At 43.0% G+C, this 72,089-nt stretch overlaps 2 protein-coding genes across 2 annotated transcripts; one reads left to right on the top strand and one right to left on the bottom strand.

Moving 5' to 3' along the window:
* Window positions 1–20,283: 20,283 nt before the first annotated feature.
* Window positions 20,284–50,570, top strand: IPP (intracisternal A particle-promoted polypeptide; the record flags this gene model as incomplete). Its single annotated transcript, XM_080692189.1, has 8 exons — window positions 20,284–20,575; window positions 27,032–27,463; window positions 33,807–33,962; window positions 35,354–35,521; window positions 38,479–38,616; window positions 42,007–42,129; window positions 47,165–47,385; window positions 50,346–50,570. 8 exons carry the CDS (start codon window positions 20,284–20,286, stop codon window positions 50,568–50,570), a joined length of 1,755 nt encoding a protein of 584 aa, XP_080548315.1.
* Window positions 50,571–57,320: 6,750 nt separating this feature from the next.
* Window positions 57,321–64,950, bottom strand: TMEM69 (transmembrane protein 69; the record flags this gene model as incomplete). Its single annotated transcript, XM_080691404.1, has 2 exons — window positions 57,321–58,037; window positions 64,909–64,950. 2 exons carry the CDS (start codon window positions 64,948–64,950, stop codon window positions 57,321–57,323), a joined length of 759 nt encoding a protein of 252 aa, XP_080547530.1.
* Window positions 64,951–72,089: the final 7,139 nt, after the last annotated feature.

The raw sequence follows: 72,089 nt of genomic DNA, 5'->3' as shown, positions 1-72,089 counted from the left end.
GGAAAAACATCCTGTTTGGGGTGTGCTTCTCTGGTTAAACCCAACTCCTGGAAGTCCTGAAACTGACCCCTAGAGGAAATATAATCCAGATCACAAGGTGTCCAGCCAGCATTCACCTCTCTCCTCTTAACCAAAATAAACCCCCCTGTTTTAGATAAAAGGCAGAACAGACACATATTTTAAGTGCAATGCCGTCCTCAACCAAGATTCAAGAAGTTCTGAGGGAAGTAAAGACAATGGTGGGCTGTGAACTTTGAGTTCAGTTCTGTTCTGGTGCATAAATAAGCTAACTATTTATCCTTTGATTCTCTGTTCATTTGCCTGCCAAATTAGTATATACAATGACTGTAGAATAGCTGAGTGCTTCTGGGCTGAACATCAAAAATGGCCAAGGAGGCACTCCATGTAATTTGCTGACTCCTTTTTTTTTTTAATTTTACTTTTTTTTTTTTTTTTTGCAGTACTGGGGATGGAACCCAGGGGCATTCGGCATGCTACCTCTGAGCTATACCCCCAGACCCATTTTTTTTTATTCTTTATTTTGAAACAGGGTCTCACTGAGTTGCAAAAGCTCCTTTTGGTCTTTAACCCTCTTCCTAAGGAAACCACTGCATTGTTTGCTTTCTTCCCTGCATTTCAGACTTATACATTTCTTTGGCTAATGTCAAAAACTCTGTTCTAAGCCGGGCATAGTGGCGCTCGTTTGTAGTCCCAGCACTCAGGAGGCTGAAACAGGAGGATGGTGGTTCACAGACAGCCTCAGCTACTTAGGCCCTTTGCAACTAGTGAGACCCTGTTTCAAAATAAAGAATATAAAATAGGGCTGGGAGTGTCGCTCCTCGGAGGTAGAATGCCCCTGGGTTCCATCCCCACTACTGAAAAAAAAAAAAAAAAAAAAAAATTCAGATTATGCTGGGTATGGTAGTGTATCCTGTAACTCCACCAGTACTTGGTAGACTAAAAAAGGAGGATCACAGGTTTAAGGCCAGCCTCAGCAACTTGTAAGGCCTTCTATAACTCAATGAGACTCTATTTTTTTTTTTTTTTTTTTTTTGGTGGTACTGGGGTTCCTGGAAACACTTCTACCTCCGGGCTACACTATTTTTTATATTTTTATTTGGAAACAGGGTCTCTTAAGCCAGCGTGGCTGGCTTCGAACCTGTGCGATCCTCCTGTCTCAGCCTCCCAAGCGTGGGGATTACAAACGTGCGCCACCATGCCCGGCTCAATGAGATTCCGTTTTAAAATAAAGAATAAAAAGCTGGGCATGGTGGCGTACACTTGTAATCCCAGCATTCAGGAGGCTGAGACTGGAGCCACGTGGTTCATGGACAACCTCAGCTACTTAGTGATGGCCTCTGTAACTTTAGTGAGACCCGGTTTCAAATAAAGAATAAAAAATAGGGAGGGGGTGTAGCTCAGAGGTTGAATGCCCCTAGGTTCCATCCCCAGACCCGTGAAAAAAAAATTAATAATTAAAAAATAAATAACAAATAAAAATAGGGCAGGGGTTGTGGCTCGAAGGTTGAATGCCCCTGGGTTCCATCCCCAGACCCACATGGAAGAAAGAAAGAAAGAAAGAAAGAAAGAAAGAAAGAAAGAAAGAAAACAGGCTGAGAGTAGAGCTCCCAGGGGCATTCTGCCTCTGAGATATACCCCCAGCCCTATTTCTTATTCTTTATTTTGAAACAGGGTCTCACTAAATTGCAGAGGGCTCACTAAGTAGCTGAGGCTGGCCCTGAACCCGGATTCTCCTGTCTCAGCCTCCCAAGTACTGGCATTACAAGTGTGCCTCACCATGCCCGGCCATTTATTTATTTATTTATTTATTTATTTATTTATTTATTTATTTCTTCATGCACTGTTGCCATACATCTTAATGGGATACAAGATAGTAGAGTAATAGTTATCATTTCTTTGTGCTTGAAACTTTAAAAAACTCTTCTAGTTATTTGGAAATATACAATAAGTTATTGCTAGCTGTAGTCACCCTGCTGTATTATAACACATTAGAACTTAATTCTTCTGTATTTTTGTACCTATTAAACTAACATTACCTTTCATGATTTATTTTTCTTTATTGTGGTTTGTTCTTTCTTTCATCCTCCCTCCCTCCCTCCCTCCCTCCCTCCCTCCCTCCCTTCCTTCCTTCCTTCCTTCCTTTCTTTTGTACTAGGGATTAAACTCAGGGGCATTCTACCTTGGAGCTACATCCCCCAGCCCTATTTGTGTGTGTGTGTGTGGGGGGGGGGTCTGGGGATGGAACCCAGAGGCATTCGACCTCTGAGACCATACTAATTTCATTATCTCTAAAGTCTTTCTGAAAATTGCTTGATAAACTTCTGGGAACAATTATCCTCATCAATCTCCACAGCTTAATGTACGGCTTCCATTAATAAGTGAATTCATCAGACCAAAGAGGCAGCTCCTCACTCCCTCCCAGTGGACAGTCTAAGATTAGAATACTTGTTGCAGATAGTACCTTCAGGTGGGGTAAGTAGGCTTTCATATTCTAACCACTTAGTCATCAGGATAGCAATTATGTAACCTTTTAGCTATCTCTGAGTGAGGAAGATAATGTCAAAAATATAGAAACAAAACTGGGTATGGTGGTGCACACCTATAGTCCTAGTACTTGGGAGGCTGATATAGGAGAATTTTAGGTTCAAAGCCAGCCTCAGCAACTTACTGAGACCCTCAACAATTTAGTGAGACTCTTTTTTGGTGGGCATGTAGCTCAGAAGTAGAACACTCCTGGGTTCTATCCCCAGTGTCAAGAAAGAAAAAATATTTTGAAACAGGGTCTAAGTTGCAGAGGGCCTCACTAAGTAGTTGAGGCTGTCCGCGAACCACAATACTCTGGTCTCAGCCTCCCTAATGCAGGGATTACAAGCGTGTGCCACCACGCCCGGCTTCCCAGACCTATTTTATATATTACTTGGAAACAGGGTCTCACTAAGTTGCTTAGAGCCTCACTAAGTAGCTAAGGCTGGTTTTGAACCTGTGTGATTCTCCTGTCTCAGCCTTCTAAACTAAGGGATTACAAGGGTGTGCCACCATGCCCGGCCAGTTGTTTCTTTCTTTCTTTTTTTTTTTAATATCTTATTTGGAAACAGGGTCTTACTAGTTTGCTGAGAGCTTCACTAAATTGGTGAGGCTGGCTCTGAATCTGCAATCCTCCTGTCTCAGCCTCCAAGTACTGAAATTACAAGTGTATGCCATCATGCCCAGCTAAGACCCTGCTTCAAAATAAAAAAATAGGGCTGGGTGTGATGGCACACATTTGTAATCCCAGAATTTGGGAGGCTGAGACAGAAGGATCATGGTTCACGGACAGCCTCAACTACTTAGTGAGGCCCTTTGCAATTCAGTGAGCCCCTATTTCAAAATAAAGAATAAAAATTAGGGCTGGTGTGTATCTTGGGGGTAGAATACCTGTGGCTTTAGCCAGGTTTGGTGGCGCACGCTTGTAATCCCAGCATTTGGGAGGCTGAGACTCGGTGGATCGCGGTTCACGGACAGCCTCAGCTACTTAGTGAGGTCCTGTGCAACTCAGTGAGACCCGGTTTCAAAATAAAGAATAAAAAATAGGGCAGGGGGTGTAGCTCGGAGGTAGAATGCCCCTGTGTTCCATCCCCAGACCCGCCCCCCCCCCAAAAAAAGAATACCTTTGGCTTCTGTCCCCAGTACTGCAAAAAATAAAAAAAAAAAAAAATAGGGTGGGGATGTAGCTTAGAGATAGAAGGCTCCTGGGTGTATGAAAATAAATAAATAAATTAATTAATTAATTAATGGGCTGGGGTTTAGCTTGGATGTAGAATGCCCCTGGGTTCAATCCCTAGTACTAATATAATTTTTTTATTTTATTTATTTATTTATTTTTTGCAGATCTGGGGATGGAACCCAGGGGCATTTGACCTTCAAGCTACACCCCCTGCCCTATTTTTTATTCTTTATTTTGATACCAGTCTCACTGAGTTTCAGAGGGCCTCACTAAGTAGCTGAGGCTGTCCCCGAACCGTGATCCTCCAGGTCTCAACCTCCCGAATGCTGAGATTACAAGTGTGTGCTACCACCCCTGGCTTTAATATAATTTTAAAAAATTTATTTAACCCAGAATGGTGGTGCACACTCATAATCCTCATAATCCCAGCATTTGGGAGGCTGAGACAGGAGGATCTGGGTTCTCAGCCAGCCCCAGCTACTTAGTGAGAGGCCCTTGCAACTCAGTGAGACCCTGTTTCAAAATAAGAAATAAAAAATGGTGCTGGGGTGTAGCTTGGAGGTAGTATGCCCCTGGGTTCAATCCCCAGTACCGCACCAAAAAAAAAAAAAAAAAAAAAAATATATATATATATATATATATATAAATATAAAAAATATATATATATATATGGTGAGCTGGGTGGTAGCACATGCTTGTAATCCCAGCATTTGAGAGGCTGAAACAGGAGGATCACGGTTCGTGGACTGCCTCAGCTACTTAGTGAGGCCCTCTGCAACTCAGTGAGACCCTGTTTCAAAATAAAGAATAAGAAATAGGGCTGGGAGTGCAGCTCAGAAGTAGAATGCCTCTGGGTTCCACCCCCAGTACCACAATAAAAATTTTTTTATAGTACTGGAGATTGGATATTACTTCCGAACTATACCCCCAATCCTATTTTTATTTTGAAACAGGGTCTCTCTAGATTGATGAGTTTCACTACTTGCTGAGACTTTCCTCAAACCTGTGATCCTCCTGTCTCAGCCTCCTAAGTACTAAGATATTGCTCAGAGGTAGAATGTCCCTGGGTTAAATCCCCAGTACCCTAAAACAATTTCTTTTTAATAAAATAAAGAAACAGAGTCTCACTAAATTGTGGAGGGCTTCGCTAAAGTGCTGAGGCTGGCCATGAACTTGTCTCAGCCTCCTATATATTGGGTATATTGGGATTACAAACCTGTGCCCTCATTTTTGGTAATAAACATTGTTTTAAGCTCGGCGTAGTGGCACACACTTGTAATTCCAGCTTCTGAAAGGCTGAGACAGGAGGATCCGGGTTCACAGACAGCCTCAGCTACTTAGTGAGACCCTCTGCAACTTAGTGAGACCCTGTTTCAAAAATAAAGAATAAAAAATAGGTCTGGGAGTGTAGCTGGGAAGTAGAATGCCCCTGGGTTTCATCCCCAGTACCGCAAAACAAAACAAGACAAAACAAAAAACAACAAATAAACATTGTTTTACAGCCGAATCTCATTACTAATCAGGAAATGTAATTTAAAATAAACATGAAACCCGATGTGGTGGCCCACTTATAATCCCAGCATTTGGGAGGCTGAGACAGGAGAATCGCACAGGTTCGAAGTTATTCTCAGCTACTTAGTGAGGGCCTTTGCAACTGGGGGTGTGGTGGAACACGCTTGTAATCCCAGTACTTGGGAGGAGGATTGCGTAGATTTGAAGCCAGTCTTGGTTACTTACTGAGGCTCTCAGCAACTCAGTGAGACCCTGTTTCCAAATAAAGAATAAAAAATAGGGCTGGGGGTGTAGCTCCGAGGTAGAATGCCCCTGGGTTCCATTCCCCGTACCACCAAAATAAATAAATAAATACAAAATAAAAAAGAATAAAAAATAGGGTTGGGGTATAGCTCCGAGGTAGAATGCCCCTGGGTTCCATCCTCAGTACTGCAATAAATAAATAAATAAATAAATAAATAAATAAACAAACATGACGCTTCAGCCTGTCACAGTATGCACACCTGTAATCCCAGTACTTGGGAGGCTGAGACAGGAGGATTGAAGGCTCTAGGACAGCCTCAGTCAAAATGCAAAATAAAACAGGGAGGAGGGTGTTTCTCAGAGGTAGAATGCACCTGGGTTCAATTCCTCGTATCAAATAAATAAATAAAAATAGGGGCCGGCCGGACATGGTGGCACATGCTTGTATTCCCAGAATTTGGGAGGCTGAGACAGAAGGATCTGGGTTTGCGATCAGCCTCAGCTACTTAGTGAGACCCTTTGCAAGTCAGTGAGACCTGGTTTCAAAATAAAGAATAAAAAATAGAAGAATAAAAAATAGGGCAGGGACTGTAGCTTGGATGTCAGATGCCCCTGGGTTCCATCCCCAGACACACACACACACACACACACACACACACACACACACACAGGGGCTGGGCGTGGAGACACACACTTGTAATCCCAGCATTAGGCAGGCTGAGACAAGCAGACCGCGGTTCGCAGACAGCCTCAGCTACTTAGTGAGGCCCTCTGCAACTTAGTGAAACCCTGTTTCAAATTAAAAAGAATAAAAAATAGGGCAGGGGGTGTAGCTCAGAGGTTGAATGTCCCTGGGTTCCATCCCCAGACCCACACACACAAAAAATAAAAACAAAAAGCTATAATATAAAACAAATATAAAAGCTGGGCGGCTCACACGTGCAATCCCAGTACTTGGGAGGCTGAGACAAGAGTATCTTGCAGATTTGAAGCCAGCCTCAGCTACTTAGTGAAGCTCTCAGAAACTTAGTGAGACCCTGTTTCCAAACAGAATATAAAATAGGTCTGGGGATGTAGCCCAGAGTTTAGAAGTCCCTTGGGTGCCAACCTCAGTAACACACACACACACATACACACACACACACACACACACACACACACAAATTATAAATAAATAAATAAATAATAGAGCAGGGCATGGTGGCTTGTAGTCCCAGTATTTGGGAGGTTGAGATAGGAGGATTGTGCAGGTTTGAAGCCAGCCTCAGCTAGTGAGGCCCTCTGCAACTTAGTGAGTCCTTGTTTCCAATAAATAGGTCTGGGAGTATATCCCAGAGGTAGAATACCCCTGGGTTCCATCCTCAGTACCACACACACAAACAAATAAATAATAAATAAAATAAAACATGAATACCATTTCACATGTACCAGATTATATAAAATCAAAACATCTAATGATACTAGATGTTGGTAATATTAAATGTCAGAAAGCAAGACAACTCTTTCACTGCTGATAGTTTGGAAAATAGGCATTTTCTAGTAAAATTGAAGATGCACAGTGTTGTATAGTAACCAGGCAAGAATAACTGTCCAAAGCCAATTATCTGTCCGAAAAGCCACACTTTATTACAGGTTCGAACCTGGACCCAAGCACCTCTGGCACAGCAGAAATGGCATGGGCCCAGAGCTCCATCTGGGGATTGAATTTATCCAGTTTTACATCAAATTGCAAGTCATCATTGATGACGTTTTAAATTTTACAGCTTTCATACATTGAAGTAACTTACACATATGGTCTTTGGGATAATAAAGGCGAGGGTAGGGGTCTCTTATCTAAGTTTACAGCCCTGGCAGGGGCGGGTGCTTTTAGCTAGGGTGGATACCCTACACTTTTAGCTTTTCTAGGAATTTGACCCGTTAATATTGGCCATTTGAGCTTGCTTATAATTAACACCCAATAATATTGAACTATTGGCGCACAATACTACTGATCATAATACTATTGATTGTTACTTAATAAGATTACTGTTATAATTATTAATCTTATTTTAGTCACAGCAAACTTATAAAACTTAAACCAATTCCTAAAGTATCTAGCTTTAACTAGGCATAGTCAGGGGCTTCTTATCTAAGACACACAGGCAGGCTGTGCCTGGGCAGCTGCTTTGGGTGTTTCTTGTTCCGCTGCTTATTGCCTGTCAAATTTTTTTTTTTTTCCGGGTCTGGGGATGGAACCCAGAGGCATTTGACCTCCGAGCTACACCCCTGCCCTATTTTTTATTCTTTATTTTGAAACCTGGTCTCACTGAGTTGCAAAGGGCCTCACTAAGTAGCCGAGGCTATCCGCGAACCGCGATCCTCCGGTCTCAGCCTCCCAAATGCTGGGATTACAAGTGTGCACCACCATGCCCGGCTTTTGCCTGTCAATTTAAAACAAAATTTACAAGCACAAATCCATATATGACATTAAAAACTTATTACTTAACTAGTTATTAACTAAATTATCTATCATTGATTATCAAAAACGGAACGCAACACTGCACTATTGAATTTAAAGACACACTATAACACACAGATTCTATGTTCTAGCAATTTTGCTTCTAGATGCAACATTTCAAATTGCTGGATCTAGTTAGCTGGGTGTGGTGGTTTGGAATCCCAGTTCTTGGGAGGCTGAATCAGGAGGATCCCAGTTTGGGAACTCAGAAAATCTGAGAGGTGGCGCACACTTGTAATCCTAGCATTCGGGAGGCTGAGACAGAGGATCGAGGTTCGTGGACAGTCTCAGCTACTTAGTGAGGCCCTCCGCAACTTAGTGAGACTCTGTCTCAAAATAAAGAATAAAAAATAGGGCAGGGGGTGTAGCTCGGAGGTTGAATGCCCCTGGGTTCCATTCCCAGTGCTGGAAAAAAAAAGAAAAGAAAAGAAGATCTGAGACCGGCAGACAAGCACCCTTTCGGTCTCTCCGCAGTTAGGCCCCCGGCCTGCCAGAGACGCCAGCAGGAGCCGGGAGCAAGCGCAAACCCCCAGCCGCCTTTGCAGAAGACGCCTTTGCAGAAGACGCCTGCCTTTGCAGAAGACGCCTTTGCAGAAGACGCCTTTGCAGAAGACGACGCTCGCGCATGCGCAGAGGAGAGCCGGCCCGCGCACGCGCAGAGCCGAGCCAAGCCCGCGCGCCGGGCCCGCGCCGCGTCACCGCCGGCCTCCCCGCCCCGCGCTGCGCGGCCACGGCTGCGCGCGCAGGCCAGAACCGGTGCCGGCGGGAAGGGCACGCGGCGGGTAAGGAGGCCTGCACCCCAGGCGCGGCTCGGATGGGGTTGGGACTTCCTCCTCGGCTGCGTCCGGCGCTCGGCCCCCGGGAGAACGCGAGCAAGAGGAGCTCTGCGGCCAGTTTGTCCTCGCCCGGGCTCCCGCCGCCGTGCGCGAGCCTCTGACAGTGTGTTCACCCTCCCCCGATCGTCCTCCGGTCTGGAAAGCGCCGCCCTCTTCTCCTCCCGCCCTGATTATCTGCCTTTAGTGTCGCAGCAGCTCTCTAGGTCTGGCCTCCAATTCAAGCACAAAGAAGCCTCAGTGTTTTGTTTTGATGCTCTTCCGGGAGCCTTTCTGACATTGTTTGCTGAAACAGACGCTTCAGTGAATTCAAGGCCACTAGACATAGGTCCTCTAGTTCCTCTGGTTGTCTCCACCATTTCCTAGTAATCTGCCTTTCAAGTTTGGGTGTCTTGAGGCACGTTCCTTACATCCCTATTCAGTGTCCCAGGCTTGTGCTCTTTCTGTTTGGAAGTATGGGCGCCCCCACATGCCACCTTACCCAATGAAGCACTCTATTGGCTTCATTCAACTGTATCAGCAGTTACTAAGTCTAGGATTTTTTTCTGTCTGCTACCAGAGTGGTTAGTCAATGAACTTTTTCTTGTAGCAGGGCACCATTTTAGCCCAGTGGCTATGCTTGATGTTTTGAAGTAGGGTACAGAGGAGGTACACCTTGTAATTGAGCCACTCGAGTCCAAACTCTACCAACAGGGAGAAATCTAAAGCAGTAAAAAGCCTGACAGCTGTATCATGTTTAATAATATCAGCAGGCCAAATTTCTATGTAGAGGCAAATCCACAGCGTGTGTGTGTGTGTGTGTGTGTGTGTGTGTGGTACTGGGGATTGAACCCAGGGGCCTGCTACCTTTGAGCTACACCCCCAGCCCTGCTTTTATTCTTTATTTTGAAACAGAGTCTCACAAAGTTATGGAGAGCCTTTCTTAAGCTGAGGCTGGCTGCTAACCTGTATAATTCTGTTTCAGCCTTCCGAGTACTGGGATTACAAGCCTGTGCCACCACGTCCAGCTAATACACAGCATTTATAAGATAGTTAAATGTAGGAAGTTAAGCAGGGTGTGGTGACACATGCCTGTAATCCCTGTACTTGGGAGGCTGAGACAAAAGGGTTGCAGGTTCAGGGCCATCTGCAGCAACTTAGTGAGGCCTTCAGCAGTTTAGCGGACACTATTTCAAACTAAAAAACAAAATAGGTTTAGTTAGGGGTGTAGCTTGGAGTTAGAATATCCCTGAGTTCAATCCCTAGTGTCCCCCCCCCCCAAAAAAAAAAGTAGGATGTTGACCTTCTAGAGAGGGTAATCAGCTAAGTTTTTTGTTTGTTTTTTTGGTGGTACCGGGGGGGGGGGGGGGGGGGTGTGTGTGTGTGTGTGTGTGTGTGTGTGTGTGTGAAACCCAGAGGCTTTCTACTTCCGGGCTATACTCACAAATCTTTTTTATATTTTATTTGGAAACGGGGTCTCACTAAGTTGCTGAAAGCCTCACTAAGTAGCTGAGGCTGGCTTGGAACCTGCACGATCCTCCTGTCTCAGCCTCCCAAGTGCTGGGATTACAAGCATGCCTCACCATGCCCGGCTTTTATTCTCTATTTTGAAACAGGATCTCACTGAGTTGCAAAGGGCCTCACTAAGTGGCTGAGGCTTTTCACAAACCCGGGTCCTCCTGTCTCAGCCTCCTGAATGCTGGGATTACAAGTGTGTGCCCCCCACACCTGGCTTTATGTTTATTCTTATTAAACCTGTTACTATGCTTGGGTTTTTGAGGCCCTTTTTCTTTTTCTTTTCTTTCTTTTTTTTTTTTTTTTTGTGGGGAGGTTTTGGGGATGGAACTCAGGGGAATTCTATGTCTGAGCTACACTCCCAACCCTATTTTTTTCTTTTTTTTTCTGGTACTGGGGATGGAACCCAGGTATATTCTACCTCCCAGCTACACTCCAGGCCTGTTTTTTATTCTTTATTTTATTTATTTATTTGGTGGTACTAGGGATGAAACCCTTCTAACTATGGGCTACACTCCCAGACCTATTTTATATTTTATTTGGAAACAGGGTCTCTTAAACCAGCGAGGCTGGCTTCAAACCTGTGTGATCCTCCTGTCTCAGCCTCCCAAGTATGGGGATTACAAGCATGCACCACCACGCCCGGCTTTATTCTTTATTTTATTTATTTATTTGGTGGTACTGGGGTTCCTGGAAGCCCTTCTACCTCCGGGCTACACTCCCAGACCTATTTTATATTTTATTTGGAAACAGGGTCTCTTAAACCAGCAAGGCTGGCTTCGAACCTGCGCGATCCTCCTGTCTCTGCCTCCTAAGCGCAGGGATTACAAGCGTGCGCCACCACGCCCGGCTTTTTATTCTTTATTTTGAAACAGGGCCTCACTAAGTTGCAGAGGGTCTCACTAAGTAGCTGAGGTTGTCCGCAAACCACCATCCTCCTGTTTCAGCCTCCTGAATGCTGGGATTACAAGCGTGGGCCACTACGCCCGGCTCATAACACTGTTTATTTTTAATTCTTTCTTTTTTTTTTTTGAAACAGGGTCTCACTGACTTGCAAAGGGCCTCACTACTTAGCTGAGGCTGTCCACGAACCGAGATCCTTCTGTCTCAGCCTCCCAAATGCTGGGATTACAAGCGTGTGCCACTGTGCCTGGCTTCCAGCCCTAGTTTTTATTTTTATTTTATTTTTTTATTTTTGTGGTGCTGGGGATGGAACCCAGAGGCTTTTTACCTCTGGGCTATACTCCCAACCTATTTTAAAATTTTTTTGGGAACAGGGTCTCACTAACTTGCTGAGAGCCTCACTAAGTAGCTGAGGCTGGCTTCGAACCTGCGCTATCCACCTGTCTCAGCCTCCCAAGCTACAAACATGTGCCACCAAGCTGGGCTTATTTATTTTGAAACTGTATATCACTGAGTTGCAAAGGGCCTCACTAAGTAGTAGAGGCTAGTTGTGAACCTATGATCCTCCTGTCTCAGCCTCCCAGGTACTGGGATTATAAAGGTGTGCCACCATGCCTGGCATCAAGGCTCTTTTTCTGTAACCTATTTAAATAAGTCTTATGTAATGTGGTATGGTGGGAAAAGCCCTGTACTTAAGAATAAGAAAACCTGGATTCAGATACTGAGACTGTCATTTTATTATATATTATACTAACACTCTTTGAGCTTTAGTTTCTCTCAACTTCAACTTGGATAAGATTACCTTTTTTTTTTTTTTTTTGCGGTACTAGGGATGGAACCCAGGGGCATTCTGCCTATGAGCTAAACCCCCAGCCCTATTTTTTATTCTTTATTTTGAAACAGGTTATCACTAAGTTGTGGAGTACTGCACTCACTAAGTAGCTGAGACGGGCTGCAAACCTGCAATCTTCCTGTCTCAGCCTCCCAAGAACTGGGATAACAAGAAACAAGAGTGCACCTCCACACAGCTCCACCAGACTTTCTTTTTTTATTTTAATTTAAACAAGGTCTCACAAAGTTTCTGGCTGGCCTGGAACCTGCAATCGTCCTATCTCAGTCTCCCAAGTAAAGAGAATATAGGCATGTGCCACCATGCCTGGCCCAGAAAGTTATATTTGAAGAGTCTTGGATTACAACAAAGATCCAAAAGAGCTTTGCTATGGGAATCGTGCAAATTGAAAGGTTATAAGCAGGCATTTTTGAGTGATCACAACTGATTTATGAAATTTGATTCTGGTACTGATGTATGCTTCCTTGTGTTATTATCCAAAAACTTCTTTCTGCTTTTATTTATTTTCTTTACATAGAGAGGCTTATGACCTCTTTTCATACCTTAATACTGTTTACCTTTTGGTATCAAATTCTTGTCCCATTTTATTTTATTTTTAAAATTTTTTATTGGTGCATTATATTCATACATAATATTTGGGTAAAAGACTTGTGTGGACATACATGTACACATCACCCATTTAGCCCCTACCCTATTCCCACCCCATTCCCTCCCCATCCCTCTTTTCCATGTTTGGCTTAGTGGTTGACTTTGATATGTTTAAGTACATTGTGTGTTTTAGAGAATTTCCTTCTTCCCTCCTCCCATTCCCTCATTTAGGTTGTCTTGTTTGCTCCTCTATAGGATTTCCTTTTTCATATAGAGTTCCTCCTATGACCCATTTCTCCTTAGCTTTCACATATTAGGGAAAGCATTCAATTTCTTATTTTTTGTGACTGACTAATCTCGCTTAGCATAATGTCCTCCAGTTCCAGCCATTTCCCTGAAAATGATGTAATTGAATTTTTTTTAATGGCTGAGTAAAATTCCATTGTGTACATATCCAACAGTTTTGTAATCCATTCATCTGTTGATGGACATCTTGGCTGGTTCCATAGTTTGGGTATGGTGAATTGTGCAGCTGTGAACATAGATACACATGCATTCGTTTGGTAGTTTGGTTTCCTTTCTTTTGGGTAGATACCCAGAAGTGATATTGCTGGATCAAATGGTAGATTTGTTCCCATTCTTCTGAGGATTCTCCATACTGTTTTCCAAAGTGGTTGCACTAATTTGCAGTTCCACCAACAATGTTTTAGAGTTCCCACTTCTCCACATCCTCACCAGCATTTGTTGTTGTTTGTGTTTTGAATGATTGCTATTCTAGTTGGAATTAGGTGAAATATCAGGGTAGTTTTGATTTGCATCTCTCTGATTGCCAATGATGTTGAGCATTTTTCCATGCATTTATTGGCCATTTGAATTTCTTCTTTTGTGAAGTGTCTATTTAGTTCGCTTGCCCATTTTTTTATTGGATGATTTTTTTTTTAGTGTTGAGTTTCTTGAGTTCTCTGTATATTCTAGATATTAATCCTCTATCAGAGGTGTAGGTGGCAAAAATTTTCTCCCATTCTGTGGGCTCTCGGTTGACGTTCTTGACGGTTTCCTTTGCTGAACAGAATCTCTTCAGTTTCATGCAGTCCCACGTGTTGATTCACCTTTTAATTTGTTGTGCGTTTGGGGTCTTGTTGAGAAAGTGTTTATCTGTGCCTATGTGTTACAGTGTTGGACCTATGCCCTCTTCAAGGAGCTTCAAGGTCTCTGGTCTAATTTCCAAGTCTTTGATCCATCTTGAATTGACTCTTGTGCAGGGTGACAAAGTGGGATTAATTTCCAGTTTTCTGCATATGATTAACCAGTTTTACCAACACCATTTGTTGAACAGGCTATCATTTTTCCAGTGTATGTTTTTGGCCCCTTTGTCAAAAATCAATTGGCTGAAAGTCTGTGAACTTGTTTCTGGGTCTTCTATTCTGCTCCATTGGGCTATGTATCTGTTTTTTTGTCAGTACCATCCTGTTTTTATTACAATAGCTTTGTAGTATAGTTGGTTTGTGTGTGTGTGTGTGTGTGTGTGTGTGTGTGTGTGTGTGTGTGTGGTACTGGGGTTCCTGGAAATCCTTCTACCTCCAGGCTACACTCCAAGACCTATTTTATATTTTTTTAATTTGGAAACAGGGTCTCTTAAGCCAGCAAGGCTGGCTTCGAACCAGTGCAATCCTCCTGTCTCCACTTCCCAAAAGCGGGGATTACAAGTGTGTGCCACTATGCCTGGCTGTAATATAGTTTAAAGTCAGGTATTGTGATTCCTCCTGCATGGGTTTTGTTGCTGAAAACTACTCTGGCTATTCTGGGCTTTTTGTTATTCCAAATAAATTTAAGGACTAATTTTTCTAAGTCTTTGAGGAATGATCTTGGTAGTTTAATGGGCATTGCATTGAATCTAGTAGATCACTTTTGGAAGGATGGCCAGTTTAATGATATTTATTCTGTCTATCTATAAACATGGAAGATCTTTTCATCTTCTAAGATCTTCTTCGATTTCTTTTTTTAATGTTTTATAATTTTCTTTGTAGAGATCTTTTGCCTCTTTGGTTACATTTATTCCTAAGTATTTTTTTTGTGTGGGAGATCTTGAGTGAAAATGTTTTCTGAATTTCTTTTTCAGTGGATTTATGGTTGGTGTACAGAAAAGCTTCTGATTTTTTAAGATTGATTTTTGTATCCAGATACTTTGCTGAATATGTTGATCAGTTCTATAAGCCTTTTGGTTGAGTTTGTTGGGTTTTCTAAATATAGTATCATGTCATCTACAAATAGTGAAAGTTTGAGTTTTTCTTTTCCTATTTGTACTCCTTTGATTTCCTTTTCTTACCTTATTGCTCTGGCTAGAGTCTCTAGTACTATATTGAAGAGAAGTGGTGATAATGGACATCCTTGTCTTGTTCCTGTTTTTAGGGGAAATTCTTGAAGTTTTCCCCCCTTAAATATGATGTTGGCGGTGGGCTTATTATAGATTGCCTTTATGATGTTGAGATATATTTCTTCTATTCCAATTCTCTGCAGTGTTTTTATCACAAATGGATGTTGGATTTTATCAAATGCTTTTTCAGTATCTATTGAAATGATCATGAGATTTTTGTCTTTGATTCTGTTTATACGATAATTACATGGATTGATTTTCATATGTTGAACCAGCCTTGCATCCCTGGGATGAACCCTTCCTGGTCATGGTGTATGATTTTCTTTATGTGGTTTTGAATGCATGTTGCTAATATTTTGTTTAGTATTTTTGCATCAAAGTTCATCAGAGATATAGGCCTGTACTTTTTCTTCCTTGAACTGTCTTTATTCGATTTTGGTATTAATGTGATGTTGTCTTCATAGAATATATTTGGGAGAGTCCCATTTTTTTTTTCTATTTCATGAAATAGTATGAGGAGTATTGGGATTAGCTCTTCTATAAAGGTTTTATAGAATTCACTTGGAAAACCATCTGGTCCTGGGCTTTTCTTTGATGGTAAGCTCTTTATTGCTATTTCAATCTCTTTGACTGCTATTGGTTGGTTTAAATTTTCTATATCTTCTTGACTCAGTTTTGGGAGGTTGTATTTATCTAGAAAGTTGTCAATTTCCTTCAGATTTTCCATTTTGTTGGAGTATAGTTTTTCAAAATAGTTTCTGATAATCCTCTGGCTTTCTTCACTGTCACTAGTAATGTCTCCTTTTTCATTTCTTACCTTCATAATTTGGGTTGATATTCTCTCTCTCTCTCTCTCTCTCTCTCTCTCTCTCTCTTTTAGTTAGGTTGGCTAGTGGTTTATCTATCTTGTTAATTTTTTCGAGAAACCAGCTTTTAGTTTTGTTGATTTTCTGTATTGTTATTTTATTCTCTACTTCATTAATTTCTGTTCTAATGTTAATAATTTCCTCTCTTCTACTGGTTTTGGGGCTAGATTGTTCCTGTTTTTCAAGGGCTTCGAGGTGTGTCAGGTTATTTATTTGAAGATTTTCTGTTTTTCTTATGTGAGCACTTAGTGTTATAAATTTTCCTCTTAATACTGCCTTCAAAGTGTCTCAGAAGTTTTGATATGTTGTATCTTTATTTTCGTTTGTTTCTAGAAATTTCTTTTTTTTTTTTTTTTTGGTGGTGGTACTGGGGGTGGAACTCAGAGGCTTTCTACCTCCGGCCTGTACTCCCAGACCCATTTTATATTTTATTTGGAAACAGGGTCTCACTAAGTTGCTGAGAGCCTCACTAAGTAGCTGAGGCTGGCTTTGAACCCATGCGATCCTCCTGTTTCAGCCTCCCAAGCACGGGGATTACAAGTGTGCGCCACCATGCCCAGCTGTTTCTAGAAATTTCTTGATTTCACCTCTTAATGTCTTCTATGACCCATTCTTCATTCAGAAGTGTGGTGTTCAGTCTCCACGTGTTTATCTTGTTTCTCTGGGTCTTCTGGTAGTTGATTTCTAGTTTCATTCCATTATGGTCTGAAATGACACAGGGAAGTATGTAACATTTTTTGAATTGGCTAGTGCTCATTTTGTGTCCCAGGATGTGATCTATTTTGGAAAACATGAGCGGCTGAGAAAAATATAAACTCTGCTGTAGTTGGGTGAAATATTCTATATGTGTCCAAAAGGTCCATTTGATTAATGGTGTTCTTTAGTTCTGAGGAATCTTTACTGACCTTTTGTCTGGAAGATCGTTCTAATGTTGTGAGAGGTGTGTTGAAGTCTCCCAGTATTATTGTATTGGGACTTATGTGTGACTTAATGTCACAAAGAGTTTATGAAAGTAGCTATACCTGTGTTTGGGACATAGATGTTGATTATTGTGATTTCCTTTTGCTGGGTTATTCCTTTTACCAGTAAAATATGACCTTCTTTGTCTCTTCTAATAAGTTTGGGTTTGAAGTCTAACTTATCTGATATCATAGTTCCTACATCTGCTTACCTTTGAGTTCCACTAGCATGAATTACCTTGCTCCAGCCCTTTACCTTGAGTTTGTTACTATCTTTACTTGTAAGGTGTGTTTCTTGTAAGTAGCAGATGGATGGATTCTGGTTTTTAATCCATTTTGCCACTTTATATCTTTTTATTGGAGAATTGAGGCCATTTACATTCAGTGTGATTATGAGAGATAATTTTCAATTCCTAACATGTTAAGATTTTATTTCTGTTTGAAATACTGTTTATTCTTCTTTGCTTAGTTGTCTGCTGGATGGAAAATCTTGTTTCTCTGATTCTGGTGTATATTACCTATTTCTTCTTTGTAGTTAATCTCTTTGAGTATTTTCTCTAGTGCTGGTTTTGAAGACATAAATTCTTTCAGTTTCTGTTTGATATGGAAGCCTCTTATTTCCCCATCTAATTTGATAGATAGTTTTGCTGGATAGGAAATTTTTGGCTGGAAGTTGTTTTCTTTCAGAGTTTGGAATATGTTACTCCAAGCTCTTCTGCCTTTCATGACTTGGTTTGGGAAGTCTGGAGTGATTCTAATTGGTTTGCCTCCAAATGTCACTCGGCCTTTTGTTTTAGGTGCCTTTAAGATTCTCTACTTGGCTTTGACATTGGTCATTTTGACAATTATGTGGCATGGGGAACCTTTTCTCTGATCCTGTCTAAAGGGAATTCTGTAAGTTTCCTGGACCTGCGTATTGACCTCTTAGTCTATGTTTGGAAAATTTTCTGCTATTATTTCGTTGAAGAGATTATTGATCCCTTTGGTTTCACCTTCTTTTCCCGCCTCTATTCCAATTATTTTTAGATTAGCTCTCTTAAAATGGGCCCATATTTCTTCAATGTCAGATTCCTGCTGTTGGATATTTTTTTCTAAGTTATAAACTCTGCATTCATTTCTGGAGTGGTCATCTTCTAGGAGTGAGATTCTATTCTCCATGTGGTCTAATCGATTGTTTATAGTTTGAATTGATGTTTTTACTTCAGTGATTGCATCCTTTATTTCTTTTAGACTCTCTCTAAATTCTAAGCCAGGCGTGGTGGCGCACACTTGTAATCCCAGCATTCGGGAGGCTGAGACTGGAGGATCACGGTTTGCGGACAGTCTCAGCTACTTAGTGAGGCCCTCTGCAACTCAGTGAGACCGGGTTTCAAAATAAAGAATTAAAAAATAGGGCAGGGGCTGTAGCTCGGAGGTAGAATGCACCTGGGTTCCATCCCCAGACCCACAGAAAAAAAAATCTTTTTGAAGGTCCTGTATTATTTCTACAGTTATATTTCTGATTTAATCTTCTGGAGATCTGAATTTTTGTGTTATCAGGTTCTGATATTGTGGGGTTGTGGGTGTTCATTGCTCCATTGTTGTTTCTCCTGCCCATGATTTCAGAAGTTTGTGCCTTCTCTGGTTTCTTCCCCGGGTCACCATGACTTCACTTAGGGTGCTCTAGATCTCCAATTTGTGATAATCTCAGCTGCCACTACTCCTTTACTGGGTTGTATCGCAAAGTCTCAGACCCAGGGAGTTAATTGAGGTTGCGTGAGACCGTGGGGGTGCTGGGCTGGGTATTTTCCCACGGGGAGCTTCAACGAGGGTATAGTATCTCTGCCACCACTACTCCTTCACTGAGTTGGACTGCAAAATCTCAGACCCAGGGAGATTATTAAAGCTGCGCAAGTCCCTGGAAGTGCAGTGCTGGGATTTCTCATTTAGGGGTCGCAATTTCACTTACGGTTGTTTTGTGTGCTGATCTGGAGCTGTCATGGGCATGGTGAATTCGCTGCCACTGCTGACAGTATGGTGCCACTGCCATGCCCTCCACTTTGAGGCTGGCGTATTTCTTTTCTTGCTTTGAGCTCCATTTCGAGTCCCTAGAGCATGATGAGCTTGGCCATTGGGAGTTTTAGATATTCTTTGCACTGATAGAACTGCTGAATTACACCCGAATGATCCGCAGCAGCTCACTTCAGCTCCTTGTTTACCTTTCTTCTCTGGAGCCTGGGGCTGTGAGGCAAGATGGCACCAGCCCAGCGTCCGCCACCGCAATGCAGGCTGGTTTCTTTTCTGGTCTCTGGTTGTTCTTCTAGTCTTGTTTTTCTCTGTCCCTTGTAGTTACAGTTTTAATTTTTATGCTGATAGTGTTTTCTGGCTATGCAAAGCACTGATATTGTGGCAATAGAGATTGAGTGTTAGCAGGACTCGTAAACGCTGCTTTTCTCGGTCACCATCTTCCCGGAAGTCCCCATTTCTTCTATAAGGCATCCTCCAAATATTTTAGCCTCTATCACTTATTTCCTTTTCTGAAGCCATCTTAGAAATAGCATTACACAGTTGAATCCTTATTTATTTCATGTGTATTTTATATTGTTAAGTAAATTATAACTATAAGGAATGCTTCCTGTATATGTGAATAGAAAATGTTAAAACACAGTGTTTCCCAGGTGTAGTGGTGCAAGCCTATAATACTAATACTTGAGAAGCCAAGAGAGAATGTCAGGATCTCTTCAGCCTCAGTAACTTAGCAAGGCACTTTGCAACTTAGTGAGACCCTGTTTCAAAATAAAATATAAACCGGGCATGGTGATGCACGCTTGTAATACTCACACTTGAGAGGCTGAGACAGGAGGATCATGCAGGTTCAAAGCCAGCCTCAGCTGGTTTAAGAGACCCTGTCTCCAAATAAAATATAAAATAGGTCAGGCCGGGCGTGGTGGCGCACGCTTGTAATCCCCGCGCTTGGGAGGCGGAGACAGGAGGATCGCGCAGGTTCGAAGCCAGCCGCGCTGGCGTAAGAGACCTGTTTCAGAAATATAAAATAGGTCTGGGAGTGTAGCCCGGAGGTAGAAGGGCTTCCAGGAACCCCAGTACCACCAAAAAAAAAAAAAAAAAAAAACATATATATATATATATATATATATATATATATATATATATATATATATAAAAAATAGGTCTGGGATTATAGCCTGGAGGTAGAAGGCCCCTGGGTTCCATTCCCAGTAACACACACACACACACACACACACACACACACACACACACAAAATAAATAAAAAATAAAATAAAATATAAAATATGACTGGGGTATATAGCTCAGAGGCAGAATTCCCCTGAGTTCAATCCCTAGTACCACACACACAAAACAATATGTTATTTGATCTCTTTGTATTTTTATTTTGTTTTTCAGGATATGGGCAAGTCCTTTTAATTAATCTGTGATCATCATGGCTAATGAAGGCCGACCCAAGGCTGGTGATAATCCATTTTCATCAGATAAACATGCTCAACTCATGTTGACCCAGATCAATAAAATGAGAAATGGACACCTATTCTGTGATGTACAGCTACAAGTGGGGAAGGAAACTTTTAATGTTCATCGGCTGGTTTTGGCTGCCAGCAGTCCATATTTTGCAGCTTTGTTCACTGGAGGAATGAAAGAGTCCTCAAAAGATACTGTACAGATTCTAGGAATTGAAGCTGGAATCTTTCAACTCCTTCTAGATTTCATTTACACAGGTATGTTACATGAGCCTGTTGTTTCAATGAAGAATAATGCTGCCAGGCGTGGTGGTACACGCTTGTAATCCCCGCGCTTGGGAGGCAGAGACAGGAGGATCGCGCAGGTTCGAAGCCAGCCGTGCGCACTGGCTTAGGAGACCCTGTTTCCAAATAAAAATGTAAAAATAGGTCTGGGAGTGTAGCCCGGAGGTACAAGGGCTTCGAGGAACCCCAGTACCACCAAAAAAAAAAAAAAAAATGCAATTCCAATGCAGTATTGGACAGGGAACAGAAATTGATAGGACTTATATGGGAGATAACTACTTAAACACATATTATCATGAGACTCTGAAAAGTTTCTCTCCTCTTCCTCCTCTGCCGGAGCCAGCCGGCAAAAGTACGGGTTCCGAAGAGAGGCATGAGGATGAAGATTCAACTCTTAAGAATTTGATTCTAGGAACTTTTAAATTCTGACGTGGGGGGGCCACCAATCTACTGTCTCTACTGGCAGACCCCTGCTCCTGGGTTAATATCTCTATTGGTCAACCCCTGCTCCTGGGTCAATATTCTCTACTGGGCCGATGACCGGTTCATTTCTCTAGAGTTATTTCTACAGTTACAGGTCAATCAATATCCTCCTGCTATCACAACCAGGATACAATAGAGACCAATCCAAAGCACATACATTAAGCCAGGCATGGTGGCCCACGCTTGTAATTCCCGCGCTTGGGGCTGAGACAGGAGGATCGCGCAGGTTCGAAGCCAGCCTCAGCTACTTAGTGAGGCTCTCAGCAACTTAGTGAGACCCTGTTTCCAAATAAAATATAAAATACGTCTGGGAGTATAGCCCGGTTGTAGAAAGCCCCTGGGTTCCACCCCCAGTACCACCAAAAAACAAAAACAAAGCACATACATTACAGGTAGGTTAATCAGTACCCTCGTGCCATCACCACCTGATCTTCTCTCAGACCTTTTACTTTGAACTTTCCATGATCCCAAACCTTGTTGACTCTGGGCGAAGGACAGTCAGCTAAATCAGAAATATTCTTTTAGGGGAAAACCTTAATGGCTTCCCACACTCCTCTTTTTTTTTTTTTTTTTTTTTTTTTTTTTTTTTTTTTTGGTACTGGGAATGGAACCCAGGGGCATTCTCCCTCCAAGCTACACCCCAAGTTCGTCTGTCCGTCCTTCCTTCCTCTTTCTTTCTTCCTTCCTTCCTTCCTTTCTTCCTTTCTTCTTTCTTTTCTTTTCTTTCTTTCTTTTTTTCTGGTACTGGGGATGGAACCCAAGGGCATTCTCCCTCCAAGCTATACCCCAGTCCTACCTATCTATCTTTCTTTCTTTCTCTTTCTTTCTTCCTTCCTTCCTTCCTTCCTTCCTTTCTTTCTTTCTTTCTTTCTTACTTTCTTTTTTTCTTTCTTTTTTGTGGTACTGAGGATGGAAACTAGGGGCATTCTACCTCCAAGCTACACCCCCTGGTCCTATTTTTTAGTCTTTTTTATTTTCTGAAACAGGGTCTCACTGAGTTGTAAAGGGCTTCACTAAGTAACTGAGTGAGGCTGTCCACCAACCCTGATCCTCTGGTCTCCACCCCCAAAATGCTGGGATTAAAAAGCATGTGCCACCATACCCAGCCTTTTTAATTCTTTTTTAAATTTTTATTTTATTTTTTTTGGTGGTACTGGGGGTGGAACCTAGGGGCTCTTTTACCTCCAGGCTATACTCCCAGACCTATTTTATACTTTATTTGGAAAAAGGGTCTAAGTTGCTGAGAGCCTAGTAGCTGAGGCTGGTTTTTAACCTATGCAATACTCCTGTCTCAGCCTCCCAAGCACTGGAATTACAAGCATGCACCACCATGCCCAGCTCTTATTCTTTATTTTGAAACAAGGTCTTACTAAATTGCAGAGGGCCTCACTAGGTAGCTGCGAGGCTGCGATCCTCCTGTCTCAGCCTCCTAGGTACTGGAATTACAAGACTGTGCCACCACACCCAGCTTGGAAATAATCTTAATTATCCCTTAGTAGACTATGTGGTTAAATAAGTTATAATGCATATGTGTGTGTGTGTGTGTGTGTGTGTGTGTGTGTCTTTATATATAATCTTAATTATCCCTTAGTAGACTATGTGGTTAAATAAGTTATAATGCGTGTGTGTGTGTGTGTGTGTGTGTGTGTGTGTGTATGTATGTATAATGGTATATTTCAGCCAGGGATAGACTATATCCTAGACCATAGGCGTAGACTATAATCTTAGTGTACCAGTATTGGGAATGGCCTAGGAAGATTTGAGAAAACTATGATTAGTAATGTATTTCAAAAATAATTGTGTCAAAATGGCAGCAGACCTGGAGAGAGAAAGGCTTGGCTTTAGTCAGCAAGCAAACAGCTATTGAAACTTAGATTGACTTAGCTACATGTAATTAGCAAGTCAATAGGAGAGGAGAACTAGGCCTTTCTCTATCTAAAGACAGATCTTAGGAGAGAACTAGGCCTTTCTCTAGCTAAAGACAGATCTTAGGAGAGAACTAGGCCTTTCTCTAGCTAAAGACAGATCTACATGATAAGCCAGCTAAGATGGTAGGAGGGGTCTACTGGTTCCTGAAAGTAGATACCTCACCACACCTTATTGGGGGAGGTACCTTACAGGGTAAGGGGAGGTACCTTACAGGGATGTTCACTATATCAGAGTCACGCAAACAAGATGGAGGTCATGGGTATAAAAAGTCTGGTCCACGTGTAATTCCTTTGGTGTATTCATTTCGAGTCACCCCTCCATGCCAGTCTGGTATGGAGCTGTATTTCTATTTTCTGTATTTCTATCTTTCTTTTTTTTTTTTTTTTTTGGTGGTACTGGGGTTCCTGGAAGCCCTTCTGCCTCCGGGCTACACTCCCAGACCTACTTTTACATTTTTGTTTGGAAACAGGGTCTCATAAGCCAGCGCGCGCGGCTGGCTTCGAACCTGCGCGCGGCTGGCTTCGAACCTGCGCGATCCTCCCGTCTCTGCCTCCCAAGCGCGGGGATTACAAGCGTGCGCCACCACGCCCGGCTCTGTATTTCTATCTTTCTAATAAACTTCTTTAAATCTTCAGCAACTGTCCAAGCTATGCATATTTATTCTTAGCTTAGGACAAGAACCCGCGTTTTTTTTTTTTTTTTTTTTTTCTTTTTCTGTTTTTGGTCGTTTTGAGTTTTTGTTATGGGTTGGGGGAAAGTATGTCGGGGAACCCAGCAGGGGTTCCTGGGGAACAGTTTTTCCAAACCATACTCTCCCCAAAACCGTAACACTTAGTACTTGGGAGGCTGAGACAGGAGGATCACAGATTTGTAGCTAGCCTCAGAAACTTAGTGAGGCGCTTCACAACTTAGTGAGATTCTATTTCTTTTTTTTTTTTTTTTTTTTTTTGATGTGTGTGTGGTACTGGGGGTGGAACCCAGAGGAGTTATACCTCCTGGCCATACTTCCATGCCCCGTTAGTGAGATTCTACTTCAAAATAATAGAATAAAGCTGGGTGTGGTGATGCACACTTGTAATTCCAGCGCTTGGGAGGCTAAGACTGGAGGATCACACAGGTTTGAAGCCAGCCTCAACTACTTAATGAGGCTCTCAGCAACTTCGTGAGACCCTGTTTTTTTTTTTTGTGTGTGTGTGTGTATGTGGTACTGGGGTTGCTGGAAGCCCTTCTACCTCCGGGCTACACTCCCTGACCGATTTTATACTTTTTTTTAAATTTGGAAACAGGGTCTTTTAAACCAGCGCAGCTGGGTTCAAACCTGCGCGATCCTCCTGTCTCTGCCTCCCAAGCGTGGGGATTACAAGTGTGCGCCACCACGCCCGGCAGAGACCCTGTTTTATTTTTTTTATTTTTATTTATTTATTTATTTTTGGTGGTACTGGGGGTGGAACCCAGAGGCTTTCTACCTCCGGGCTATACTCCCAGACCTATTTTATATTTTATTTGGAAATAGGGTCTCACTAAGTTGCTGAGAGCCTCACTAAGTAGCTGAGGCTGGCTTCGAACCTGTGTGATCCTCCTGTCTCAGCCTCCCAAGCGCGGAGATTACAAGCGTGCGCCACCACGCCTGGCGAGAGACCCTGTTTTTAAATAAAATATAAAACAGAGCCACCACGCCTGGCGAGAGACCCTGTTTTTAAATAAAATATAAAATAGAGCCGGGCGTGGTGGCGCACGCTTGTAATCCCCACGCTTGGGAGGCTGAGACAGGAGGATCACACAGGTTCGAAGCCAGCCTCAGCTACTTAGTGAGGCTCTCAGCAACTTAATGAGACCCTGTTTCCAAATAAAATATAAAATAGGTCTGGGAGTATAGCCCAGAGGTAGAAAGCCTCTGGGTTCCACCCCCAGTACCACCAAAAAAATAAAATAAAATAGCCACCACGGCTGGCTCAACATAAATTTTTTTTGTTGTTGTTTTTTGGTGTTACTGGGGGTGGAACCCAGGGGCTTTCTTCCACTGGGATATACCCCCCCAGACCTATTTTTTTTGTATTTTATTTGGAAACAGGGTCTCAACCAAGTTGCCAGGAGCCTCACTAAGTAGCCAAGGCTGGCTTCGAACCTGTGCGATCCTCCTGTCTGAGCCTCCCAAGTGCAGGGATTACAAGCGTGCGCCACCACACCCAGCTTCAACATAAAAAATTTTTAAATCAAGATATAAATAGTCGGGCATGGTGGCGGACGCTTGTAATCCCAGCATTTGGCAGGCTGAGACCGGAGAATCGCGGTTCATCGACAGCCTCAGCTACTTAGTGATGCCCTTTGCAACTCAGTGAGACCAGGTTTCAAAATAAAGAATAAAAAATAGGGCTTGGAGCTGGGCCTGGTAATGCACGCTTGTAATCCCTGTGCTTGGGAGGCAGAGACAGGAGGATCTGGCAGGTTCGAAGCTAGCCACGCTGGCTTAAGAGACCCTGTTTCCAAATAAAGTATAAAATAGGTCTGGGAGTGTAGCCTGGAGGTAGAAGGGTTTCCAGGAACCCTAGTACCATCAAAAAAAAAAAAAAGAAAGAAAAACATAGGGCTGGCGGTGCAGCTTGGAGGAAGAATGCCCCTGGGTACCATCCCCAGCACTGAAAGAAAAAAAAAAAAAAAAAAATATATATATATATATATATATATATATATATCAGGCATGGTGGTGTGCACTTGTAATCCCAGCATTTGGAAGGCTGAGATAGGAGGATCATGGTTTACAGATAGCCTTAGCTACTTAGTGAGGCCCTTTGCAACTCAGTGAGGCCTGTTGCAAAATAAAGAATAAAAAATAAGGCTGGAAGCCGGACGTGGTGGCGCATGCTTGTAATCCCGGCACTTGGGAGGCTGAGACAGGAGGATCGCGCAGGTTCAAAGCCAGCCTCAGCTGCTTAGTGAGGCTCTCAGCAACTTAGTGAGACCCTGTTTCTAAATAAAAATATAAAATGGGTCTGGGAGTATTGTCCGCAGGTAGAAAGCCTCTGGGTTCCACTCTCAGTACCACCACCTAAATAAATAAATAAATAAATAAATAAATAAACAAAGGGCTGGAGGTGTAGTTCAGAGGTAGAATCTCCCCGGGTTTTATCCTCAGTACTGCAAAAAAAAAAAAAAAAAAAAAAATATATATATATATATATATATATCTCCCAATTTTGTAAAAAAAAAAATTTCTTGGCATGGTAGTTTGTGCCTATAATCCCAGTACTTGGGAGGCTGAGACTGGAGGGTTGCAAGTTTGTGGCCACCCTCAGCAACTTAGTGAGGCACTCGCAGCTTAGAGCCTGTTTCAAATTTTAAGCAAAGGGTAAGTGTGTAAATTAGAGGTGAAATGCCCCTGGGTTTAGTCCCCAGTATCACTCCCCACTTCCACACACACACACACACACAAAAGAATGGATTTTAGGTGGGCATAGTGGTATAGGCCTGCAATGGTAGCTACTGGAGGGGCAGGGGCAGGAGGATCAAAATTTCAAGGTCAACCTGAGCAACTTAGTGAGACCTTGGCTCAAAAGATTAAAAGAAGGGCTTGGAATGTAGCTCAGTGGTATAGTGCTTACCCATTATGTGAAAGGCCCTGGGTTTGATTCTCATTACTGCAAAAAAATAATATCAAAACTATGGACTTTTGTATTTTTCTACCATGCAACTTGCTTAGGCATGTAACATGTGAAAAGTTTGCTTAAACTTTCTCATTCTTTTTCCATAATACAATAAAAATATCTAATATATAGGATTGTAATGAGGGTTAAACAAGTATATAAAGCAATTAATATTGTGTCTAGTTTATTTTAAATATTTCATAAATATTAATATCATTTGAGTTTTCTGTTCTTCCAGAAATCCTTTGTTGCCTTTTTTACTTACTTCTAGCTACTCTGCAAACATTAAATTTTTAATGGATTCAAGTAAAACAGTTTGAGTAAGTTAAGTATATGTTTTTGTCTTACTGGCTAATTTGTCTCCCTGTTTTCCTAGGTACAGTGAACATAGGTGTGAATAATGTTCAGGAGTTGATTGTTGCAGCGGACATGCTACAGTTGACCGAAGTTGTTAATCTTTCCTGTGAATTTCTGAAAGGACAAATTGATCCACTGAACTGCATTGGGATCTTTCAATTCTCTGAGCAAATTGCCTGCCATGATCTTTTGGAATTCACAGAAAACTACATCCATGTCCATTTCTTGGAGGTTCATAATGGTGAAGAGTTCCTGGCACTTACAAAAGATCAGCTGATCAAAATTTTACGAAGTGAAGAGCTTAGCATTGAGGATGAATACCAAGTCTTCTTAGCTGCAATGCAGTGGATTCTGAAAGATCTGGGAAAAAGAAGAAAATATGTGGTAGAAGTGCTAGACCCAATTCGATTCCCTTTGTTACCTCCTCAGAGACTTTTAAAGTATATAGAAGGTAACTTCTTACTGTACGTCAAATCATTTATCTATTTTTATTTCTAAAATTTTTTGATGCTGAACCAGGTGAGGTGGTGCATGCTAATAATCCCAGTACTTGGGATGCTGAAACAGGAGGGTCACAGGTTTGCAGCAAGCCTCAACAACTTGTGAGGCCTTCTACAGCTTAGTGAGACCTACCTACCCTGCCTCCCTTCCTTTCTTCCTCCCTTCCTTTCCTCCTCCCTCCCTCCCTCCCTCCCTCCCTCTTCCTTCCTTCCTTCCTTCCTTCCTTCCTTTCTTTCTTTCTTTCTTTCTTTCTTTCTTTCTTTCTTTCTTTCTTCTTTTTTCTTTCTGTACTGGAGATTGAACCCAGAGACATTCTACCTTGGAGCTACACCCCCAGCCCAGTTTATTTCTTATTTGGAAACAGTCTTCCTAGGTTGTTGAGAGTTTCACTACTTGCTGAGGTTGTCCCTGAACCTGCAATCCTTCTTTTTTTGTGTATGTGGTACTGGGGGTGGAACCCAGGACCATTCTACCTCAGTGCCACAGCCCTACCCTATTATTTATTTATTATTATTATTATTATTATTATTATTATTATTATTATTATTTATTATTATTATTGGTGGTACTGGGGTTCCGGGAAAACCTTCTACCTCCGGGGTACACTTCCAGACCTATTTTATAATTTTTTTTTTTTTTTAATTTGGAAACAGGGTCTCTTAAGCCAGCGAGGCTGGCTTCGAACCAGCATGATCCTCCTGTCTCCACCTTCCAAGCATGGGGATTACAAGCATGCGCCACCACGCTCGGCCTTTTATTCTTTATTTTTATTTTTATTTTTATTTTATTTTTTTTAATTAATTTATTTTTTAAATTGGTGCATTGTAGTCATATATCAATCACATTGGAGTACAAGACTTGAGAGGATATACAAGCACACATCATCCAATTAGCCCTCCTCCAGCCCCCGTCCCATTCCCTCCCCCTCCCTCCATCCCACACTTCTTTGGTGATTTACTTTGATACATTTGTTTATGTACCTCCTGCGTTTTAAAGAGGCTCCGTCCTCCAGTATTACATACCCTCTGATTGGTCACATTAGTTGCTTCACTATAGGGCCCTTTCTATAGCTCAACCTCTTCCTGTTGCCCTTTTCCTCCTAGTTATTGCTGATTAAGAGAAGCGTCTGATTTATATTTTCTGCGATATTTCTCTGTGCATGCTGCGTTGCAAGTACCAATCCCATTCTTGATGGTCCCAGTAGTGGCCTGGCTACTCAGTGGACTGATCCAGACCTCGCTGGCTCAAGCAGCGGCCTTGCCTCATGGGAGGACCCAGTTCTGGTCTCGCTGGCCCCTGAACCGGTCAAACCCCTAAGCTGGCTTTGGTCCCGACCTTGGAGGCCGCAGGAGTGAACTTGCCTCACGCCAGGCTCCGATGCTGGCCATTGGCCCCTGCACCGGTCTAACCCCTTGGCAGGATTCCAATCCCGGCCTCGGAGGCCCCAACACTGGTAATGCCTCACGGCAGGCTCCGATGCCGGCCTCACTGGCCCCAGCACCGGCCTAACCCCTTGACAGGCTCTTATCCTGGCCTCAGAGGCCCAGTACCAGCCTTGCCTCAAGGCAGGCTCCGATGCCGGCCTCGCTGGCCCCAGCACCGGCCTAACCCCTCGGCAGGCTCCGATCCCGGCCTCGGAGGCCCCAGCACTGGTCATGCCTCAAGGCAGGCTCCGCTGCTGGCCTCGTCGGCCCCAGCACCGGCCTAACCCCTCGGCAAGCTCTTATCCTGGCCTTGGAGGCCCCAGTACCGGCCTTGCCTCACGGCAGGCTCCGCTGCCGGCCTCGCTGGCCCCAGCACCAGCCTAACCCCTCGGCAGGCTCTTATCCTGGCCAGGAGGCCCCAGTACTGGCCTTGTCTCAAGGCAGGCTCCGATGCCGGCCTCACTGGCCCCAGCACTGGCATAACCCCTCGGCAGGCTCTTATCCTGGCCTCGGAGGCCCCAGTACCGGCCTTGCCTCAAGGCAGGCTCCAATGCCAGCCTCGCTGGCCCCAGCACCGGCCTAACCCCTCGGCAGGCTCCGATCCCGGCCTCGGAGGCCCCAGAACTGGTCATGCCTCAAGGCAGGCTCCGATGCCGGCCTCGCTGGCCCCAGCACCGGCCTAACCCCTCGGCAGGCTCTTATCCTGGCCTCGGATGCCCCAGTACCGGCCTTGCCTCACGGCAGGCTCCGATGCCGGCCTCGCTGGCCCCAGCACCGGCCTAAACCCTCGGCAGGCTCCGATCCCGGCCTCGGAGGCCCCAGCACTGGTCATGCCTCATGGCAGGCTCCGCTGCCAGCCTCGTTGGCCCCAGCACCGGCCTATCCCCTCGGCAAGCTCTTATCCTGGCCTTGGAGGCCCCAAAACCGGCCTTGCCTCACAGCAGGCTCCGATGCCGGCCTCGCTGGCCCCAGCACCGGCCTAACCCCTCGGCAGGCTCTTATCCTGGCCTCGAGGCCCCAGTACCGGCCTTGCCTCAAGGCAGGCTCCGATGCCGGCCTCGCTGGCCCCAGAACCGGCCTAACCCCTCGGCAGGCTCTTATCCTGGCCTCGGAGGCCCCAGTACCGGCCTTGCCTCACGGCAGGCTCCGATGCCGGCCTCACTGGCCCCAGCAGCGGCCTAACCCCTCGGCAGGCTCCGATCCCGGCCTCAGAGGCCCCAGTACCGGCCTTGCCTCAAGGCAGGCTCCGATGCCGGCCTCGCTGGCCCCAGCACCGGCCTAACCCCTCGGCAGGCTCCGATCCCGGCCTCGGAGGCCCCAGCACTGGTCATGCCTCACGGCAGGCTCCGATCCCGGCCTCGGAGGCCCCAGTACTGGCCTTGCCTCAAGGCAGGCTCCGATGCTGGCCTCACTGGCCCCAGCACCGGCCTAACCCCTTGGCAGGCTCCGATCCCGGATTTGGAGGCCCCAGCACTGGTCATGCATCAAGGCAGGCTCCGATGCCGGCCTCGCTGGCCCCAGCACCGGCCTAACCCCTCAGCAGGCTCTTATCCTGGCCTCGGAGGCCCCAGTACCGGCCTTGCCTCACAGCAGGCTCCGATGCCGGCCTTGCTGGCCCCAGCACCGGCCTAACCCCTCGGCAGGCTCCGATCCCGGCCTCGCTGGCCCCAGCACTGGCCTAACCCCTCAGCAGGCTCTTATCCTGGCCTCGGAGGCTCCAGTACCGGCCTTGCCTTAAGGCAGGCTCCGATGCCGGCCTTGCTGGCCCCAGCACCAGCCTAACCCCTCGGCAGGCTCTTATCCTGGCCTCGGAGGCCCCAGCACTGGTCATGACTCAAGGCAGGCTCTGATGCCGGCCTCACCGGCCCCAGCACCGGCCTAACCCCTCGGCAGGCTCTTATCCTGGCCTCGGAGGCCCAAGTACCGGCCTTGCCTCATGGCAGGCTCTGATGCCAGCCTCGCTGGCCCCAGCACCGGCCTAACCCCTCAGCAGGCTCCGGTCCCGTCCTCGGGGGCCCCAACACTGGCCTTGCCTCACGGCAGGCTCCGATGCCGGCCTCGCTGACCCCAGCACCGGCCTAACCCCTCAGCAAGTTCCGGACCCGACCTCGGAGGCCCTAGTACAAGCCTTGCATCATGGCAGGCTCCAATGCCGGCCTCGCTGGCCCCAGCATCGGTCTAACCCCTCTGCAGGTTCCAATCCCGGCCACGGAGGCCTCAGTAGTGGCCTTGCCTCACAGCAAGCTCCGATGTCGGCCACTGGCCCCGGCGCCCGCCTAACCCCTCAGCAGGTTCCGATCACTGTCTCTGTGGTTATTATTTCAAAGGTTCCAGTTGTAATGTATCAGATCTCTGCCTCCCCCGAATATTGGCCACTGGCATTGCCACTGCCTCCACCGTTTCAAATCCTTCCCAGGCTCTTTTTCCACTCTGAATGTTGTCCAGTGTTCCTAAGCATGCGTGATGGTAGCATTTGACATTTGGTGTAATTTCTCCAAAAAAATAAAGTTGGTAAGATCCGGTTTCTGCTTCTCCTGAATACAAGTCTCCACCACCATCGCGAAGAACTCTTTCAACACCGCATTTCTCCTTGGTCTCCGCTAAACTCTCTCCTTATATGTGATGTCTGAGATTCTTAACAATATAGAGAAATAGCAGTCCTCTTTCATGGCGAATTTTTCCATAAGTTCCAGTGCATTTAGATAAGTTTTGTCTGCATCTCCAGTGTCCTGGCATCCATAACGGCTTTCTTATCTCCTCTCCGATATTTTTCTTTATCTTTTTCTGTTCTGGGCCCGGTTTCTCCAAAGGTCTGGCGTGCTTCTCGCAGTTCGGCCGGGAACAAGAGTCCTGCGATCCGGGCCCCAGCTGGCGTGCCCTGTGCTCGACCCCCGCCCAGAACCCAGGGTCTTACTGGGCCTGGTTTCTCCAGGGGTCTGGCGTGCTACTCGCAGTTCGGCCCGGGGCCCAGAGTCCCGCGACCCGGGCCCCATCTGGCGTGCCCAGCCCGCGACCCCTGCCCAGAACCCAGCGTCTTACTGGGTCTGGTTTCTCCAGGGGTCTGGCGTGCTACGCGCAGTTCGGCCGGGGCCCAGAGTCCTGCGACCCGGGCCCCATCTGGCGTGCCCAGCCCACGACCCCCGCCCAGAACCCAGTGTCTTACTGGGTCCGGTTTCTCCAGGGATCTGGCGTGCTACGTGCAGTTCGGCCGGGGCCCAGAGTCCCGCGACCCGGGCCCCATCTGGCGTGCCCCGCCCGCGACCCTCGCCCAGAACCCAGCGTCTTACTGGGCCTGGTTTCTCCAGGGGTCTCTTATTCTTTATTTTTAAACAGGGTCTCACTGAGTTGCAAAGGGTCTCACTAAGTAGCTGAGGCTGTCTGGGAACCAGGATCCTTCTGTCTCAGCCTCCAAAATGCTAGGATTACAAGCGTGAGCCACCACGCCTGACTTTTAAAAACAATTTTTGAGCTGGGCATGGTGGCACAGGCTTGTAATCCCCACACTTGGGAGGTGGAGGCAGGAGTATCGGGCAAGTTCAAAGCCAGCCAGCTGGTTTGAGACGGTTTCCAAATAAAAAGTATAATAATAGGTCTGGGAGTGTAGCCCGGAGGCAGAAGGGTTTCCAGGAACCCCAGTACCATAATAAAGAAAAACAACAACATCAAAAAACAATTTTTGATAGTAGTAAGAAATATATATATAATTTGTTTTATTGGTGGCACTGAGGATTGAACCCAGGGGCATTCTACCTCTAAGCTACACCCCAGCCCTATTTTATTTTTATTTGGAAACAGGGTCTTGTTAGGTTAATGAGAGTCTCACTACTTACTGAATTGCCCTCAAACCTGTGATCTTCCTGTCTCAGCATCCCAAGTACTGGGATTATAAGTGTTTGTCACCACACCTGTCTGGAAAATATATTCTTTAGTAGAAATGGAAAAATAAGCTGAGCGTGGTGGCACACGCTTGTAATCCAGCATTTGGGAGGCTGAGACAAGAGGATTCCAGTTCCCAGAAAGCCTCAGCTACTTTGTGAGGCCCTTTGCACCTCAGTGACATCCTGTTTCAAAATAAATAATTAAAAATAGGGCTGGGATTGTAGCTTGTAAGTAGAATGCCCTTGGGTTCCATCCCCAGTACCGGAAAAAAAAAAAAAATTGAAAGAAAGAAATGAAATGAAAAAACAGTATTTGATATTATAGGAGCCAAACACCATTGTTTGATGACAAAGATTTTTTAACTGATTGCTAAATGTGTTTTACCTTTATTCAAATATATCTTTTAGTCAAATTTAAAAGTTTTTTAAGGCCGGGCGTGATGGTGCATGCTTGTAATCCCAGCATTTGGGAGACCGGAGGATCGTGATTTGCGGACAGCCTCACTTACTTAGCGAGGCCCTTCGCAACTCTGTGAGACCTTGTTTCAAAAAATAAAAAGACTAGCCGGGCGTGGTGGCGCACTTTTGTAATCCCTGTGCTTGGGAGGCTGAGCCAGGAGGATTGCGCAGGTTCAAAGCCAGCCTCAGCTACTTAGTGAGGCTCTCAGCAACTGAGTGAGACCCTGTTTCTAAATAAAATATAAAATAGGGCTGGGAAGAAAGCCTCTGGGTAAATAAAAAACATTTTTTAGCCAGGTCTGGTGGTGCTTGCTTGTAATCCCAGTACTTGGCAGGCTGAGACAGGAGGATTACAGGTTCACAGCCAGCCTCAGAAACTTAATACGCCCCTCCGCAACTTAGTGAGACTGTGTTTCAAGAAAAGAATAAAAATAAAATAGCGCTGAGAGTGTGGGTAGAATGCCCCTGGGTTCAATTTCAGTACTGGAAAAAATAAGTTTTAAATACATTATCTTTTTAAATATTGCTTTAGGAGTATCGGATTTTAATCTTCGTGTTGCATTGCAAACACTTTTGAAAGAGTACTGTGAAGTGTGCAAATCTCCCAAAGAGAACAAGTTTTGTAGTTTCCTGCAGACATCTAAGGTTCGTCCTCGCAAGAAAGCAAGAAAGTACCTGTATGCAGTAGGTAAGGACCTTTAAAGAAGTAATATAACATCATTATTTTCAGAATCAAAGTTTTTTAATACTTTGTTGTTATTACCATACATGTCAGAATATATAGGTGTGTCAGAAGCATATTTAATTTTTCACATTCAGGCTACAGATTTATATGTTGCATTTTTTGGTTTTTTTGGTTTTTTTGGTGGTACTGGGGTTCCTGGAAGCCCTTCTACCTCCGGGCTACACTCCCAGACCTCTTTTTACATTTTATATTTGGAAACAGGGTCTCCTAAGCCAGCGCGCGCGGCTGGCTTCGAACCTGCGCGATCCTCCTGTCTCTGCCTCCCAAGCACGGGGATTACAAGCGTGCGCCACCACGCCCGGCTATATGTTGCATTTTTTTAAGTGGTACTGAAGATGAAACCCAGAGCTGAGTTACACACCCAACTGTTTTTTTTGGTTTTTTTTTTTTGTTGTTGTTGTTGCACTGAGGATGAACTCGGGGACATTCTGCCTCCAAGCTACACACCCAGATCTATTTTTTTATTATTTATTTTGAAAAAGGGTCTCATTGTGTTACAAAAGACCTCACTAAGTAGCTGAGGCTGGCTGTGAACCTGGGTCCTCCTGTTTCAATCTCCCAAATGCTGGGATTACAAATTGGGTGTGGTGGCGCACGCTTGTAATCCCCGCGCTTGGGAGGCTGAGACAGGAGGATCACACAGGTTCGAAGCCAGCCTCTGCTACTTAGTGAGGCTCTCAGCAACTTAGTGAGACCCTATTTCCAAATAAGATATAAAATGGGTCTGGGAATACAGCCCGGAGGTAGAAAGCCTCTGGGTTCCTTCCCCAGACCTGCAAAAAAAAAAAAAAAAAAAAGAGGGTCTCACTAAGTTACTGCAAGTTGGCATTGAATCTGCATGCCTCCAGTCTCAGCCTCCCAAGTACTGGGATTACAGCATTAACCACTGTACCTGGTTAATATACATTGTTTTTTTTTTTTTTTTTTTTTGGAACTGGGGATTGAACCTAGGGGCTTCTGCCTCTGAGCTACACCCCAGTTCAATTTTTTTTATTCCTTATATATGTTACATATATATATATATATATATATGTATACACACACATATGTACACGTATATACAAACATACATATATGGCAGGCTCTAAAGAATTTATTTTAATAAATGTATATATTATTTTTGTATGTATATGTATATGTAATGTCCCTGGATTCCATCCCCAGATCCACACACTAAAAAAGAAGTAAAGGATGTATGAATATAATGCACCAATAAAAAATTTAAAAAAATTAAAATAAAAAAGAAGTACAGGGCTCGATTTTTCCTCATTAGTCATTAGTACCATTTCCATATATAGCAGTAAGCAATTTGTGTACTTCTTTCCTTTGTTTAGGTGGATATACACGGTTGCAGGGGGGTCGTTGGAGCGATAGCAGAGCCCTCAGCTGTGTAGAACGTTTTGACACTTTTAGCCAGTACTGGACCACTGTCTCTTCACTTCATCAGGCTCGATGTGGACTGGGAGTAGCAGTTCTAGGAGGGATGGTCTACGCTATTGGAGGTAACAATAAAAATATCTTACTTCTCTTATCAAAGGTATTTTTTGATATTACTTTTCTCTATCCTCTCATGTTGGTTTCTTTTTTTTTTTTTTTTTTTGTATTGGGGATTGAACCTAAAAGCATTCTACCTCCAAGTATACTCCCAACCCAATTTTATTTCATTTTATTTTTATTTTATTTTATTTTAGTTTTTGTGGTACTGGGGATGGAACCCAGAGGCATTCTACCTCCGAACTACACCTCCAGCCTTATTTTTTATTTTTTTTAGAAACAGAGTCTCACTGATTTGCAAAGGGCCTCACTAAGTAGCTGAGCTGTCCACGAACCGCAATACTCCTGTCTCAGCCTCCCAAATGCTGGGATTGCAAGCGTGTACCACCATGCCGGGCTTCCAATTTTATTTCTTATTTGGAAACAGGGTCTCACTAAGTTGCAGAGGGTTTCACTAAGTAGCTGAAGCTGGCTGCAAAACTGCGATCTTCCCCTCTCAACCTCCCAAGTACTGTTGTGCCACCCACCACACCTGGCTTGTTTTTTTGGTTTTTTTTTTTTTTTTTTTTTTTTTGGTACTGGGGTTCCTGGAAACCCTTCTACCTCCGGGCTACACTCCCAGACCTATTTTTATACTTTTTATACAAGAAACTTTTTATACAAGAAACAGGGGTTCTTGTTTTTTTTTTGTGTGTGTGTGGTACTGGGGGTGGAACCCAGAGGCTTTCTACCTCCGGGCTATACTCCCAGGCCCATTTATATTTTATTTTGGAAACAGGGTCTCCCTAAGTTGCTGAGAGCCTCACTAAGCTGAGGCCTGGATTCGAACCTGTGTGATCCTCCTGTCTGAGCCTCCCAACCGCGGGGATTACAAGCGTGCGCCACCATGCCCGGCTGGAAACAAGGTTTCTTAAACCAGGATGTCTGGCTTCGAACCTGTGTGATTCTCCTGTCTCCGCCTCCCAAGCACGGGGATTACAAGCATGCGCCACCATGCCCGACTTTGGTTTTATTCTTGTGATTTATAGGTGTTATGTGGTTTATAATAAAGTATAGAGTTGCACTAAAATTATTATTTTGTGTGTGTGTGTGTGTGTGTGTGTGTGTGTGTGTGTGTGGTACTGGAGGTGGAACCCAGGGGCTTTTCTACCTCTGGGCTATACTCCAAGTCCTTTTTTTGTTTTGTTTTGTGGTACTCCAAATTGAACCCAGGGACATTCTACCTCTGATCTGCCCCCCTAGCCCATTTTTTATTCTTTATTTTGAAACAGGATCTCATAAAATTGTAGAAGGCCTCTTAGATGAGGGCCTCACTAAGTTGCTGAGGCTGTCCACAAACCGTGATCCTCCAGTCTCAGCCTCCCAAATGCTGGGATTATAAGCGTGCGCTACCACGCCCGACTTATTCTTTATTTTGAACCCAGGTCTCACTGAGTTGCAAAGGGCCTCACTAAATCACTGAGGCTGGATACAAACCCCTATCCTTCTGCCTTAGCCATACTTGTAATCCCAGTACTTGAGAGGCTGAGACAGGAGAATTGCAAGTTTGAAGCTAGCCTCAGCAACTTGGTGAGCTCTCCTCAGCTTAGCTCAAAGGAAGAATGCCCTTGGATTTCATCTCTAGTACCAACAAAGTTGTTTATTAGCCAGGCTTCTTTTTCTCTTCTCTCCTCTCTCCTCTCTCTCTCTCTTTCTTTCTTTCCTTTTTTGTGGTACTAGGCTTTGAACCCTGGGGGCACTTTATCACTGATCTGCACTCCTAGCCCTTTTTTTATTTTGAAACAGTGTCACTAGGTTACTGAGGGCCTAGCTAAATTGTTGAGACAGGTCTCAAACCTGCAATCTTCCTGTATCAGCCTCCCAAGTACTGGGATGACAGGTATGTGCCACCACATCCATCTATTTTGTGTGTGTGTGTGTGTGTGTGTGTGGTTCTGGGGATTGAACCCAGGGGCATTCTACCTCCGAGCTATACCCCCAGTCCTATTTTTTATTCTTTATTTTGAAACAGGGTCTCACTGAGTTGCAAAGGGCCTCACTAAGTAGCTGAGGCTGTCCTTGAACCATGATTCTCCTGTCTCAGCCTTCCAAATGTTGGGATTACAAGCATGCGCCACCATCCCCAGCTCACATCCAGCTCTTAATAAATATATATATATATATATATATATATATATATGTATTTTTTTTTTGTGGTACTGGGGTTCCGGGAAGCCCTTCTACCTCGGGGCTACACTCCCAGACCTATTTTTACATTTTCATTTTGGAAACAGGGTCTCCTAAGCCAGCGCGCAAGGCTGGCTTCGAACCTGCGCGATCCTCCTGTCTCCGCCTCCCAAGCGCGGGGATTACAAGTGTGCGCCACCATGCCCGGCTTAATAAATATTTTAAAATCGGACATAGCCAGGTGTGGTGGCACACACTTGTAATACCTGCGCTTGGGAGGCTCAGACAGGAGGATCACACAGGTTTGAAGCCAGCCTCAGCTGCTTAGTGAGGCTCTCAGCAACATAGTGAGACCCTGTTTCCAAATAAAGTATAAAATAGGTCTGGGAGTATAGCCTGGAGGTAGAAAGCCTCTGGGTTCCACCCCAGTACCACCAAAAATAATAATAATAATAATGAATAAATAAATAAATAAAATAAAATCGGACATAATGGCCAGGCGTGGTGGCGCATGCTTGTAATCCCCGCGCTTGGGAGGCAGAGACAGGAGCAGCGCGCAGGTTCGAAGCCAGCCTCACTGGCATAAGAAACCCTGTTTCAAAAAAATATATAAAAATAGTTCTGGGAGTGTAGCCCGGAGGTAGAAGGGCTTCCAGGAACCCCAGTACCACCAAAAAAAGAAAAAAAAAATTGGACATAATGGTTGAATTTCTGGAAATATGGAATGCTATGAATATCATTATGGTTCTAGTAACTTAGCATTACTAAACTGCTGATATGTGTCTTTTATTTAAATCAGGTGAAAAGGATTCAATGATTTTTGACTGTACGGAATGCTATGATCCAGTTACTAAACAGTGGACAACTGTAGCTTCAATGAATCACCCCCGCTGCGGCTTGGGAGTGTGTGTATGTTATGGGGCTATCTATGCTTTGGGTAATTATGCTGTTCAATTTAAAGATAATCCTAATAATATCTGAATTTTTAGGTTCTAATTACATTAGAGATGTTTCTTCTATGAGAAACTTGTATCTTTTTGGATCTGTAAATTTTTATTCTCAAAATTGTATTGGAGAACATTGTCAAGTGTGGAGTTGTGTGTGTGTGTGTGTGTGTGTGTGTGTGTGTGTGTGTGTGGTACTGGGGGTGGAACCCAGGGGTTTTTCAACCTCAGGGTTATACTCCCAGATCTATTTTATATTTTATTTGGAAACAGGACTCACTAAGTTGCTGAGAGCCTCACTAAATTGCTGAGGCTGGCTTCGAACCTGCGCGATCCTCCTGTCTCAGCCTCCCAAGCCATAGGATTACAAGTGTGTGCCACCACGCCCAGCTGTTTTGATTTGTTTTTACAGAGATTCTCTACTCTCTTTGACCTTTTCTTTTTCTTTTTTTTCTGTGGGAATTAAGTTTTTAAAGGAGATAAAGATAAAATATAGGCAAGCTATTCATTGAAGCACTCTGACTAGTTAAATCTCATGTTTGTTTGTTTGTTTTCAGTACTGGGGATGGAACCCAGGGGTTTGAGCTACACCCCCAGTCCTATTTTTAGTCCCTTTTTTTTTTCTGGTCCGGGGATGGAACCCAGGGGCATTCGACCTCCACGCTATACCCCCTGCCTTATTTTTTATTTTTTTTTTAGTTTGAAACAGGGATCTCACTAAGTACCTGAGTCTGTCCGTGAACTGCTATCCTCTGGTCTCAGCCCTCCTGAATGCTGGGATTAAAGCATGTGTCACCACGCCGGGCACTTAGTCTTTTTTATTTTTTTGAAACAGGGTCTCACCAAGTTGTGAAGAGCCTTACTTTGTAGCTGGGTCTGTGCTGTGATCCTCTGTTCTCTGCCTCCTGAATGCTGGAATCACAAGTGTGCATCACAATACCCTGCAAATCTCATAATTTTTTTTTTTTTTTTTTGCGGGTCTGGGGATGGAACCCAGGGCCATTCAACCTCTGAGCTACACCCCTGCCCTACTTTTTATTCTTTATTTTGAAACAGGGTCTCACTAAGTTGCGGAGGGCCTTACTAAGTAGCTGAGGCTGACCACGAACCAAGATCCTCCAGTCTCAGCCTCCTGAATGCTGGGATTACAAGCGTGTGCCACCACACTCGGCTAAAATCTCATGATTTTAACTGAGCATATAACATTTCTACCTCTATTTGGTAGCCTAATTATGTCTAATATAAGAGAGTGTATAAAAAAGGAATTAAGACACAAAATGGAAATTCTTTGCTACATTGTTTTCATTATTGCGTAATATTTAGTGAATGATTTTGAGCAAGTTATTCTACTTCTTTGATTATATTTGAAACAATAAAAGTTACAATTAGAGTTGTTTCTAGGGAAGATTTTAAGTGGAGATAGCCCTCAGCCTCCCCTGTTTTCTCCCTGTCATTTGCTCTTCAATTCATTCTTCAATCTAGTTCCATCTCATTTCACACACACACACACACACACAAAAAAAAAAACCAACAACAACAACTTTTTTTTGGTACTGAGAATTAAACCCAGGAGCATTCTACCTCTGAGCTACATTCCCACCCTATTTTTTTATTATTATTTATTTACTTCTTTTACTTATTTATTTATTTAGTTATTGAGGGTCTGGTGATAGAACCCAGAGGCATTTGACCTCCAAGCTACAGCCTCTGCCCTATTTTTATTCTTTATTTTGAAACCAGGTCTCACTGAGTTGCAGAGGGCCTCACCAGGTAGCTGAGGCTGTCCATGAACCGCGATCCTTCAGTCTCAGCCTCCCAAATGCTGGGATTACAAGCATGGGCCACCACGCCCGGCTTTATTATTTATTTTGAAACAGAATCTGTCTAGGTTGACAAGAGTCTCTCTACTTGCTGAGCCTGAGCCTATCCTTGAACCCATAATCCTTCTGTCTCAGCCTTGCAAATACTGGGATTACACACTTGCACCACCATGCCCAGCTAAAAAAAGTCATTTCAAAAAATACTTTTAGCCGGGCGTGGTGGCCCATGCTTGTAATCCCTGCGCTTGGGAGGCAGAGACAGGCGGATCGCGCAGGTTCGAAGCCAGCCGTGTACTGGCTTAGGAAACCCTGTTTCCAAATAAAAATGTAAAAATAGGTCTGGGAGTGTAGCCCGGAGGTAGAAGGGCTTCCAGGTACCCCAGTACCACCAAAAAAAAAAAAAACTTTTATAAAATACTATATTTCCTAGGGTGTGTGTGTGTGTGTGTTACTGGGGATTGAACCTAGGGGCATTCTACCTCTGAACTATAGCCCCTGCCCTATATTTTATTCTTTATTTTGAAACTGGGTCTCACTAAGTTGCAGAGGATCTCACTAAGTAGCTGAGGCTGGCTACAAACCTGTGATACTCCTGTCTCAGCCTCCCAAGTTATGTGATTACAAGCATGTGCCATCACTCCCGGGTCTTTGTTTTATTCCTTAGTGAAAACTAGACTGGGAATAAAATCAACCTGGATGTTACATGTGGTCATGTTCTAACATTTTCTTTTATTGTGTGTGTGGTAATGGAGGTAATTCTGAATTGTATTCAGAGACATTCTATCTATGAGCTACACCACTGTCCCTTTTTGTTTTTTATTTTGAAACTGGGTTTTGCTAGGTTGCTGAGAGCCTCACTAAATTGCTGAGACTGGCTTCAACCTGCATTCTTCCTGTTTCAGCCTCCTAGCAACTAGGTATATGGTATGCGCCACCATTCTTGACTACGTTCTATGTTTGTGTCATCTTTGAGAAATTACCTCTGTTTCCTGTGAAACTTTTTAATATGAAGTAGTTGGATTAGATGTTTACTTTTTCTTTCTTGTGGTATTTAAGCTTGAACCCAAGTGCATTGTACCTCTGAGCTACACCCCAGCCCTTTTTATTTTTTGTTTTGAAAATAGGTTCTCACTAAGTTGCTGAGAGTCTTGCTAAGTAAGTGGTGAGGTTGGCCATGAACTTGCCATCCACCTGTTTCATCCTCCCAAGTACTGGGATTACAGGGGTGTGCCACCACACCTGGCTCAAGATTAGATGTTTTTCCTTTTTTTTTTTTTGGCAATACTGGGGATGTAACCCAGGGGCATTATATCTCTGAGCCACACCCTAGCCCTATTTTTTTTAATTCTTTATTTTGAAACAGGGTCTCATTAAATTACAGAGGGCCTCACGATGTAGCTGAGGCTGGCCATGAACCGAGATCCTCCTGTCTCAGCCTCCCAAAAGCTGGGATTATAAGCGTGTGCCACCACATCTGGCTAAGATTAGATGTTTTCTAAGGTCTCTGTCATAAATCAGATTTATTAATCCCAGAAATAAACATTTTTTTATATTTGGTTACAGGTGGATGGATTGGAGCTGAGATAGGGAACACCATTGAACGATATGATCCTGATGAAAATAAGTGGGAAGTGGTTGGCAATATGGCTGTATCACGCTACTACTTTGGGTGCTGTGAAATGCAAGGTAATCTTTTGTTTGTTTGTTTTGTTTTTTAATAGTACTAGGAATGAAGCTGGGCATGGTGGTGCACGCTTGTAATCCCTGTGCTTGGGAGGCTGAGACAGGAGGATCGAAGCCAGCCTCAGCTGGTTTAAGAGACCCTGTTTCCAAAAAAATATAAAATAGGTCAGAGAGTGTAGCCTGGAGGTAGAAGGCCACTGGGTTCCATTCCCAGTACCACCCAAAAAAAAAAAAAAAAAAAAAATACTAGGAATGTAACCCAGGGCTACACACCCAGCCCCTTTTTATTTTTATTTTTTGCAGTACTGGGAATGGAACCCAGGGGTATTCTACCTCTTACCTACACACCTAGCTGTATTTTTTATTTTTTATTTTGAAACAGGGTCACACTGATTTGCAAAGAGCCTCACTAAGTAGACAGCTGAGGCTATCCATGAACTGCGATCCTCCTGTCTCCGCCTCCCAAGCACAGGGATTACAAGCATGTGCCACCACACCTGGATTATTCTTTATTATGCAACAGGGTCTCACTAAATTCAGGAGGGCCTCACTAAGTAGCTAAGGCTGGCAGTGTATCTGTACTCCTCCTGTCTCAGCCTCCCAAGTACTGAGATTACAAGCGTGTGCTACCAAACCTGGGAAGGTAATCACTTTATAAAATATTTTTCTCTAGCCAGGTGTGGTAGCACATGCTTGTAATCCCTGTGCTTGGGAGGCTGAGACAGGAGGATTGCACAGGTTCAAAGCCAGCCTCAGCTACTAAGTGAGGCTCTCAGCAACTTAGTGAGACCCTGTTTCCAAATAAAGTATAAAATAGGTCTGGGAGTATAGCCCCAAGGTAGAAAAGCCCCTGGGTTCCACCCCCAGTATCACACACACAAAAAAAATAATAAAATAAATATTTTTCTCAAAAGCCAGCTATGGTGGCACACACTTCTAATCCCAGTATTTGGGAGGCTGAGACAGGATTGCGCAGGTTTGAAACCAGCCTCAGCTATTTAATGAGGCTCTCAGCAACGTAGTAAGACCCTATTTTAAAATAGATCTGGGAGTATACTCTTTTCTACCCAGAGGTAGAAAGCCACTGGGTTCCATCCCCAGTACCACAAAAAAAAAAAAAAAAAAAAAAAAAAAAAAATCTCAAGATGGAGACTTAAATATAGTGTGAAAATAAATCCTCAAACTCAAATTGTTTAAAATATATCTTACACCGGGCGTGGTAGCATATGCTTGTAATCCCCGCACTTGGGAGGCAGAGACAGGAGGATCGCGCAGGTTTGAAGCCAGACATGCTGGCTTAAGAGACCATGTTTCCAAATAAAAAATACCTAAAAATAGGTCTGGGAGTGTAGCCCAGAGGTAGGAGGGCTTCCAGGAACCCCAGTATCACCAAAAAAAATCTTACTAGCCATGCATGGTAGTGTATGTTTATAATCCCAGTTCTTGTGAGACTCAGATAAGAGGATCACAGGTTTGTGGACAGCCTCAGCAAACAGTGAGATTCTTATCAACTTGTTTCAAAATAAAAATAAAATAGTACTGGAGGTGTAGCTCAGAGGTAGAATGCCCCTGGGTTCTATCCGGAGTCACACACACACACACACACACACACACACACACACACACACACACAGAGTATATATATTTTATTCTGTAAGTGGACATGGCCCTCAGCCTCCCCTATTTTATTTTATTTTATTTACTTTTTTTTTTTTGGTGGTACTGGGATTCCTGGAAACCCGTCCATCTCTGGGCTACATTCCCAGACCTATTTTATGTTTTTTATTTGGAAACAGGGTGTCTTAAGCCAGTGAGGCTGGGTTCAAACCTGTGTGATCCTCCTGTCTCCGCCTCCCAAGCACGGGGATTACAAGCATACGCCATCATGCCCGGCGTAGCCTCCCTTATTTTAATATATAATTATGTATTTTAAACTATCTGAAGCTTTATTTTTCTGGTACCTTATTTTAGGTCTGATAATACTGAATGATTGACATTAGCAGTATAGAAGCTCTTTACCTCTTATATTATTGACCTTTCTTTTTTTCTTTTTCTTTTTGGTGGTACTAGGGATGAAACCCATGGGCCTTCTACCTCTAGGGTACACTCCCAGACCTATTTTATATTTTATTTGGAAACAGGGTCTCTTAAGCCAGCTGAGGCTGGCTTCGAACCTGTTCCATCCTCCTGTCTCAGCCTCCCAGGTGCGGGGATTACAAGCGTGTGCCACCAAGCCTGGCTAACTTTTATTTCTTTATTGCCAAAACATTTGATTTTTTTCTGTAATAAAAAGACTAAATTAAAAATTCTAGACAGGCTGATATACCTCGCTAGCAAAATATGCATTTTAGATGTCATCCATTAGCTGGTCGTGGTGGCACATGTCTGTAATCCAAGTACTTGCAAATCAAGACAGAAGGATTGCAGATTTTCAGCTAGTCTCAAAAAATTAGTGACATCCTCAGCAACTTAGTGAGACACTTTGAAAATAAAAAGAGCTGCCAGGCATAGTGGCACATACTTGTAATCCCAGCATTTGGGAGGCTGAGACAGGATCGCGGTTGGAGAACAGCCTCAGCTACTTAGGTCCTTTGTAATTCCATGAGGCGCTGTTTGAAAGAAAAGAATACAAAATAGGGCTGGAAGTGTAGCTCAGAGGTAGAATACCCCGGGTTCCATTCCCAGTACCACACACACACACAAAAAGGCTGCGGTAGGTAAAAAGTACATAGAGGTACAATACCCCTGGGTTGAATCCCCAGTACTAAAAAAAAAAAAAAAAAAAAAAAGTCATCTATTATTGTCATTCTGTCTCCATAAAAGCTTGAGTTAGTTTTTTATTTTATATTTTATTTATTTGTTTGTTTATTTATTTATTTTTGCGGGTGTGGGGATGGAACCCAGGGGCATTGGACCTCCGAGCTACACCTCCTACCCTATTTTTTATTCTTTACTTTAAAACAGGGTCTCACTGAGTTGCGGAGGGCCTAAGTTGCTGAGGCTGTCCACAAACCGTCATCCTCCTGTCTCAGCCTCTGGAATGCTGGGATTACAAGTGTGTGCCACCACCCCCGGTTTTTTTAGTTAGTTTTTTAAAGGTAGGAAGACAGTAGCAGAAACAGTTTTTAAGCCGGGCATGGTGGCACACGCTTGTAATCCCAGCATTCAGGAGGCTGAGACCAGAGGATCGCAGTCTGCGGACAGCCTCAGCTACTTAGTGAGGTCCTCCACAACTCAGTGAGACCCGATTTCAAAATAAAGAATAAAAAAATAGGGCAGGGGATGTAGCCAGAGGTAGAATGCCCCTGGGTTCCATCACCAGACCCTCAAAAAAACCCCAAAAACCAGTGTACATAGCCAGGCATGGTGGTACACACTTGTAAACCCAGCTGAGGCTGTCCTCGAACTTGAAATCCTCCTGTCTCAGCCTCCCAAGTACAAGGATTCCGGATGCCACCACACCCAGCTCTGGTCCATGGCTGTTAAGATGACATTCTTTATAACTTAACAAGGGAAATAATAGTAGGGACTCAAATTGTCAAAATCATTAGTTTCATGTCATTTATAAGGAATTCTCTGTAAATTCATTCTATCATATTCTAGAAATTGATCCTGATACCTAGATACATAGCTATCCTAAATTTATTTACTTATTTAAATTAAATATTTATTTATTTTGTGGTACTGGGGATTAAACCCAGGGTTATTCCACCTCCAAGCTATACCCCCAGCCCTATTTTTTGTTCTTTATTTTGAAACAGGGTCTCACTACATTTCAGAGGACCTAAGTAGCTGAGGCTAGCCACAAACCTGTGATCCTCCTGTCTTAGCCTCTCAACTACTGGGATTTTAAGTGTGTGCCACCAGCCCCGCTTATGGCCTTTTAATTAATTAATTAATTAATTAATTTTGTGGTACTAGGGGTGGAACCCAGGGGCTATACTCCCAGACCTGTCCTATATTTTATTTGAAAACAGGGTCTAAGTTGCTGAGAGCCTCACTAAGTAGCTGAGGCTGGCTTTGAACCTGTGCGGTCCTCCTGTCTCAGTCTTCTAAACTCAGGGATTACAAGCGTGTGCCACCAATAAAAGGCCTGGCATGGCCTTTTATTTTTGAAACAGGGTCTCACCTGAGTTATGAATTGCCTCCCTAAGTAGCTGAGGCTGTCCGTGAACTGTGATCCTCTGGTTTCCACCTCCTGAATGCTGGGGTTACAAGAATGTACCACCACACCTGGCTTTATTTTTTATTTTGAAACATGGGCTCACCAAGTTGCTGAGGCTGATTGATCTTGAACCTTCGATCCTCTTGTTTTAGCCTTCCAAGTACTGACATTACAAGTATGTGCTACTATACCTGGTTATTTATTTATTGGTACTTGGGATTGAACCCAGAGGCATTTTACCTCCAAACTACACCCTTAGCCTATTTTATTTTGAAAAAGGGTCCTACTAGGTTAATGAGAATCTTACTTACTGAAACTGTCCTCAAACCTGCAATCCTGTCTCAGCCTCCCAAATACTGAGATTACAGGCTTGTGTGCCACCATGCCTGACTTATAAGTATTCTTTTTTTTATGGGTAATTGCAGTGATCTAGAACCTGAGATTAGCTGGACAATGAAATACAAAATTTATTTCAAATAATTCTTTGTCTAATAATTATTTTGTTACAGTATTATTAGGTTCTTTGACAATTGAATGCTACTTTAAATCCCTAATTTTTTGCAAAATGCTGAAATGTGAGATATAATCTCAACAGAATTTTCCTTCTTTTTTCTTTTTATTTTGGCGGTACTGGGGGTTGAACGCTGGGGCATTTTACCTCCAAGCTACATACACTCCTAGCACTATTTTTTATTCCTTATTTGAAATAGGGTCTCATTAAGTTGCAGAGGGCCTCACTAAGTAGCTGGTGCTGGTTGTGAACCTGCGATCCTCCTGTCTCAGCCCCCCAGTACTGGGATTACAAGCATATGCCACCACACCTGGCTCATATATTATTTTCTTAGTGTCTAAGCAAGACTATTCCATTTCCAGGTTTAATTTATGTAATTGGGGGAATAAGCAATGAAGGAATAGAGCTTCGTTCTTTTGAAGTTTACGATCCACTTTCTAAGCGTTGGTCTCCGCTTCCTACTATGGGAACCAGAAGAGCCTACCTTGGGGTGGCTGCACTCAATGACTGCATCTACTCCATTGGAGGGTGGAACGAGACACAAGATGCTCTTCATACTGTGGAGAAATATTCCTTTGAAGAGGTACGTTCGATGGTTTCAAGTGTTTAGTATCCTTTTCTTTTAATGTCTGTAACATCTATAGCAATATGCTGTTTTATTCATGATTCTAGTGATTTATACTTTTTTCCTTTTTTCAGAAAAACCAACTTTTGATTTCATTTATTTGTTTTTGGTTAATTGTTCATCCATTTTCTTTTCATTTTTCTTTTTACTTTTTTCTTCTTTCTTTCTTTCTTTTTTTTTTTTTTTTTGGTACTGGGGATAGAATCCAGGGGCATTCTACCTCCAAGCTATACCCCCAGCCCTATATTTTATTCTTTATTTTGAAAGTGTCTCACTGAGTTGCAAAGGACCTAATTAGCTGAGGCTGTCCGTGAACCATGATGCTCCTGTCTCAGCCTCCAGAATACTGGGATTACAAATGTGTACCACCATACCCAGCTTGTTTATCCATTTTCTATTTCCTTTTATTTCATTTTTGGCACTGGGGATTGAACCCAGAGGAAATCTACCTCTGACTACACACCCAGCCCTATTTTATTATTTTTTTGTGGTACTGGGGATTGAACTCAGGGCCATTCTACCTCTGAGCTATAGCCTCATCCATATTTTATTTTATTTTGAAACAGGATCTCACTGAGTTGATGAGATTCTCACTACTTACTAAAGCTGATCTCAAATTTTTGATCCTTCTCTCTCAGCCTCCCAAGTACTGGGATTACATGGTTTTATTTTTATTTTGAAGAGTGTTGCTAGGTTACTGCTGATCTCAAACCTTTGATCCTGCTCTCTTAGCTTCCCAAATATTAGAGTTGCAGGTGTATAGCCACTGCCTCTGGCTTATTTCCTTGATTTCTATTCTTATTTTTATCTTCCTCTGATTTAGAGAGAGTGTGTATGCGTGTGTGTGTGTGTGTGTGTGTGTGTGTGTGTGTGTGTGTGTTTTACAGGGATTGAATCCAGGGACATTTTACTTTTGAGCTATATTCACTGCCCTATTTTTTTTTCTTTTTTTTTCTTCTTTTTTTGCAGTACTGGGAATTGAACCCAGGGGCATTCTACCTCCAAGATATACCCCAGCCCTATTTTTAATGCTTTATTATGAAACAGGGTCTAAGTTGCAGAGGGCATTATTAAGTAGCTGAGGCTGGCTGCAAACCTGTGATCCTTCTGTCTCAGCCTCCCAAGTACTGGAATTACAATTACAAGCGTGCACCACCAGAATACCTGGCTTTTTTTTTTTTTTTTGTGGGTCTTGGGTGGATCCCAGGAGCATTCGACATCCTAGCTGTACCCCAGCCCTATTTTTTATTCGTTTTTTTTTTAAACAGGGTCTCAGTAAGTTGCAGAGGGCCTCGCTAAGTAGCTGAGGCTGTCTGCGAACTGCAGTCCTCCAGTCTCAGCCTCCCAAATGCTAGGATTACAAGTGTGTGCCACAACGCCTATCTATCTATCTATCTATCTATCTATCTATCTATATATATATTTTTTGTGTGTGGTACTGGTGGTGGAACCCAGAGGCTTTCTACCTCTGGGCTATACTCCCAGACCTTTTTTTTTATATATATATTTTATTTTGAAACAGGGTCTAAGTTGCTGAAAGCCTCACTAAGTAGCTGAGGCTGGCTTTGAACCTGTATGATCCTCCTGTCTCAGCCTCCCAAGCGCAGGGATTACAAGCGTGTGCCACCATGCCCGGCTATATGATTTATTTTTTATTCTTCATTTAGAAACAAGGTCTCAAGCTGGGCATGGTGGTGCACGCTTGTAAGGCTGAGACAGGAGGATCGCATGGGTTCAAGGCACGGGTTCAAGGCCAGCCTCGATACTTAGTGAGGCTTTCAGCAACTTAGTGAAACCCTGTTTCCAAGTAAAATATTTAAAAATAAGTCTGGGAGTATAGCCCAGAGGTAGAAAGCCTCTGGGTTCCACCCCCAGTACCACCAAAAAAAAAAAAAAAAAAAAAAAAACAAGGTCTCATTGAATTGCGGAGGGCCTCACCAAATAGCTGAGGCTGGCTACAAACCTATGATCCTCTTGTCTCAGCCTTTTAAGTATTGGGCTTACAAGTGTGCACCAACATGCCTGGCCCATCTCACACTTTTTTTTCCTGTGGTACTTGGGGTGGAACCCAGAGGCTTTTCTACCTCTGGGCTATATATACTCCCAGACCTATTTTATATTTTATTTGGAAACAGGGTCTCACTAAGTTGCTGAGAGCCTAAGTAGCTGAAGCTGGCTTCGAACCTGTGTGATCCTTCTCTTAGCCTCCCAAGTGCTGAGATTATAAGCATGTGCCACCACACCCAGTTCCATCTCACACATTTTGATATGTTTTTTATTTGGGTACTGTGAATTGAACCCAGGGGCTTTCTACTTCTGAGCTATACACCCTGCCAACCCTTTTTAATTGTTTTGAAACAGGGTCTTGTTAGGTTGCTAAAAGTCTCACTATATTGCTGAAGTTATTCTTTTTTTTTCTTTTCTTTTTTGTGGTACTGGGTATGGAACCCAGGGGCATTCTACCTCGAAGCTATACCCCGTCTTATTTTTTATTCTTTATTTTGAAATGGGGTCTCACTGAATTGTAAAGGACCTAAGTATCTGAGGCTGTCCAACAACGGTGATCCTTTCTCAGCCTCCTAAATGCTGGGATTACAAAGCATTGCATCACCATGCCCGGCGAGGTTGTTCTTGAATTTGCAATCCTCCTGTCTCAGCCTCCCAAGTCTGAGATTACAAGTGTGTGCCACCATGCTTGGATTTTTTTTGTTTATTTTGAAACAGGGTCTTGCTAAGTTTCTTAGGCTGGCTTCAAAACTGTGATTCTCCTGTCTCAGCCTTCCAGGTACTGGTATTACAAGTGTGCCTCATTACACCCATCTAAAAATGTTCTATATATTTATCTGATTGGATTGTGTGTCAAAGATTTTTTTCTATTATCATTTTCTGACACTACTTTGTTTTTCTCTCTTAACCAGGAAAAGTGGGTTGAAGTTGCCCCAATGAAGGTCCCTAGAGCGGGAATGTGTGTTGTTGCAGTCAATGGTCTTCTGTATGTTTCTGGAGGCCGATCTTCCAGCCATGATTTCTTGGCCCCAGGTACCCTGGACTCAGTTGAAGTTTATAATCCTCATTCAGATACATGGACAGAAATTGGTAATATGATCACTAGTCGTTGTGAAGGGGGTGTTGCTGTACTATGAAATGTAAAGCATAAGAGCACAAGAAACATTCTGAAAAATAGAATCTGACCTTTTGCAAATCAAACACATATATGATGATAGGCCTCCTTTCATTCTATTGAGCTTAACATGTATTGGGTAGATGAGTCACTAAAGAGTGATTTTTCTAAAAATGTTATGAGAGAGCCGGGCGTGGTGGCGCAAGCTTGTAATCCCAGCATTCGGGAGGCTGAGACCAGAGGATCGGGGTTCACGGACAGCCTCAGGTACTTGGTGAGGCCCTCACAACTTGGTGAGACCCTGTTTCAAAATAAAGTCTAAAAAATAGGGCGGGAGGTGTAGCTCAGAGGTTGAATGCCCCTGGGTTCCATCCCCAAACCCACAAAAAAATAAAAAATTAAAAAATAAAAATGTGATAAGAAATGATATGGAACACAGCCTATATTATGAGAGATCACAAATTTGTCACCAACAAAAGAAATGTTTATGCTTTATAATTGTGTAGTTAAGCATAGAGTGCTAATTGTAAAAGTTTTTTGCTATAAGCTTCTGATTAATAAGTAGGCCCTTTGGCTATTTTTTCCAGTACAGTTCAAGTTGTAATATGAGCTGTATATGATGTAGGAATAATATCCATGAGACAATTTAAAGATTTGATTTGATAGAGAGCTCAATTTGCTATGGCCACAGCATAATCTTCAGAGAAAAGCCAGTGAAATAGCTTCCCACTTTTAGTTGATACCAGTTTTCACTAGCTCTAAACATTTTATTGGTAGCAGATATATTAGGAGTGTGTAGGAAATATCTAGCTACATAGATACATTTTTGCCTGTTCATAGCCAAAGTAAAGCTTTTATTCATTTTTTGTCTTGATTCTGAGAATGCCAGGGAGATTAATAGAAGGGTTTTAGGGACAGTCCTTGATTGAAATAGATGTTATGGGTGACATAGCCCAGTGGGCAGTATTATGTATCTAGAAATTTCTTCCTTGTTTTCTAGATAATCACCTTAAATTATCTGTTTGGCTTTAGGAAGAGAAACTTTTATTAGATTTTCAAACCTAGTGAATGAAATTCCTTGTACTTGGGCAAGCCTAAATATGCACTTAATACAAAGCTATTTCCTGGCATCCTTAATCTGAAATCTGAAGCCTTTTGAACATGGACATACGCTTGAAAAGTTTTGAGTTTGGAGCATTTTGGCTTTTCAGAATATGGATGCTCAACCAGTAAATCTATGCAAATATTCCAAAATCAAACTCTAAAATCTGAATCATTATTGTTCCCAAGCATTTCAGATAGGGATACTTAGCCTGTTCATATGAAACTTTTTATAGACAATGACTCAAAAATATAAGCTGAAAGGCCTTCAAATCCAAAATTGGTTCTCAAAACTTCTCCTTTTCCTCCTGAGAAGCATTCTTAAAAATTATTTTCTATTCAGTTCTGAAGATACATTGTGTAGATGATCATTACTGTTATTTTTACTAGCCAGTTTGAGCCATATCATTAAAGGTTTTACATACATTAAAGTTAACTAGCTATCTCAACAGTTTGATGTTCTTTCTTTACTAAGGTCTTTCAGTATATTGTTAGAATCATGAACAATTTATTTAGATAGAAAACTCTTGTTCAGCATTAAATATTCAGGTAGCATTCATTTAAAAAATCACTGGTAGCCAGGCGTGGTAATGCACACTTGTAATCCCAGCATTTGGGAGGCTGAGACTGGAGGATCGCGGTTCGTGGACAGCCTCATCTACTTAGTGAGGCCCTCTGCAACTTAGTGAGATCCTGTTTCAAAATAAAGAATAAAAAATAGGGCAGGGGGGTTAGCTTGGAGGTTGAATGCTCCTGGGTTCCATCCCCAGACCCGCCCCCCCCAAAAAAAAAAAAAAAAAACACTGGTAAGCCAGGCATGGTGGTGCACGCTTGTAATCCCAGCATTTGGGAGGTTGAGATCTGAGGATCTCGGTTGGCAGCTAGCCTCAGCTACTTAGTGAGGTCCTCCACAACTTAGTGAGACCCTGTTTCAAAATAAAATAAAAGAATAAAAAAAAAAAATAGGGCTGGGGTGTAGCTTGGAGGTAGAATGCCCCTGGGTTTTATCCCCAGTACTGCAAAATAAGTAAATAAATAAATAAATAAATAAATAATAAAAAATAGGGCAGGGGTATAGCTCAGAGGTTGAATGCCCCTGGGTTCCATCCCCAGACCTGCAAAAACAACAACAACACTGGTTTGGCCCACAAGTATATTTTCCTTCATAATTTAACCGCATGCATATATTAGGGAAAGCTTATATTATATAGTGAAGATGGATTGTACCCTTCTTTGGGGTATCCTGAAAGTCTAGAGGGACACAGATGCCTGGTTTATATCTGTAAAATGTAAAAAAATGAAGTATCAAGATAATTTGTAGAGTACTTTAACTCTCGTGCCTTTGATATTTTTATTACAAATAATCTGCCTTCTGTTTCAAAACAGGTTTACAAAATATCCCTACAGTTTCTCATTGTTAACTAGTACCAACCTAAAATGGCACTATGAAGAAAGGTGTTTTATACTGCTGTGGTAGAAATATAATGTTAAGACAGTGTTTGGGTTTAACACATCTGTAAGATCCCTGAAAATAGTTAACTGTAATATATCTAAGTAATGACAAAATTTTTTCAAAAGAATATACTAATAAAGTACCTACTTTTTTTCCCGTGTGTGTGTGTGTGTGTGTGTGTGTGTGTGTGTGTTACTGGGTATGGAACCCAGGGGCATTCTACCTCCGAGGTATACCTACAGCCCTGTTGTTTATTCTTTATTTTGAAGCTGTGTCTCACTGAGTTGCAGAATGCCTCACTAAGTAGGTTAGGCTGTCTGTGAATTTCGATTCTCTAGTCTCAGCCTCCCAAGTACTGAAATTACAAGGGTGAGCCACCATGCCCAGCTTGTATTACTTATTTAAGTTATTAGTAAAGTTCCTGGCTTACCAACTAGTAGGATTGCATAAGTTTTTTAGTTTTGTTGTTTTAACTTTAGAGATGTACACATTTATCCTTTTTCCCTTCCCTTCTTCTCTGTCACTTCCCTTTTTTTTTTTTTATTGGAGGGGGCCTAATGAGGATTGAAACCAAGGGTATTCTACCTCCAAGTTACACTCCAAGAGCTTTTTAAAACTTAATAGGCTGGGTGTGGTGGCGCCTGCTTGTAATCCCAGCACTTGGGAGGCTGGAGGAACACGGTTCACAGACAGCCTCAGCTACTTATGCCATTTGCAACCCAGTGAGACCGTTTCAAAATAGAGTATAAAAATTACGGCTGGGGGTATAGCTTGGAGGTAGAATGCCCTTGGGTTCCATCCCCAGTACTGCCAAAAAAAAAATTTTTTTAATTCTTACTAGGTGATACATGATATCACCTAAGTTATTTGAGGCTGGCTTTGAACCTGTGATCTTCCTTTCTCACCTTCCCAAGTACTGGCATTACAGGCATGCACCACAACACTTGTCGAGTTTTGTATTTAGTTTTTTCCTGAATTATGATGAAATTGATCTTCCCTCAGCCGGGCATGGTGGCGCACACTTGTAATCCCAGTACTTGGGAGGCAGAGACAGGAAGATCACAAGTTCCTGGTCAGCCTCAGCTACTTAGTGAGGTTGTCCACAACTTAGTGAGATCCTCTTTCAAAATAAAGAATTAAATCAGGCATGGTGGTGCATGCTTGTAATCCTAGCATTTGGGAGGCTAAAATAAGAGGATCGCAGTTCATGGACAATCTCAACTACTTAGTGAGGCCCTTTGCAACTCAGTGAACCCTGTTTCAAAATTCAAAATAAAGAATAAAAAACAGGGATGGGGGTGTAGTTCAGAGGTATAATGCCCCTGGGTTCAATCCCCACCACCACACACACACAGAAAGGTATGAGGATGTAGCATAGTAGTAGAACACTTGCTTACCATGTGTTAAGCACTAGATTCAATCCCCAGATACCCCCCCCACACACACACACACAAAACTGTCCAATGGATTGTTGGCCTCTTTTTTCTTTTATTTTTTTTGCGGGTCTGGGGATGGAACCCAGGGGCATTCTACCTCTGAACTACACCCCCAGCCCTAATTTTTTTTTTATTTTTTGTGGTACTTGGCATGGAACCCAGGGGCTTTCTACCTCCGGGCTATACTCCCAGACCTATTTTATATTTTATTTGGAACCAGGGTCTCACTAAGTTGCTGAGAGCCTAAGTAGCTGATGCTGGCTTTAAACTTATGCAATCCTCCTGTCTCAGCCCCCCAAGCATGGGGATTACAAGTGTGCACCACCACACCTGGCTTCTAATTTTTATTCTTTATTTTGACACAGAGTTTCACTGAGTTGCAAAGGGTCTCACTAAGTAGCAGAGGCTGTCAGCGAACTGTAGTCCTCCTGTCTCAGCATTCCAAATGCTGGGATTACAAGCATGCGCCACCATGCCCGGTTTATTTTTTATTTTGAAACATGGTCTTGCTAAGTTGATGAGTGTCTCTCTAAAATGCTGAAGCTGGTCTTGAACCCATGCTCCTTTTCTTTCAGCCTCCCAAGTACTAGGATTACAGGTATGTGCCAGTCCTGGCTGTGCAGTTTTTATATTTGTTTATTGTTTATATATTTATTCACTTATTTTTGCAGTACTAGGGACGGAAGTCAGGGACATTCTACCTCTGATGTACACCCTCAGCCCTATTTTCTATTCTTTATTTTGAAACTGGGTCTCACTGAGTTGCAAAGGGCCTCAATAAGTAGCCGAGGCTGTCCGCGAACTGTGATCCTCAGGTCTCAACCTTCCAAATGCTGGGATTACAAGTGTGCACCACCACGCCCGGCCCTATTTTTTTATTCTTTTTTTTTTGGTGGCACTGGGGGTAGAACCCAGGGGCTTTCTACCTCCGGGCTATACTCCCAAACCTTTTTTTTTAATATATTTTATTGGAAACAGGGTCTCACTAAATTGCTGAGAGCCTCACTAAGTAGCTGAGGCTGGATTCAAACCTCTGTGATCCTCCTGACTCAGCCTCCCAAGCACGGGGATTACAAGAGTGCGCCATCAAGCCCAGCCTTTATTGTTTATTTTGAAACAGGGTCTCATTGAGTTGCGAAGGGCCTAAGTAGCTGAGGCTGTCCGCGAACCACGATCTTTCTCAGCCACCCAAATGCTGGGATTACAAGAATGTGCTAACACGCCCAGCTTTAGCTTTTCTTTAAATATAGCTTTCCCTGGCAGGGCGTGGTGGCACATGCTTGTAATCCCAGCACTTGGGAGGCGGAGACAGGAGGATCGCGCAGGTTCGAAGCCAGCCCTGCTGGTTTAAGAGACCCTGTTTCCAAATAAAAAAGTATAAAAATAGGTCTGGGAGTGTAGCCCGGAGGTAGAAGGGCTTCCAGAAACTCCAGTATCACTAAATAAATAAATAAATAAGCAAGCAAGCAAGCTTTCCCTGAATGCCATTGCTCCCTTCTGACATACATTTATTTATTGATTTATTTATTTACTTATTTATGTTGCTTACAGTCCACTAAGTTGCTGAGGCTGGCCTCAAACTTAAGGTCCTTCTATCTCAGCCTTTGACATACTGGGGGTATAGGCATGTGCCACCACATTTGTCTCCCTTCTGACTTCAGAGCCACACTTCCTTTCTGCTTATAATACTAGGTTATAACCGGTAAAATAAAGTTGGACATACAATTCCCAAGATAACTGCTTTGAAAACCACACTAGAGCCGGGCGTGGTGGCACATGCTTGTAATCCCCGCACTTGGAAGGCTGAGACAGGAGGATCGCATGGGTTCGAAGCCAGCCTCAGCTACTTAGCGAGGCCTTCGGCAACTTAGCAAGACCCTGTTTCCAAATAAAATATATATTTTTTAAAAAAAAGGTCTGGGAGTATAGCCTGGAGGTAGAAAGCCTCTGGGTTCCAACCCTAGTACCACCAAAAAAAAAAAAAAAGAAAGAAAAAAGAAAACCACACTAGAAACACCTTTTACTTTCGGGCCATCATGAAATAAAGTGGGACAATACATGTTTTCTTTTTAATAATTATGAAGATATAACAAAGAGGATTCTTTGCTCTTTTACTTTATATATTCCAACATAACTAAAACACAGAAATGTTTAAGTGGATGACTACATGATTCATAAAAAGACTGAACATAAACTAAGCTAATACAACAAGGATTTGCCAGGAGTTTTCAAATTTATTTATTTATTTATCTATTGAGGTACTGGGGATGGAACCCAGGGGCATTCTACCTCCAAGCTATACCCTCAACCCTATTTTTTATTCTTTATTTTGAAACAGGGTCTCAAGCCACTGGCTTAAGAGACTCTATTTAAAAAAAAATAGGTCTGGGAGTATAGCCTGGAGGTAGAAGGGCTTCCAGGAACCCCAGTATCACAAAAAAAAAAAGAAGAAGAAGAAGAAGAAACAGGGTCTCACTGTGTTGCAGAGGGCCTCACTAAGTAGTAGCTGAGGCTGTCTGCAAACTTCGATCCTACTGTCTCAACCTCCCAAATGCTGGGATTACAAGTGTGTGCCACCCGGCCTCAAGCTCTTGTTCATGTAATTACTATGAAATAACAACTCTTTGAAATGAAACATAACACACAACCTATAAAGAAATTACCATTGGTGGGGAAAAAAGAGCCAAACAGAAGAAGCAGAAAAAGGTGAACACAAATGCCATCTTTATAAGACTTATAACCAACATGCTAATATTATCAACAATGTAGTTTTGTATTTATTCTACTTGACCAGATCACTTAGGTCTTTCATGTCAGGTCTCTTGGGTCCTTTTTCCGGATAAAAATCTTGAATTATTAATGTAACTATAAATGATAAAAAGGCCACTATAGTGACTACTATTCTCAAGGCTTTGAACCAACTGGGATAATGTGGCAAGAGAAAAACTTCACTGTGTAATGCTATCCCCAAACCTATGATTACTGAGACTATTGCTTCATTGAGATTTTCAGAAATAAGGAAGGCAAACCATGAAAACATAATAGGAGCTATACTATTAGCTAAATTAAGGTAGTCTGGTTTGGCTGGACTACCTTCTGGCAGAGTGAAACCCCATCTGACCCCACCAAAGAAAGACAGAACACTGGATCCATAAGCCATCTGAGTAAAAGCTAACACAGGGATGTAACTCTTTGTCATAACCATGATCAATGGTGGAGCAATGAAGGGGATTAGTCCTGCAAAAGTTATATATAACGCTGGTTTGGGGCTGTCAGGCAGGAAAGTGATGGTCATTGGTGGCCTGGATGAAAGTACTTCTTTCTGCTTTTTCTTAAAGCTGCATGGAGATGTATGATACCACTGTGTCTTGCTCATACATACTGGAACTGATGGGAAAAACCAAGGCCTTAGGAAGTTCTGTTGGAGAGATGTCTTGAGAAAAGATGTATCTATCCTCCTGCTGGTTCCCAATCTCATTGTTAAAGGAAATGTCAGCATCTATAAAGAAAAGAGATTTAGTTAATTCCAATATGAAACAAAAAATGACCACCACCACCAACAAAACCACTTTCTGTTAATACATCAAACTTTAGAGATAAGTTGAATTGACTACAGTAATGGGATTGTGGTTACTAAATAGGTATACACTATCCAAGTATGGTGACGCACTCCTGTCAATCCAGTATTTAGGTGGTAGAGATAGGACGACTGCAGGTTAGAGGTCAGCCTCAGCAATAAAGCAAGACTCTCAGCAACTTAGTGAGACCCTGTTTCAAAATAAGGGATTAAAAAAAGGGCTGGGAATATAGCTCAGAGGTAGAAATCCCTGCGATGAATACTCAGTGCCACAAACAAACAAATAAATGAAAATAAATAATAAATTTTAAAAGCTGGACATGACAGCACATGCCTATAATCCCTGTACTTGGGAGGCTGTGACAGAAGGAACTGAGACTGGAGGCCAACCTAACAATTTAAGGAGACTCTCAGCTACCTAGTGAGAATATATCTCAAAAAATAAATTAAGAGTTGGGAATGTAGCTTGAAGGTAGAATGTCCCAGAGTCAATCCCCAGTACTGGAAAGGAAAAAAAAAAAAGATGCCCTGGCTTTAGCCTCCAGTACTGAAAAAAGAAAGAAAAAAAAATTTGAAAAAACACAAAAATTACATACAACACACAAAAGAAATTTATGAATACAACCAGTGATATGTTTTGACCTACTAATAATCTTATCCCATGGAGAAATATCTGAATGAGAAGCTGGTAAAAGCCGGGTGTGGTGGCGCATGCTTGTAATCCCAGCATTTGGGAGGCTGAGATAAGGAGCGCAGTTCACGGACAGCCTTAGCTACTACTTAGTGAGGGCCTTCGCAACTCAGTGAGACCCTGTTTCAAAATAAGGGATTAAAAAAATAGGGCTAGGGGTGAAGCTCAGAGGCTGAATGCCCCTAGGTTCTACCCCCAATATTGCAAAAGAAAATAATAAATAAAAAGAAAAAATAAAAAGCTAGTAATTCCAGGCATTGTGACACACACTTATGATCTCAGTATTTGAGAAGCTGAGACAGGATTGCAGGTTTGAGGATAGCCTCCAGTAAGTACCTAGACTCTCATTAACCTAGCAAGACCACTTTGAAATAAAAATAAAATAGGAATGGGGCTATACCTTGGAGGTAGAATGTCCCTTGGTTCATCCCCAGTACCACACACACAGAAAGACCAGTCTTTAGTACTTGATTATTTTTGTGTGTATGTGGTACTCAGGATTGAACCCAGGGACATTTTACCTCCAAGCTACATCCCCAGCCCTATTATATTTTATTTTTGTGGTTCTGGAGGTGGAACCCAGAGGCTTTCTACCTCCGGGCTATGCTCCCAGACCTATTTTTATATTTTATTTGGCAACAGGGTCTCATTAAGTTGTGAGAGCCTCACTAAGTAGCTGAGGCTGGCTTCAAACCTGTGTGATCCTCCTGTCTTAGCCTCCTAAGCGCGGGGATTACAAGCATGCGCCACCACGCCTGGCTCCTATTTATTTTTATTTTGAAACAGGATCTCACTAGGTTGATGGGAGTCTCACTACTTGCTAAGGCTATCCTCCAACTTGTGATACTCCTGTGTCAGCCTTCAAAGCACTGAGATTACAGGTGTGCACTGCCATGCCTGGTTCGAGTCTTTAGTATTTGTCTTTCTAAACTGCCTCTTTTATTTATGTTTCAAAAGAAGCAGTTCTGATTTATTGTGGAAAAGCTACTTTATGTAGAGCAAAGATAATCTTTTTTTTTTTTTTTTTTTGCAGCACTAGGCGTGGTGCATTCTACTTCTGAGCTACACCCTCAGCCCTATTTTTTATTTATTTTTATCCTCCCATCTCCACCTCCCAAGTACTGGGATTACAAGAGTGTGCTACCATGCCCGGCATAATCTACCTTCTAATGTAAATTTATGAATACTGCATATTTTCTATAGGTCCGTGCCTTTACACGTTTCTACCTAGAATTCTAGTTCCTACCACTCTTTTTCATAGTGAACTTATGTTATCTTTCAAAACTCAGCTTGAAGCTTGCTTTTTTTTTTTTTTTGGCGGTACCGGGGATGGAACCCAGGGGCATTCTACCTGAGAGCTGCACCACCAGCCCTATTTTTATTCTTTATTTTGAAACAGGGTCTCATTGAGTTGCAAAGGGCCTCACTAAATAGTAGCTGAGGCTCTCTGTGAACCGTGATTCTTCTGTCTCAGCCTCCCAAATGCTGGGATTACAAGCATGCGCCACCATACCTGGCTTTGAAGTTTTCTTGACCCCCTCTTCAGTCTGATTAAGGCTCTTACGGTAAGTAGCCTATGCAAACTTCCATCCTAATTCTTCTCACAGTGAATTAAAATTGTGTGTTACCTTAACATATGCATACCCATGTTCATAGCAGCACAATTCACAATAGCCAAAATATGGAATCAACTCAGGTCTCCATCAACAGATGAATGTTTTGCAAAATTACGAAAAATACACACAATGGAATTCTACTCAGCAATAAAGAACAAAATCATGTCATTCGCAAGATGGAAAGACCTGAAGAACATTATGTTAAGTGAGATTAGCCAAGCACAGAAAGAAAAGGGACATAAGTTTTCTCTAATATGCTCAAGCTAGAGTATAAGGATACCAGAGGGACTCTAGATAATGGAGGGGAAACCTCAGCAAAGCCAGCAAACCTTAGCAAAGCTACATTCGAGTATGTGCATATATGTGAATATAACATTGTTAACCTGGACACTAGGGAGGAAAAAGGAAAAGGGGGGACATATAATCAAGTGTATACACACACACACACACAGTACTGTGTGAATATATGCCATTGTCAACATGATCCATGTTATGATACGAGACTATAGTGCACCAAAAAAAAATTGTGTTACCTTGTCTTTTTCTTAGTAAACTTGAGATCTAGAACCATGTTTTTTCTTTTTTTGTGTTTGTGGTACTGGGCATTAAGCCCAGAGGTATTCTATCTGTGAGCTATACCCTCAAACCTTTTTTTTTTTTTTTTGGTGGCACTGGGGTGGAACCCAGAGGCTTTCTACCTCCAGGCTATACTCCCAGACCTATTTTATACTTTATTTGGAAACAGGGTCTCACTAAGTTACTGAGAGCCTCACTAAGTAGCTGAGGCTGGCTTCGAACCTGTGTGATCCTCCTGTCTCAGCCTCCCAAGTGCGGGAATTACAAGTGTGCGCCACCATGCCCGGCTACCCTCAAACCTTTTATTTTTGTTTGGAAACAGGATCTCCCTAAGTGGCTGAGGCTGGTCTTGAATTTGAAATCCTCCTGTCTCAGCCTCCCAAGTACTGGGATTATAAGTGTGGGCCACCACATCTAGCTCATAATTTTTGTCTTAAAAAAAAAAAGTCTCTAGCTGCGGGTTCAAGGACAGCCGTAGTTACTTAGTGAGGCCCTTTGTAACTCAGTGAGACCCTGTTTCAAAATAAAGAATAAAAATAGGACTGAAGGTGTAGCTAAGAGGTAGAATGCCCCTGGGTTCCATCCCCAGTACTGCAAAATAAATAAAATAAAATAAAATAGGGCAGGAGGTATAGCTCAGAGGTAGAATGTCCCTGGGTTCAATCCCCTGTGCCACACACACACACATACACAAAATTTTTATCTACATGGCCAAGTAATAACTTTTCCTTCTCATTCTGTACTTTATATAAGCAGATGCTATACTTCAACTAGCAGAATAACTAATTATTAAGCGTTGGATGAAATAAAAAGTTTAAGTTATTTAAAAATCTTGGTGAGTCCACAAACATGCTAAGAATGTTCCCATCTTGGGTATTTTTTTACTTTTGTCTCCATTTGGAATGCTCTTCTCTCAGCTACCTCCATGGTTTGTTCCCTCATTTCTGACTCCTCTATCCACTCTTTTTTTTTTTTTTTTAAGGTACTGCCAGGGCCATTCAACCTCCAAGCTATACCGCCAGCCCTATTTTTTATTCTTTCTCTCTGTCTGTCTGTCTCTCTTCCTCTCTTTCTTTGCGGTGCTATGGATGGAACCCAGGGGCATTCTACGTCCGAGCTATACTTCCAGCCCTATTCTTTAGTCTATTTATTTATTTATTTATTTGTGTGTGTGTGTGTGTGTGTGTGTGTGTGTGTGTGTGTGCGTGCACGCACAAGTCTGGGGATAGAACCAGGGGCATACAACCTCCGAGTTACACCCTCTGCCCTATTTTTATTTTTATTTTTTTGCGGGTCTGGGGATGGAACCTAGGGGCATTCAACCTCCGAGCTATACCCCCTGCCCTATTTTTTATTCTTTATTTTGAAATTGGGTCTCACTGAGTTGCAGAGGACCTCACTAAGTAGCTGAGGCTGTCTGTGAACTGCAATCCTCCGGTTTCAGCCTCCTGAAATCTCCTGAATGCTGGGATTGCAAGAATGTGCCACCATCCCCAGCTCTGCCCTATTTTTCTTATTCTTTATTTTGAAACAGGGTCACACTAAGTTGCAAAGTGCCTCACTAAGTAGCTGAGGCTGTCATTGAACCATGATCCTCCTATCTCAGCCTCCCAAAAGCTAGGATTACAAACCTGTGCCACCACACCTGGCTGTCTTTTTATTTTTTGGTGATACTAGGGGTGGAACCCAGGGGCTTTTCTACCTCTGGGCTATACTCCCAGACCTATTTTATACTTTTTAAATTTGGAAACAGGACCTCACTAAGTAGCTAAGACTATCTGCGAACTGTGATCCTCCTGTCTCAGCCTCCCAAATGCTGGAATTACAAGCCTGTGCCACCACGCCTGCCTAGTTTATCCCTCCTATTTATATACAACCCTTTTTTTTTTTTCCTTTGGGGTAGGGGGTATTTGACTAAGGACTGAACCCAGAGGCGTTCTACCTCTGAGGTATACCTCAGCCCTGTTTGGTTTTTTTATTTGGAAACAGGGTCTCACTAATTTTAGGTATGTGCCACCACACCTGGTTCTGGATCTATTCTTCCCTTTTTATTCTTTTTTCTTTTTGTGGTACTGGGGGTGGAACCTAGGGTCATTCGACCTCCAAGCTACAACCCCTGCCCTATTTTTTATTCTTTTTTTTTTTTTTTTTGGTGGTGGTGGTGGTACTGGGGTTCCTGGAAATCGTTCTACCTCCGCGGTACAGTCCCAGACCTATTTTTATTTTTTTATTTGGAAACAGGGTCTCTTAACCCAGCAAGGCTGGCTTCGAACCTGTGCAATCCTCCTGTCTCCGTCTCCCAAGTGTGGAGATTACAAGGGTGTGCCACCATGCCTGGCGTTATTCTTTCCTTCTTTTTTTATTTTTTATATTTATTTATTTATTTATTTGTTTATTTTTTGTGGGTCTGGGAATGAAACCCAGGGGCATTCGACCTCCAAGCTATACCCCCTGCCCTATTTTTTATTTTTTATTTTGAAATCAGGTCTCACTGAGTTGTAGAGGGCCTCACTAAGTAGCTGAGGCTGTCCACGAACCATGATCCTCCAGTATCAGCCTCCCGAATACTGGGATCACAAGCATGCACCACCATGCTTGGCTATTCTTTACTTTTTTTTTTTTTTGGTGGTACTGGGGTTCCTGGAAGCCCTTCTAACTCCGGGCTACACTCCCAGACCTATTTTTACATTTTTTTATATTTGGAAACAGGGTCTCCTAAGCCAGGGCGTGTGGCTGGCTTCAAACCTGCGCGATCCTCCTGTCTCTGCCTCCCAAGCGCGGGGATTACAAGCGTGCACCACCACACCCGGCTATTCTTTACTTTTTGAAGCAGGTTCTGACTAAGTTACAGAGGGCCTCACTAAGTAGCTGAGGCTGTCTGCAAACCACAGTCCTCTGGTTTTAGCCTCCCAAATGCAGTGGGAATTGAACCCAGAGGCATTCTACCTCTGAGTTATATCCTCAAATTTTTTTTATTTTGAAACAAGGTGTCACTAAGTTGCAGAGTGCCTCACTAATCTGCATTTATTCTCTTTTTTTTTTTTTTTTTTTGGTTTTTTTTTTGCAGTACTGGGGATGGAACCCAGGGGCATTCAACCTCCCAGCTACACCCACAGCCCTATTTTTTAGTTTGTTTATTATTGTGCTGAGGATTGATCCCAGTGGCCTTCTACATCTAAGCTATACTTCCACCCTTTTCTTTCTTTTTTTTTTTTTTTTTTTGCGGGGCTGGGGATAGAACCCAGGGGCATTCAACCTTCGAGCTACATACCTACCCTATATTTTATTTTATTTATTTATTTTTTGCGGGGCTGGGGGATGGAACCCATGGGCATTTGACCTCTGAGCTATACCCCCTGCCCTTTTTTTTCTTTATTTTGAAACAGGGTCTCACTACATTGCAAAGGGTCTCACTAAGTAGCTGAGGCTGTCCATGAACTGTAATCCTCGAGTCTCAGCATCCTGAATGCTGGGATTTCAAGTGTGTACCACCATGCCTGGCTTTTATTTTGTGTGTGTGGTGTTGGTATTGAACCCAGGGGCATTCCACCTCCAAGTATACCCTCAGCCCTATTTTTTATTCCTTATTTCAAAACAGCATTTCACTAAGTTGTAGAAGGCCTAAGTAGCTGAGGCTGACCACAAACCATGATCCTCTTGTTTTAGCCTCCCAAATGCTGGGATTACAAGCATTCACTACCACACCTGGCTACATCTATTCTTGGTACTCCTTTTTTCCCTACCATGCCTTATAGTCCTTCACAGCACTTAATCACTTGACACATTAAATATTTTACTGATTTATATTTACCCAGTTCTTGCCACCTCACCTGGATAGATGAGAATAAAGATCTTTTACTGGTACAGCGTTATTGGCAAATAGTGTTGAATATTTGCTAAATAAACCAACCTTTGAAGATGCTTGAGAAAGCTTCTGGATGAAGTGAAGCATACTGGCCTCTATTAGAAGTCTTGTTCAGAGTTGGATGCAGCAGCACACACCTCCCAGTACTTGGGAGGCTGAGACAGGAGGATAACAGTTTCAAGGCCAGTACAGAGTAACTTAGCAAGAACCTATTTCAAAATAAATAAAATTAAAAAAGGACTGGAAGCATAGTTCAATGTTGTATGTAAACACATGCACATACACAGCCTTGTTAGGAAGATTCCAAGTAGTTATGATTAATGTATATTAGGGGCATTCTATCTCCAACCTACACCCTAGCCCTATTTTTTCATTCTTTATTTGAAACAAGGTCTCACTAAGTTGCAGAAGGCCTCACTAAGTAGCTGAGGCTGTCTGCAAAACACATCCTCCTGAAGCAGTCTCCCAAATGCTGGGATTACAAGTGTGCACCACCACGCCTGGCTTATTTATTTATTTAATTTTTTTTTTTTTTTTGGCGGTACTGGGGATGCAACCCAGGGGCATTCTACCTCCAAGCTACACCCCCAGCTCTATTTTTTTATTCTTTAATTTGAAACAGGATCTCATTGAAAAAAAAGCTGTGCATGGTGCCAGGTCTGGTGGCACACGCTTGTAATCCCTGCTCTTGGGAGGCTGAGACAGGAGGATCGCGCAGGTTCGAAGCTAGCCTCGGCTACTTAGTGAGACCCTGTTTCCAAATAAAATATAAAATAGGTCTGGGAGTATAGCCCGGAGGTAGAAAGCCTCTGGGTTTCACCCCTAGTACCACCAAAAAAAAAAAAAAAGAGACCCTCTTTCCAAATAAATATAAAAAAAATAGGTCTGGGAGTGTAGCCCGGAGGTAGAAGGGTTTCCAGGAACCCCAGTACCACCAAAAAAAAAAAAAAGCTGTGCATGGTAATCCCAGTACTACTTGCAAACCTGAGACAGGAGGATTGCAGGTTCCAGGCCAGCCCCAGCTACTTAGGCCCTCTGCAATTTGGTGATCCTCTGGTCTCAGCCTCCCAAATGCTGGGATTACAAGTGTGTGCCACTATGCCTGGCTTTATTCTTAATTTATTTTTAAAGGGGTTCTTTTTTTGTCTTTTTTGGAACTGGGGACCAAACCCAGAGTACCACACCTCCAAAGCAGGTGCTTTGCCACTTAGCTACATCCCAGCCTCTTTATTCTTAATTTTAAAACAGGGTCTCACTAAGGAGCTGAGGCTGTCCACTGACCACAATCCTCCTGTCTCAGCCTCCCTAATTCTGGGACTACAAGTGTGCGCCACCACACCTGGCTTTTTTTTTTCTTCTTCTTTTTGTATTTGGGAATGGAACCCAGGGGCATTGTTCCTCTGAGCTACACCCTCAGCCCTATTTTTTAGTCTTTTTTATTGTTGAAACATGGTCTGAGTTGCAAAGGACCTAAGTAGCTGAGGCTGTCAGCGAAATGCGTTCCTCCTGTCTGTCTCCCAAATGCTAGGATTACAATGTGCCACCATGCCTGACCTCACGCCTGGTTTTTAATTTATTATTACTTTTTTTTTTCTTTTCAGTACTGGGGATTGAACCCAGGGGCATTCTACCTGAGCTACACTCCTAGCACTCTTTTATTATTTATTTTGAAACTTGGTCAAACTAAGTTGCGGAAGGGCTCACAATTTGGCTGAGGCTAGCCACAAACCTGGGATCCTCCCATCTCAGCCTCCCAAGTACTGTAATTATAGAAATGCATCACCACTGCCTGGCTAGACATTAATTTTTGCTTAGAGGTGGAAGGTGGAATGATCCTCAGTTCAATCCCCAGTATCACACACAAAAAAAATTAAATTTTATTTATTGACCCTGGAGATTGAAACCCAGGGGCATTCCAACTCTGATCTATACCCCAACCCTTTTTATTTTTTGCAGTACTGGGATTACAAGCATGCACCACCACATCCAGCTTATTTATTTATTTATTTATTTATTTATTTATTTATTTATTTTTGGTGGTACTGGGGTTCCCGGAAACCCTTCTACCTCTGGGCTACACTCCCAGACCTATTTTATATTTTTATTTGGAAACAGGGTCTCTTAAGCCAGCGCGGCTGGCTTCGAACCTGCTGATCCTCTCGTCCCCGCCTCCCAAGTGGGAATTACAAGGGAGCTCCACCACGCCAGGCTTTTTTTTTTTGAAAAGGGTCTCAGTAGGTTGCTAGGTTGCTGAGAGTCTTGCTAAGTTGCTGAGGCTGATCTCGAACCTGCGATCCTCCTGTCTCAGCCTTCCCAGTACCATGATTAGAGGCATATGCCACCTTTCCTAGTGTATATATTAATTTATCCCTGGTACCAATGATTAAGTCTAAGTTCATTCTACTTCTAAACTATTCCTCCAGCATTCGGGAGGCTGAGATCGGAGGGTCGTGGTTCGCAGACAGCCTCAGCTACTTAGGCCCTTTGCAACTCAGTGAGACCCGGTTTCAAAATAAAGAATAAAAAATAGGGCAGGGGGTGTAGCTCAGAGGTTGAATGCCCCTGGGTTCCATCCCCAGACCCACAAAAAAAAAAAAAAAAAAAAAAAAGAGTAACTCCTGCCAGGAATGGAGACACATGCTTGTAATCCCAATACCTGGTAGGTTGAGACAAAAGGATTGCAAGTTTGAGGCCAGCTTCTGCAATTTTGCAAATTTCACTGATTTCAGCAAATTAGTGAGATCCTGTTACAAAATAAAAAAATAGGCGCCAGGCATGGTGGCACATATTTGTAAATTCCCGCGCTTGGGAGGCGGAGACAGGAGGACTGTGAAGGTTCCAGCCAGCCGTGCTGGCTTAAGAGACCCTGTTTCCAAATAAAAAATATAAAAATAGGTCTGAGAGTGTAGCCTGGAGGTAGAAGGGTTTCCTGGAACCCCAGTACCACCAAAAAAAATTAATAATAATAAATAAAAAATAAAATAAAATAGGAGTAGGCATGGTGGCATATGTTTGCAATCCCAGTAGTTGTGAGATTGAAACAGAAGGATCACAGGTTCACCACCAACCTCAGCAACTGTAGCAGGGTCTTCTGCCACTTAGTGCAAATCTGTTTCAAAGTAACAACTAAAGTAAGGCTGGGGTATTTGTAGCTCAGAGGTTTGCCCCTGGGTTTAATCCTAGTACCACAAAAGAATAAAAATCATTTAAAGCTTAAAATAATGATAGCAGCAACAAATACAGTTTAGCTTTGAGCCCGGCACTATAACTACCATTTTATATGCATTAACTCTAAAGTTTACAACAATCTCATCAACTTGGTACTGAGAGACGATGAGTCTGTTAAGTTTCATTAAAGAGTATGGTATTGCCAGGCATGGAGGCACACCCTTGTAATCCTATTACTTGGGAGGCTGAGACAGGAGGATCGCGCAGGTCCAAAGCCAGCCTCAGCTACTTAGTGAGACTCTCAGCAACTTAGTGAGACCCTGTTTCTAAATAAAATATAAAAATAGGTCTGGAAGTATAGCCTGGAGGTAGAAAACCCCTGGGATCCATCTCCAGTACCACAAAAAAATAAATAAATAAAATAAAGAGTACGGTGTTAAACAATCTGGGGTGGAATCCTGGCTCCACCACTTACTACCTGTGGATAAGTTACTTAATAACATTACTATGGAGCCAGGCTTGGTAGCACATGCTTGTAATCCCAGCATTCGGGAGACCTGGTTTTAAAATAAAGAATAAAAAATAGGGCAGGGGGTATAGCTCAGAGGTTGAATGCCCCTGGGTTCCATCTCCAGACCCGCAACCCCCCCCCCCCCCGCAAAAACACACATTACTATGGTACAGTTCACTCACCTTTAAAATAAGGAGGTCTGGGGATGTAGGTCAGTGGTATAGTGCTTTTCTAGGGCCAGGGGGCCCTGGTTACAATCCCTGGTACAAAAAATAGTAATAATAATGGCTACTTTATAGATTTGTTATGAAAATTTACTAATACTTGTAAAAGCTGAAAACTATCCCTAATACAAAGTAAGCACTAAAAAAAAAAATCATCTGTTTTTCTTGACTTACACAGATGGGAATGGTTAAGAACCCTATCTAGCCTAAGGAGCTAGTAAAAGGCTGAATATAAACATGGATCTAGATCTGACAGTCCCATTTTTCTTTTCTACTTTTTTCTTTTTTATTTTATTTTTTGGTGGTCCTGGGGTTCCTGGAAGCCCTTCTACCTCCGGGCTACACTCCCAGACCTATTTTTACATTTTTATTTGGAAACAGGGTCTCCTAAGCCAGCGCGCGTGGCTGGCTTCGAACCTGCGCAATCCTCTTGTCTCTGCCTTCCAAGCGCGGAGATTACAAACGTGCGCCACCACGCCCGGCTTTTTCTACTTTTTTATAATTAATTATTTTATTTTATTTTTGCGGTATTGGGGATTGAACCCAGGGGCATACTACCTCCAAGTTACACCCTGAGCCCCATTTTTTATTCCTTATTTTGAAACAGGGTCTCACTGAGTTGCAAAGGCCTAAGTAGCTGAGGCTGTCTGCAAACCCGAATCCTCCTATCACAAGCTCCTAAAAGCTGGGATTACAAGTGTGCACAACCACGCTCAGCTATATTTAATTACTGTAAATGGTGCATTATAATCATACATAATAGTGGGATTCATTGTGACATATTTGTACATGCACAAAATTTAGTCAATTTCAGTACCTTCCCCGATAATCCCCACCCCCTTTGTGTACTAGGGATTGACCCAAAGGCATGCTACCTCCAAGCCACAACCCTAGCTCTTTTTATTTTTTGTTTTGCAACAGGGTCTCACTAGGTTGCTGAGAATATCTTTAAATTGCTAAGGTTGGCCTTGAAATTGCAATCCTCCTGCCTTGGCTTCCTAAGTACTGTGATTACTGGCGGGTGCCATCAAACCTTGTCTGACAGTCCCAGTGCCCTTTGTAATGTTTTTTTTTTTTTTTTTTTTTTTTGTGGCACTGGTGATTGAACCTAGAGGCATTCTACCTCTGAGTTAAACCCCAAGCCCTATTTCTTTTTTTTTTTGCAGGTCTGGGGGTGGAACCCAGAGGCATTTGATTTCCAAGCTACACCCCCTGCCCAATTTTTTATTCTTTATTTCGAAACCGGGTCTCATTGAGTTGCGAAGGGCCTCACAAAGTAGCTGAGGCTGTCCACGAACCGCGATCCTCCGGTCTCAGCCTCCCGAATTCTGGATTACAAGTGTATGCTATCATGCCCAGCCCCAATTTTATTTCTTATTTGAAAACAGGGTCTCAGTAAATTGTGGAGGGCCTAGCTAAATTGTGAGGGCTGGCTTAAAACCTGGGATCCTCCTGTCTCAGCCTCCTAAAAACTTGGGTTACAAGCTTGTACCACCACACCCGGTTTGCAATCTCTCTCTCTCTCTTTTTCCAGTACTGGGGGTAGAACCCAGGGGAATTCTACCTCCAAGCTGCACCCCCCCAGCCCTATTTTTTTTTCCACCAAAAAAAAAAAAAAAAAAAAAATAGGGCTAGGGAAGCCAGGAGTGGTGGCACACGCTTGTAATCCCTGCCTTTGGGAGGCTGAGACAGAAGGATCGCACAGGTTCGACGCCAGCCTCAGCTACTTAGTGAGGCTCTCAGCAACTTAGTGAGACCCTGTTTCCAAATAAAATATAAAATAGGTCTGGGAGTGTAGCCCTGAGGTAGAAGAGCCTCTGGGTTCCACCCCCTAGTACCACCAAAAAAAAATTTTTAATTAAAAATTTAAAAAAGGAAGAAAACAGGTTCAAAGTTAGAGTTAGAAATTTAACAAGGCCCTCTGCATCTTAGTGAGACCCTGTTCCAAAATGAAAGAATAAAATAGGGCTAGGGGTGTAGCTGAGGTAGAATGCCCCTGGGTTCAACCCCCTGAACCACAACAAATTATTTAAAATGGTGCATTAGAATCATACATAATAGTGGGATTCTTTGTGACATATTTGTACATGTACAAAATTTAGTCAATTTCAGTACCTTCCCTGATAATCTCCACCCCATTTGTGTGGTACTGGGGATTGAACCCAAGGGCATTCTACCTCCAAGCCACAACCCAAGCTCTTTTTAGTTTTTGTCTTTTGCAACAAGAGGAATAGTGAGAGGTGGCACAAACTATAATCAAGGCAGAAAGGTAGTAACCTTCTGGCATTGGCAATTTATTTATTTATTGTGTGTGTGTGTGTGTGTGTGTGTGTGTGTGTGTGTGTTACTGGAAATGGAACGCAGGGGTATTTTATCTCCAAGCTGTGCCCCCAGCCCTATTTTTTATTCTTTATTTTGAAACAGGGTGTCACTGATTGCAAAGGGCCTCAACTAAGTAACTGAGACTGTCCACGAACCGCAATCCTCCTGTCTCAGCCTCTCAAAAGCTGGAATTACAAGCCTGTGTCACCTGGGAGCTAAACTTCCAACCCTTTTTATTTTGAAACAGGGTCTTACTTGTAAATTGCTGAGGTTGTCTTTGAACCTGCGATCCTTCTGTCGGGCTCCCCAGTACTGGAGTTACACACGTCCCCACAACTTTTCCTCAAAATCTTCATAAGGGCTTTCTAGACCATAGCACTTAAAATCTTAACCCTCCCATCACCTTCGGGGAACTCCCTAACCACAATGGCACGTGTTTTCTAGCTCTTTACTACTAAAGCAAAAATTGATCATCTAACGCCTAGAATTGGCCAGTGGTGCAGAGATTAAGAACAGAGCCGCCAGGGTTAATCCGCTCAGTAAAGGTGAAAACATTGGAATGTTTCCATTTCTCAGTGGAAGGACTGCAATCTGCCTGGCACCCGTAGTCTTCGGAGTAGGCGGAGTTTAGATGCAAGGGTCCTTGGGAAATCTAGGGCTACAGTGGCCGCGTCTTTTATTTTCTACCAACCCTTTTAGGACCTTTTCCATCCAGCTGCACCTTTGCAATCCTGACACTTACCTGCCAGCGTCGCACAGGGATATTGAAAGCTGAGCCGCCAGAAGAGCCAAGGATCCCGGGAAAAGCACTTCCGGTAAAAGAAATCAAGCCCCCCCACACACTTCCTGAGAACTGAAAAAAAGAGTCCGGGCTGGGACCTGACTTGCACAAACTGGTTCCTCACTGAGTTTGCAAAGGCCTCGGTAAGTAGCTGAGGCTGTCTGCAAACCGCGATCCTCCAGTCTCAGCCTCCCGAATGGTGGGATTACAAGCGTGCGCC

This window comes from Muscardinus avellanarius, assembly GCF_963383645.1.
Source record: "Muscardinus avellanarius genome assembly, chromosome: 3".
In the NCBI taxonomy this organism is placed as follows: domain Eukaryota; kingdom Metazoa; phylum Chordata; class Mammalia; order Rodentia; family Gliridae; genus Muscardinus; species Muscardinus avellanarius.
Note: the sequence above shows the minus strand (reverse complement) of the source record. Positions and strands in the feature narration are given on the sequence as shown.